Source organism: Tursiops truncatus, chromosome 4 (assembly GCF_011762595.2).
Source record: "Tursiops truncatus isolate mTurTru1 chromosome 4, mTurTru1.mat.Y, whole genome shotgun sequence".
In the NCBI taxonomy this organism is placed as follows: Eukaryota; Metazoa; Chordata; class Mammalia; order Artiodactyla; family Delphinidae; genus Tursiops; species Tursiops truncatus.
The window spans coordinates 63907747-63979835 of record NC_047037.1 but is presented as its reverse complement, the minus strand read 5'-3'; the positions used below and the strand labels follow the sequence as shown (position 1 = coordinate 63979835).

General features: G+C 41.3%; 1 long non-coding RNA gene across 2 annotated transcripts; it reads right to left on the bottom strand.

Moving 5' to 3' along the window:
• Nucleotides 1–34686: 34686 nt before the first annotated feature.
• On the bottom strand, nucleotides 34687–48274 carry LOC117312146 (uncharacterized). Of its 2 annotated transcripts, none has more exons than XR_004526348.2 (3): nucleotides 47957–48274; nucleotides 38032–38106; nucleotides 34687–37649 (listed from the first exon to the last, which is right to left on the bottom strand). It is a non-coding gene; the product is annotated as an uncharacterized lncRNA (long non-coding RNA). The 2 variants fall into 2 exon arrangements; XR_012331424.1 differs by having other exon boundaries at nucleotides 34687–37645.
• Nucleotides 48275–72089: the final 23815 nt, after the last annotated feature.

The window sequence follows — 72089 nt, the reverse complement described above, 5'->3', positions numbered from 1 at the left end:
GAGAAGCCACTGCAATGAGGAGCCTGTGCCCGCAACGAAGAGTAGCCCCTGCTCGCCGCAACTAGAGAAAGTCCGCGTGCAGCAATGAAGACCCAACGCAGCCAAAAATAAATTAATTAATTAAATTTTAAAAAAAGATGTATTGTCATATGTGTACCTGACAGTGCTAAAACTCAAATATGGTCCGGTCTACAGGTTTGCTAATTCTTAATCCTAAGGTATCTTTTTTCTTTTGCTATTTAACAAAGACAGTATCTCTAAATATTGTGTCCATGTGGCCTACATAAGCAATACAAGTTAAACAGATTGGCCATCAGCTCTATTTATTTCTCTATATTTATATAGTGATGTTTTTTCCTTTTATCAAGTTTATTTCCATGCATTATCTCATTTGAATTTTACAAACATCCTGTAGTCACGGTGGGTGCTATTATCCCTATATTTCAAGTAAATACACAGTTTCAAAGAGAATAACTTTCTCACGGGTAAACAGTGAGTTCAGAGTCCATCATGCAGGCTTCCTGACTCTGGTTCCAGGGCTCATTCCACATAGCCAACAGCACCTAAGTTTTCAAGCGTGTTTCAGGAGCAGCACTTTAAAAGTTAGGAGCAGCTCACTAATGAATGTGTTGTGTCTCCGTAATGACAGATCAGAAGGATGGAAAATCCCAGGGCATTTGAGCTGTTGACAAGGTGGAGCTTTGGTCTGCTGGCAAGCAGTGATAGGTTTCTCAGGGTTTTCAGCGGTGGTGAGATAGCATCCAAGGTGATGCTTCTACGTTTCTTTTATCTTGGCTGAGACCTTGGGAAGAAGTTAAAAAGCTGGAGGAAGATTTGTTGTTTGAAGAGGAGACTTTTCTCAAGAATCTGGCATCCAACTTTGTTTTGCTAAGCTTTCAGGAAATCAATAGTCAGGCTGTACCGCAGCCTTTGGAACTGGGCTGGTAGCCACTATTGGCTATTTAGTCTGTCGATTAAAAACACTACGGTTTGAAACCTTTTGCAAATTAAGACAAGCACCATGTTTGTTTCTGCTCTGCTGAAGGAAACACATTTGCCTTTTCAGCTAGAGCTAATTAACCACACCTGAGAATATTGCCATTCCTGATCATGATCTGCCTGCCTCTGTGAACGGCCTTCTAGAACTTTCTGTTCTTAGCTGTCTTTATACCTGGGAAAACTCAAAGAACTTTTACATTGCATGGAAGACCAAGATGTGAAAGAACAACTTTGCTTTTCATGTGTGGGTCGTAACTCATCCACTGGGTTGCTGTATTGTGTTCTACTGATGATCTATCCCAGAGCTTTTGTAAAATTGCTTCTCTAGGTGATGGGTTGGAACTTCACTGCACTGGACAGATATGGTGGGCAGAGCTGATCCTCTGAATCAAGGAGGTTTGTTTTGCTTCATTAAAACTATTCTAGAACTGAACCTTAAAATAAGAATTGACAGAGTTGGATAGTCCAAGGATGTCATAAAAATTTGAACCAGAAGAAAATTTGTATCCTAAAAATAAAGGCTGTTTTGGTTCACTGAGTGCTTCTTTTTTTTTTTTTTTTTTTTTGGTACGCGGGCCTCTCACTGCTGTGGCCTTTCCCGCTGCGGAGCATAGGCTCCAGACGCGCAGGCCCAGCGGCCATGGCTCACGGGCCCAGCCTGTCCGCGGCATGTGGGATCCTCCCGGACTGGGGCACGAACCCGCGTCCCCTGCATCGGCAGGCAGACTCCCAACCACTGTGCCACCAGGGAAGCCCCAACTGAGTGCTTCTTGAGTGCAGGATCTGGGTTCTATTTATCTCTGTATGCCCAGCCCTGTTCCTGGCACACAGTATACCTCAATATGTATTCCTTGTTGAACGTTTACTGACCTGGGAATGTGTTCATGGAAGCTGGTTTTGGATGACACAGTAGAGAGAGAGAACCCCTTGGCAAGACTAGGACCACTGTAATGTTCTTAGAAAAATGCATTGGAATTCCATTCACATTTTGACTGTTACTTTATAGAGTGAGTGGTTGACGTCCAGGGATCAGGCTTGATGGTAAGTGGAGAATCAGAATGAGAGAACACACAATGGAGCAGATGTTAGGCTCAGGATGGAAGCTAATATTGATGTTCCCCCCAACTTGCAATAATTTCTGAAAACTTTTGTTCAGACACTGGAGGTAAGGCAGTCTGTTTTAGCAGTGATAGCTATTCACATCCTTATGTGAAAACTTGGAGACCTTCTGCTTATTCACTCTTTTAGCTGGTTTGACCAGATAACTGTGTTAACAATGCAAGACTCACTGGATTGCACAGAAGGCTTTGCTCAGGGAAATACTTGATTTCCTGGCAAAGCTGCCTGGAGCCCTCTCCAGCAGCCCTGACAGTCTGTAACCTTGGGTCTCAAAGAGGTACTGCACAAGAATGCACGGAACATAAGGGAACCCATGACTACCTCTGAAAACAATGCACCTCTTCAGAGCCAAGGGCTTGAGCAGCCCTTAGGTGGCAGGTCCTGGGAGAGGGTAGGGATCAGAGAGATGGGCAAGGAGGTTATAGCCTAGTAGGGAGTACTGTATAAGACAGGGAGTATAATAAACATAAGACATGTAGAAAGCAATGAGTGCCTTGAGAAATATACAAGCAAAATTACTGTGAAATGGTAGCAGAGGGAGAGAGTACTTCTGAGGATTCTTAGGGAATGTCATATTTCAGAGAGGCTTTAAATGATGTGTAGAATTTGGACAAATAGCTTTGGGAGTAAGAAGCGAGGAGATTCCAGATGGAGGAAAGAGACTGAGTGAAATTATTGAAGTGAGAAAGCACTGACTGTGCTTGGGGATAAGTGAGTGGTTCCATTTGGCTGGCATATGTAGGATGAGAGAGGGTATTGAGAGATAAAATTAGAGGGCTTTAAACACCAGATGAAGGCAGCCAGGCATTATTTGGAGTCAAAATGAAAGGTATATATGGGAATAGTGGCAGGACAGCATTTTTATCCATAGATAGAGGATTATTGGAGCTTCTAAGGAGCTCACGGCACTTTACCAATCAGATTTTCACCAGCCTCCCTGATTCTTTGCAAAGAGCAGAGACTGTGATTAAACTTTTCTCATTTCAGATATAAAAGAAGTAAGGTAGTATTTGAGCATGAAACATTAGATCCCAGTTAAATTGTCAGAGCAGAGCTTAGCAGTCAAACTTCACAGCCCCCTTCCAAATTATATCCTATTCTTACGGGAAGTGTAGCCCTGATATCAGATATCCAGGCCACACAAACAACCACTTTGTTCCTAGAGTAACACTAGCACTGAAATTCAAATCTGATGTCTGACTATTTTTAGGGCAAGGTTTTGGGCAATGGAACTAAGGCAGCCTGTCCTAGGACTGTGGCAGTGAAATTGGAGAAGAGGAAGTAACTTCAAAAGAGAGTTTGAGGATAGACTCAATAAAACTTGGGGACTAAAGTGATGGGAAGAGAATGTCAGGGGTACATGTCAATTCAGGTTCTCCGGGAACCAAATGTCAAGACAGAGTTAGAAGTGCAAGAGATGTATTGAGAGGAATGCCTATAAAAATAAAGAGAGCAGAAGTGGGTAGGGAAAGCCTTTAGACCATAATGCATGTCTGATATCCATGAAAGAGAGAAGAAGGATGATTAGAAAGAAGAGCCTCATTTTGGTGAAGCTTTGTGAACATTTTGACCAACACTTTGGACACCTCTAATCCCCGGATTGCCTGGCGGGAATCCCTCATTGGACAGAAACAGTGAGGCTCATTCACTGACCAGGAGATGCAAGTGAATGGAGTTAGCTCAAATGATGTGATTGATCTAAAAACAGTGCAAGCAGAGGCTATCAGCTGACTCTAGGCCTTGCAGCATGCTGTCTCTTCTGGGGAGATCTGGAAGGGTCTCTTCCATGGCTGCCACAAGGAGTGAGGGGAGAGAGGAGTCAAAGATGAATCCAAGGCTCCTGGATGGTGGCTAGACATTTCCTGATATTATGAGCACAGTTTAGAGAAATGGACGGTGGAACAGCTATCTTCTCCAAATGTCTCTACATAAACTCTGCTTGGAGGCAGAGCATGTGACAAGGTGACACTTTTAAGCCTGTAATTTAATATTCTTTCTTCTAATACTCTGCTCAAGAATCATGTGTCATATTGCAGGCTACACTCTAAAACCACTGCTTTAAGCCTCTTTTCAGATTATCTCTTCCATAAAGCCGGTCTGAATCAACCTGGGCTTAAAATGTGGTTGATAGAATGCTGTCGATTCAGAGTCCATTTCCTAATATATTATTGCTTTTTCTTGCGTTTTCGTTCCACCAGTTCCTCAATGTCTTTTCCTCTTCTATGCTTTTCTCACTGAAGATTCTGTCAAGCTCCCTGTTATAAAATTTTGTCTTTCTTCCTTTCCTCTTTTCTTTAAAAAATTATTTGCAACTTTATTGTGGTACGGTAGATGTACAACAAACTGTAACCACACCATTTGTGTGGTTTTTTGTGTTGTTCAAGGCATTTGTCTATTTCAAATAACGTGTAGAATTTATTGGCATAAAGTTGTTTGTAATATTCACTTTATCTTTTTAATATCAGTGAAATCTATAATGATGCCTTTTTTTCATTCCCAATATTGGTAATTTCTGTCTTCTTTCTTTTTTGTTTCCTGATCAGTATGGCTACAGGTTTACCAATTTTAGTAATCTCCTCAAATCGTTGATTTTCTCTATTATTATTCTGTTTTCTATTTCAAATATTGCTATTTTGATCTTTATTATTTTCTTTCTTTGGCTTATTTTTTTCTTAAGTTGTGTCAGATGGAAGGGCAACTAAGTCCCTATGACTCTGTCATGGCCCCAAACAAAAGATTTCGTGTTCAAATTTGCACTGAAATCATCCTCCTTTCTCCCACCTCTTTTGCAATTACTGAAGAGTTGATCAGTAATAACACTCTAATTTGAAAGTGTGAGATACGTTGGGTGTGGGCAGAGGCATTCTCTCCTCCGGAGGGTAGTGAGGGAGTTGAAAGCAGGTCCAAACAAAGAACCAGAGAGGTGATTGGAAATTTAGAGAAGATTCTCAGAATAAGGGTCATAAAAGCCAATCCTCCCTTATCTATAGAACTATTTTATAGAATACATGTTAAACTTCTTGGTGGTCTTGCAACATTATTGGATCAATGAGTATCAGCTATACTCTGTCAGTTTTATTCTGTCACAATCAGAGTATCCCCAACTGGTGTCATCTCTGTGGAGATGGATGTGAGGTCTTAGTCCTTGCAAGAACTGGACAGTACTACCATTTGAACATTTGTTGACCTTGTAATTTCCATCTTTGAAGTCAGACCGGGAGATGTTCAGATCCCACTGTCACCAGTGTCACAACTGCCACACCAATTGTGTGACTCTGAGCTAGTTACTTAACCTGAGTTCCAGCTTTCTCATATGCAAAGGGCAGTAACAAACATGCCTACTTTATAGGGCTGTAAAGATTGAATGAGATACCTTGTGGGGAAAAGGAAAAGTTTTGCATAGCATCTGGTATATAGTATGCACTCCATACATTTATTTGTTCATTTATTCTTTTATTTGATACTAGCATTTACTGAAATCATAGCTATATAGCTTTAGTACTAGGAGGAGTCTTCAGGTCATTCATTCTAAACCCATTATTTCACGGATGGGGGAGGTGAAGCAAGGAAAAGTGACTTGCCCAAATTTGCACAGAATGCAGTTTGATAAAATCTGAAGGTCAGGTATTCAGACTCTCTGAGCCACTGACCTTCCCCCTCTCCACGTCACCCAGGAGACAGGAAACTTAATTCTAGATTCTGGCTTTTCCATTGGTGTGCTGTGTGATTTGGGGGTCAGTGGTTATTCCTTTCCAGGTCTCAGTTTCCTTGTCCATAAAAATGGGAATGTGGCAATATTTCTAACTGGCCTTTCTAGGTTCAGTGTTTTATGTCTTAAACAGGTCATTTAAGCTAACGTGGAAGGAACTGGTGTGTTGGAATTGTTTTCCTCCACAGGCACTTCCATTGCTTTGCCCCGTAGTGATAACAACAATAAAAAAAGCTTTTGTTTTGTGTTCTATTTTAAAAGGAACTCAATCATTCATTTCTAATCTTGTTTGTTTGCAGCTGTGTTGAGTTAAATAGCACACCAGGCTTAAGGCAAGCAAGCAGGCTTCCCCAGAAAGCAGAGAGAGTTGCTACTTTGTTTTCTTTATCTCCCTTGCGGTGCTGATCACACAGCCTGCCACCTGCCCCGTCCCTGTCATGGGCTTAGGGATTTGCAGAGATCACACTGCTCCTCCCACTGCTGGGACCCTTCGCCACCAATTTAGGATAATTACTCATTCTGCCTATTCTCAAGTTGGTGGGGAGCGGGCTCCACTTGTCTGCTTCACGAATGCCGGCGTTCATCCACAAAAGAGAAGTAATATTCTGAAAAGATATGTCAGTTAACAAGCCTGCCTCCCAACTTCCTTTGACTACCGTGAAAGAGGAAAGTATTTCCTTTTCTCTTGTCATGCTCATTTTGCAAGGTTTTCTTTGTTGTCACTTTGAATGGATATGCAGCCTGGCAGAGACATGTGTCTTCCTTCCAGAATGTACTCACTGAGCACCCACTCTGCCCAGTGCTCTGCTGAGACCTGGTGCCTGCCCTCAAGGAATGCATAAACTACTAGGGGTGGTGGGAAAATGAGCGACTCCTGGGCTTAAGTCAGTATTTTAATTAATATAAATTCAGTGCTTGGAGAATACTATGTAAGGGAGATATGAACTCTGCCTGGGACTCAGGAAAGGCCCCCTGGAAGTGGTAGAATTTAGGACTGAAAGGTAGAATGTAGAAGAGCAGAAAGGACAGCTTGAGCAACTAATTTCTTTAACAAAGTTCAAAACCAGTATTAATTTAATGTCAACTCAGCGGCATGTCCTATGCTAATAAGATGTTGGAAGATTTACTTTCAAGAGAGAAAAGATGAATCTGGTGGTCAAAGACAGCATCTTTCTTGGATGGAAAGTGACTGCTTGTTTGACAGAGAAACTGAGGCCATCTAGGAAAACTGGCTTATGTAAGGTTTTCCAGTGGCCCAGAGGAAGAGCAAAGCAGGAGGAGTAACCTTCTTTTCCAAGTGCTACTAAAGGGTTTCGACTTCAGCACTCTTGACATCTTCGGCCAGATAATTCTTTGTTGTGGGAGATTGTCCTGCGTATTGTAGGATGTTTAACAGCATCCCTGGCTTGTACTTACTGCCAGTAGCAATCTCTCCACAGTTAAGACAACTAAAAATCTCTCCAGACATTGTCAAATGTCCCCTGGTAGGCAGAATCACCCTGGTTGACAACCACTTGGAGATGCTGGAAAGATCATAAAAGTGGGGATCGGGAGAACAGTACAGTCTCCTCTTCGTAATTTTGGACAAGCCACTTTCAGTTTGTGACTTCATTGTTTTCATTTTATAAAGAAAGAAGTTGTACTAGATTCCTTCATTCTTTCACTCCTTAAATCACTCAATAAATTTTTTGTAAGCTCCTGCTATGTGCCAGGCACTCTTGTAGGTATAGCTAGGGGTTAGCAGGGACCAAGAAAAGCAAGGTCCCTGCCCTCATGATGCTTGCATGCAAGTCATGAGAGGCAGGCAATAAACAAATAGACATTGAAAATGTTATAAAATCCCAAGAAATAATAATTTCTGTGAAGAAAATAAAGGAGAGCAGTCTTGTAGAAAGCATCTGAAGGTAGGAGGCTGCTCTCTGAAGAATTAATCTGAGATGACATTTGAGCTGAAAGCCATCTATGTGAAACTCGGAGGAAATAAGGTTCCAGGCAGAGAGGACAGGAAATACAAAGGCTCTGAGGTGGGAATGAGGTAGGCCTGTCTAGAAGGTGGTGAATAATGGGGGGAAAACCAAGAAATGAGGTCTGAGGGGTAGACAAGAGCCAGTTCCCATATGGCCATGTCGACTGTATAAAGGACTTTGAATTCTACTTGCTACAGGATGTCACTGGAGGGTTTGAAGCAGGAGAGTGGTGTGAAACAATCTGAATGACTTTCATAAAGGTCATTCTGACTACTTTGGGAATAATGAATTATAAGGGAGCAAGAATGGAAGCAGCAAACCAAAGGATGAAGTGGGTACAGTAGACCAGGAAAGAGATGGCAATGGCTTAGCCTAGAGATATGGCAATGGAGATAGAAAAGGATAGAGTTAGGATAGCTTTTGGAGGTAGAGCCACCTGGATTTGCTGATGGATTGGATATGAGAGCTAAGGGAGAGAGGGTGATCAAGGATGATGCCTAGGCTTTTGGCCAGAAGAATTGGGCAGATCATTTTACCATTTACTTATATGAGAAAAGTAGATTTGGGAGTGAAAGGCAATAGCTCAAGATGAGTCTAAAATAATTTCCAACCAGAAAATTCAGTTCTATAATAGAATTCAGTATTGCCCTTTTTGAAATTTTCTCCAGAGACCTCAGTCTCCCCTCTTCCACCTCCACAACACATGTACACAACAGATGCACACACAAAGCTGTAACAAAAACAAATGCATGAGATAACGGCACAGCAGGAAACCACTGTGGTTTCCAAACTACCTCATGCATGTGGAGATAGTGTTGTGCCTGACAAGCAACAAGACATTTGGAAAATCATGTTGGATGAGATCTTGTCATGGGAGGTTTTGCTATCAAGAAATCTAATGAGGCTTAAAGAAAACGGATAATTCATTAGCATTCTTGAACATGCCCCCACTTTGCTGCGTGATAATTATTGAGTAGCTACAGAGCGACTCAGAAATACAGTGACAAGACAGACTGCTCCATCCATCAAATCCCAACAGCTATAATCATCTAATGAATGCTACATGAATCAAACAGTGGAAAATAATAATAATATCTCTGCTTCCCCGAGTCCTTCAGCAAGGTTTCCAGAGCCTATGGCAAATAGATTTACTGAAAAGTGTAGCTCCCTCTACGGTGCAAGGCCACAGTTGTCTAACAGCTACAGGACAACGGTACTCCTTAGACACAAGGCAGAAAGCGGGAGAGATGATCCTTTAGCCTAGGAGAAAGTAATCCTTCCCCTTGGATCCTAGTAGGATAGTAAGAAACTGAGAGCAGGCCTGGCTCTTACATGAGTCTTGGGATTGTCAGGACTCTAAAACATGAAGGAACTTCTCTCTAGGGCTGGCATCAGGGAGATATCCCAGGAAGCCTGAGATCCAGCCCACCTAGCACTGAAATGGAGAACCCACATGCAATGGTAGCAGGTGAAAACTGCACAACTCTTGGCACAAACGACTTCATCTACTTCCCCCGCCCACCCACTACGAGACTTGAACAAACTCTAGCATGACTTCTATCAGCTCGAGGCTGTGTCCCTAGGATGACAACTCCAAGCCTCCTTGAAGAGCCTGCCTGAGAAAGCTTAATGCTACCAAAAGAAGGTAAAGTTTGTTCCAGCTAAAACCTGACTATAAGCCTCTGACTCCCCTTTTCTTAGAGCATATACTTCAGAAGAGTTACAATGGTAAATCCTTTCTCTGTCCTTTTCAAATGTATCTCCTACAACCCCGGCATTTCTTTTTCAAGGACTTGGGAGCCATCCCTTTGAAATGTAATCACCAAGAAAGAGTCAAGGTCTCCCAGTCTCTGAGGGAGAGTGGGAGCCTAACTTTGAAAAGCACCAATTAGCAAACACAGATGGCCTAATCACACTGACTGCCCACCCCTTAACAGCCCTCAGTACTTTTCCTTCAGCATCCTCCAGAATTTAAAAAGCCTCCTGCTTCTTGTTCAGTGGAGTTGAGCTCAGTTGATACACTGAAGTCTCTTCCCTACTGCAGTTATCTCAAATAAAATCAGTCTTGTCATTTTTAACAAGTGTCTGGAACAAAATTTTTCTTTCACACAAGCCCAGGGTCTGAGACTCAGAAGATATAGGAGCAAGTCTGGGCTCAAACTCTTCTACTGACAGCTGATAACTTGGGACAGATGACTCCATTGTCTGAAGTTAACTGTAACTGTCAAATGGGGATACTAAAATATACTCTGTATCTCCAAATTTGTGATCATAAAACTGCATAATGCTTCCAAAATATTCAAGTGCTAGAAAATTTGAGAAGTTTCCATAATGGTTACTTCTTAGATCAGGAAAATCTTTGAGAAGGATGTAAGGCTGACTCACAACTAGCCCACAACACAAAAATCCCCAAACCTATCCCCCAATTTATTTTCTTCCTTATAAGCCAAGCATCAGAGCCCAAAATTTATACCATCCTAGAAAATATACTGATGTTAGGTTTAGGAACTACATTTTTTTGACCTTGGATATGTCTTTATTAAGTACAAATATGTTACTTAGTGGGGGCAACACACTGACCTGATTGCAGCCATCTCACTCAAAAGAGGTGAGTTTCTTAGTACCTGACAGGTCCCCTAATTGAAGGTGATGGAAAGAGGCCCAGACATCAAGGCAGAAGAATGGTACCTGTGTTCTTTCTCTGCCAGAAATTAGCCACACGTCCCTCTATGATGCTATAGCTGCAGTGTAGATGAGCAGTGGCCTCCAAAGCATAAGTGCCAGTCCCTGACTTCCAGACTGTGTGTGGTTGGGCATCGAGGCCTCTACCTCTCTTCCCCAAGTCAAGCTTGGAGATGTGGAGTACACTGAGCACATCTACCAGGAGAGGCCTAGGGTGGTTTCTGCTTCTTGGGCTTGGAAGTCACTACGCCGAGGTGGGCTCTGGCCTGGCATGCTCCCTCATCCAAGCTACAGGCTTCATCTACTTCCTGCTATGCTTGGTCAGTCAATATGAATAGTCGTTTCTTCCCCATTTTCCTGCTGAGACTGTAGTGTTTATAAATACTAGCCATTTAACCAGGCCCAGGTGCTCTACCTGTGTGTGGCCATTCTCTTCTTGGGCACCGGATCCTATTTCTCCTTCCCAACTCCCAGTGAGTCCTGGGGTCCTGCTCAAAAAAGCAGTTCATCTGGACTATGCCACCGTGTTGTTGCACTTACCTGTGTCCACGTCACCTTTGCATGGGCACTCCTGCCTCACGTCCCACCTGTCAGACTGGATCTCCCTTCTGGCTCTACCAGCTCACATGAGCTGAGTTCCCACACTCCTGTGGATGATGCAGTTTGAATCGATGGCCACCACACTCAGAGTCAGCTTGTAAGTCAGAGACGTTCCCAGAGTCTTGGTCCTGACTCTGTCTCCTCCACCACTAGCTTCTCACAGGGACCTCTGTGTGGGATCTCAAAATATCTTACTCAAAATGTGGCTTTGGGAATCATTCTGACTCTTGGAAATTTTCTGAAACTCTACTCTGAGAATTGCCATGCAAAGAAATTATTCTGGTTGCTCTTCTATGATGGAGAAGAAGTGTCTTTGTTTTGTCAGCCCACATCTCCCTTTTGCACTTTTCTCATAAGCATGGGAGAACTTGAATTTGAAGGGCAATTCAATACATGATCAATTCTGAGACATTCTGTCATCATTGTTCAACAAGCTTGAATTGTATTTAAAATAGCTAACTAAATGCTAATTTGATCTTGGTCAATCCTTTTTTTGGATGGAACTGAACAACTTCAGTAAGTTTAACACTGTTAAATATATTCTTCAAAATACTGATAATAACAAAGTCATAAGCTGTGATTGCAAAGAACTATAATGTCATCTGCATTAATGCCTTGGAGATGAAGGGGTTTCCTGCAGAACATTCAGCTGGAAGATGTACCCAGTGGGTATAGAAGCAAAGACTGCTCAAGTCTTCACAGAGAGCCGGTGGTGTTGCAGTTCAGATTTCAGTTCTTCCTTCTTTTGTGTGGAATGCAGTAATTCAGGAAAACCCATCAACCATCAAGCTTTGTGACATTAAGTTTTCTTTATTATAACACAGGATGATAATAACCATATGGGGTATTTTCACCAAAAGTGTCTTTGTTGGGCATCTTTGCTGCAAGCATTCTTGCTGCAAACATTTTCATGGCATAACTGATTGGTCATAATGCAATTTTGCCATAAAAGATAAAATCATGAAAAATGAAAGAGGGACATTAAGAAGGACATAATAAAACATGAAAAATGAATAACAAAAAGACTTTATTACAAAATACAAAATATTTGAATACATTTAAATGTGTGTAGATTCATAGCAATCCTGTGCAGATAAATGATATTTTGTAGTTTGTACCTAAGTGTTTGTCTTCCAAGTCTTTTATTCATAGTGTTTATACTTTTTTTTTTTTTTTTTTGCTTGTTGCTTAGTCTCCTGGTTCGGCATTGCACTTTTTCTTTTTTGCTAAAATTTCTTCCTTCATTAAGAGGTATCAGCTTCCAAATACAGAACTAGGATGCATATTTGTAACCGAGCTTTGTATCACATTGTGAAAGCCTCTATACAGTTGTTTGTTCTTGGCATCTTGTCACATGTTCACTGATAGACATTCCAAAGTTCTATGGGAAATGTGGATTCAACTCTGCACCATCAGGGCCCTCAGACTCTTTCTTCTCCAATGTAGTGTGTTTCCAAATATACCAACTCTTGATGTAAGTCATTGTCCACTCCATAAAGCCATCAATAACATCTCTGACTGGAAGAACCACTAATGCATTTCAACCAGTTGAATCCAAACTGGCAAACCAAAAACTGTCAACCAGTTATTTTATCTTCCAAGACAGAATTGCCTTAAAGCCAGTTAGTTGTGTGGTCAAAATGTTTGCAGTAAAAATGCTTACAGCAAAGATATTTATAGCAAAGAAACTCTGTAAAAATACCTACAACAGCTCACGGTACTGTCCTGTGACTGAGTTACCATGCAACTGGACCCTCTCCCAGCCTGAGTTCACTCATATGCAAAATGAAGACATTGGGTAATATGATATCCCATGTCCTTCCCACTTTAAGATTTCTTCTTTTTTTTCAGGGGGTAGGGGAGGGGGCGTGGGGGTGAGGGGGATTCCATTGGCCTGATCACTGAACATCCTCAAAACTGGCTTAACTCCAAATCAGAGCTACTCTCTAAGTTAGATGAAGACATGCCTTCAGGTTTCTCTTGTCTACAAGTTTCCCAAACTCTAAACTTTCCATTTTTTCCTAAAAATTATTAGGCTCCTAATATATATGACACTAAATTTGCTGCAGTTGTAAGAGAGTTACTGTGGGACTGAATATAATTTGCTTCAAGCCTCCGAGATTGCGCCAGCCCCCTCCTTCATAGGACACCCCTCAGACTTGAACGCAGTGCCGCTGCCTCTCCAGAGAGAACCACAGAAAGCAGAAGGCAAGGGAGACAAGAGTCATATTAAACTCTGATCTGTCCCGCTGGATACACACTCTTCTCAAGCTGAAGCAGATTTTTGAAGTCCTGTGATCCATCTCACCCCCTTATTTTACAGTAAGGAAAACAAGACTCAGAAGGAAGAAGTGAAGAAGGAAAAATATTGGTTGTTAGAACTCAGCTTTAGGGGCAGACAGACCTGGGTTTGAGAACTGGTTCCTCCACTTGTTGTGTGAACATCAAATTATTTAATTTTTCATGCCTCAGTTTCCTCACTTGTAAAATAGTTGTAATTGCCAATTTCATAGAGCTTTCTAAGGATGGATAAGAAAATGAATATAAGCATGTAGTAGGAGCCTAGCATATCTTAAACTGTCAAAAAATGTCAAATATATTTATGACAGTGTTTTGGGACCAAACCCTTATCTTCTGCTCCCTTTGATTATACAGTCAGAGCATTTGTTTCACATATCTAGAAGAAAAAGCTAAGTGAAAAATGCCAGTGTCTTAAGTGTCAGGAATGGTTCATTTTCTTGAGACAAAACGTGAAAAAAAAAAAAAAAAGGTGAGAACATTGGCTAGACTTTGATATAAACAAACAGTCCGAGTGTGAAGATTGCTGACAAATTACTGGTAATTGCAGAGGTTGCTGGAGGAGACATCAGGATAATCTTTCAGAAACAGTTGCAGAGGACAGGAGAGGGCTGTGGTAAATGCAGCAGAGGATGTACAGGGTGTGGAGAGAGATGGTGGTCCTAGCATGTGATTAGGGAAGGGGAGTGGTAAGGGAGGTGTCTGGGAGAGGCAAGCAATTGCGGTGACATTGGTCAGCAGTCTCAGGACCTCGGATGTAGAAATGGAGAGAGGACTGGAGAGAGAAGGCAGAGCTTCAGTCCTAAAGGCATGCAAGACCTTAAGGGCTTGTTTAGAAGTTCCAGTGGGAAAACACCCACTGGCCATTGACTGAGAAGAGGCCCTCTCCCATAGAGGAGGTCATCTTCTATGTCCAAGCATTGGAGGGACATACTCGAAGTGGTGAGAGGGGAAGAGTACCTGGAAGAGTGCATTGAGCCTTGGTCTTGGATGGGAACTGAAATATTACAGCCAGATCCCTTTCTCATCCACCAGATACAGAGAGAAATTAGTGTACTTTCCAAAGAGCCCAAGCAGGGGCCAAGGCAGAAGTGGAATTTACTGGACCAGTGATAGGACATGGGGCTTGGTCAGAAGATTAAGGCAGAAGACACCCATTTAGAGAGCAGGGACCTAAGCAGGACCAGAAACCAGACTGTCTTCATGCCAGTGCCCTGCCCTCCTGGCATAGGAAGCTTGAAATCCCCCCCTCACAGTGATAGGGTTGGTCTCTGAGTCAGATATGGGACTAGGTCAGTAGGAAGCTAGTGAGAATAGGGTGCGAGGAGGTCAGGGTTACAGCTGGCAGGACAGGAGAAGTGCTGGGCAGTTCAGCTTGTTTAACTTTCCGTAGTACTTTGCATATGTCTCTATTACAACAGTCATGCTCTATCATGTCTATATGTTGGTCTGGCCCTCTGGATTACAGTTTATTTAGGGTAGAGATGTTGAAGGACAGTGGTTACAAACATTTACTCGGAAATTATGGAGCATGGATTCAAATTCCAGTTCTAACAGTCACTAGCTGTGTGACCTCAGGCAAGTTTCTTGACGTTTCTATGTCTCAATGTTCTTATCTGTGAAATGGAGATAATAATATCCTTCTTATTGTTGGAGTGAGGATTAAATTAGTAATAAAGCAATTAGACCAGTGCCTAGTATATAGTGAATGTTACATAAGTTAATATATAAATTAATTTATAATAAGTTAAATAAAATATAAAATAAGTTATAATAAATGAGAGTCTACTTCTGTTCCCAGCTCTTGGTATGGTGCTCATTTTCAGTGGACGATAAATGATTGTTAAAGATAAAAATTAAATGACAAGGCTGGGCATTCTTGCCAACTGGTGGTTAGAACCCTAAAGTCCTGACCCACAATCTGTGACCTCACCTTGCCCCAAGATACCAGCACCATAGGGTGCAGGATTGAGTGAGATGGCTCCAGCACCCAGGCATGAATGTGGCAGAGCTGTCACCATGATTTAAGAGGATACCTGCATGTTTTACCCACACCTTTCAGGCTGTGCATCCTGTGAATTATTCCACCCTATCAGGCTACCATGGGGGACAATGGCCACTGCTCTCTCAGCTCCCACGCCATCCGCCCTCTTTCCTGATCAGGCCCCAGAGTGTGGATGCAGATAGAATTACAAGGTCCCTGTGAGGAGACTATCTGCGTGCACAGCCTCTTGAGCACATAAAGGGTTCACAGTGAAGGAGTATAAATCTGGAAAGTGAGAGGGACGGATGTCAGTGAAGGCTGAAGCACAAAGCAAAAGAAAGCCTCATCTTGATCCCGGGGCCACTCAAAGCGAGCTTTCTCCTTGCTTCGAGGACTTTGCCCTCTGAGCCACTCTTCACCCCTTGGGTTTTTCTTCCACCCCACTCCCCACCCCTTATGTTTTTCCTTCCCACTTCCCTTCCAGCATGTACCACCCACCAGCACTAACAGCACGGCTTCTTGTCAAAAGATGGCTAATGTGACTTAGTCTCAAGAGACAGAGCCTCAGCTTCCCTGCTGTGTCAAATGCAGATCTGGTGAGGATCAAAAGAGACTGTATGGGAGAAAGCATTCTGAAGAGTGTTTAGTGTTGTACAAATGCAGCACAAACCATTTAAAATTGCACCCTGCCAGCGGTAAACTTTTTTTTGTAATGAACATCCACCCACACACACCATGAATTATATTTTGGTGGGTTTATATGAAAAGGTCAATTGCATTTTGAATCAGAGTATGTACATCTAGACGTTAAGTGAGTCAACATAAAGCACTTTTAATGGTTTCTTCTGCTGGTAAACACTATATAAGTGAGGGTTAATAGGTATGTGGAAATGACAGTGTAGGGGAAGTTCTGGACTCAAGGCTCCTAAACAGGACGCTAGATCTGAACCTATCTTTCTGTTTTCTCATTTTAAAAATGCTGCTATTTATACTTATTCTGCCTACTTCATACATGGGGTAGTGTTGGAGTCACAGTAGAGATGTTCATGGGTGAAAGCGCTTTATAAGTTATAGTATACTTTATACATTTGAGAGATTATTTATGTTGTGTGTGTCAGTGTTGATATGCCACTCTACCTGTTCGTGTCTTTTCAAATATTTCTATTCCCCATTCTCCTTTTTTTTTTTTTGCGGTACGCGGGCCTCTCACTGTTGTGGCCTCCCCTGTTGCGGAGCACAGGCTCCGGACGCGCAGGCTCAGCGGCCATGGCTTGCGGGCCCAGCCGCTCCGCGGCATGTGGGATCTTCCCGGACCGGGGCTGGAACCCGTGTCCCCTGCATCAGCAGGTGGACTCTCAACCACTGCGCCACGAGGGAAGCCCCCATTCTCCTTTTTTTGCAACTGGAACACAGAGTATCAATCAGGATTATTAACCAATTTCTAGACAACTTTTATAATATTTACTTTAAAACTTACCTTGTAATTACTAGGGCTTGGAAACAGTATACATGCACACTAACACACACATTTTGAAGCTCTAATACTTGCTGTCCAAAAGGAATAAAATATTTAGCCTGAGCAAGAGCAAAACAGTGACATATTTGACCTAGAGTGTTTATTCTGACTGGCAGTGTAATTGAACTTTAGCAGCTGAGTTGGGAATAGCAGTTAGCCCTTAATAGGATTAGAAAGATTATCTAAGACTCTTTGCTTAGTAACCTGAATGTTGAAATCTATATTGGATTTTCAGACACTGAACCTACCATGACTTTTTACTGCCCACCAGAATGGCTTCCTCAAGTTTATCTTTTCAGAGTAGAGTCAGATTATATTTAAAAACAGCAGTTCATACCTAACCTGGTTTCTTTTTCTAGGAGAAATGAATAAGATTCAAGGTTTAAGGATTCAGGGTTGAATGATAAAATATGACAGTGCTCACAGGGTGTTGGCATGAGTCAGTCCTTAATGCACAGCATGATATTGAACTGGGCAACAGAGTACACAGGTGTCATCCCAGTGACAGCATTATTTAGCTGTGTGAACTTGGATAATTCAGGTATACTCTCTGAGCCTCAGTTTCTTCATCTGTGAAATGGAAAAAATAGTATCAGCCCAACCGACTCCAGGTTTGCTGTGTGTTTTATGAGTAATCCTTTTCTTTGTTAACCAGACCCTGTAGGCAAATCCAAAGGTCTGTGAAAACACCCCGACTTTCTAATAAAGAAAGTGATGGCTTTGAAAAACTATCCTACTTGTGGAGGGAATATTCATAATGTGTAATTCAGGTTTCAGAGAAATTGAGGTCAGTTATTGATCAGCTTTGGTCTTGTTATCAGCTAGAATTATTGCCTGAAAAGAGAAGCATGCTTCCACTTTTCTTAAACTTTGCCTAAGGATCAAAAAAATAAAGGTTCTGTTTGAGATTTTCCATGCATTTCATAAATTGAAGGTAGCTACAGGTTAACAGATGTTTCTTGACACAATTATGAGCAACAAGGAAAGTTTCCTGAAGCTTGAAAGATACAGTAGTCATTGCCCCCAGACTTTGATGGAGTTGCTGAAGGTCCCACAGAGGTATTTTCTTGACTCTGCCTAGATTAGAAAAGGGAGGATGCTATGCAGATTTTATCCTGAGACGGATTCAGGTTGGCACAGCTACCAGGTAGACTGGGATTCTGGGTGGGTCCTTCCCTGTTTTCTGCCCTCTGTCTGAGTCAGATGTCCTGGCCATGCCCTATGGTAAACCCAAAGAGGAAACTGCTTTCCTGCAGGATCCACAAAGATTCCTTCCCTGGACTTCTGTCTGTATGGCACTGCCCTCAAGGCACCTCCTCTCTACACTGCGTTTGCTCCTCTGGGTCTGGATGCTTCACTGAGTGTACGTGCCCAGTGTGTATCCTCTCGGAGCTCACATCACATGAGGAGGAACTGGCCAGCAGCCAAGTGTGGCCTTCCAGCTACAGTGACAAATGTTTATATAGGCACAGTGGGGGTCACAGGAAGGGTTGACAGGCAGTGAGCATGATGAATAATAAACCACAGTCACTCTTCCTGTTCAACTTGTCTCAGAGTCCTTTCTTAATCATTCTCTCTGCTCCCCTGCTTTGGCCCCAAAACAACCCCCAAGAAGAGAAGCAGCATAATGGATGGTAACTCATTTTGGGAATCAAAAGAAGCGCATTTGAATCCTGGCTCTACACATTGCCAGCTCTGTAACCACAAACAATTCCCCCCAAGTCCTCTGTCTCAAATTCTTCAGCCACAAAATGTCAGGCATAAAGATTAAATATGAACACATAGGAAAACTCCTGGCTCATGGTAGGAACTCAGTAAAGCTTAAAACAACAATAATAAAGTGATCCTCCAGAATCCCATCATTAGAGTCTAACAACCCTTTCCACATGCAGAAATAATAGGAGCAGCTCACCCATCGTCTGTACAAGGTGGATTGATGCTTGCATCAGCCCTTTGCAAATAGACTGATCGATGGAGCCAGTGATCAGGAAAATTGAATTCCACTGAATACACATCGCTGTCTGCCTGGCATCATCATATTTCAATGAAGTGAAACTGTAAATAGTGGCTGGCATTTCTGATGAGCTATGTGTTTGGGAACGGGATTTTGAAATGTCATTTTGAGCTCGAATTAATCAAATTTTGAGTAACAGTGTTTGGAGAAAGAAGTTCAATAGTGTCTAAGTGGTGAATGAAAGTAAATTCAGTCTTAGCCACAAAATAGCCACAGACAGAAGACTGGTGCTTCCTTTGACCTTAGGATAAAGTCTATATTAATGCTGCCTATATTGTTCATTCTCCAAACACTTATTTAGAGCATCTCGTGTGCCAAGAATTGGGCTGGGCACTAGGAGAACTCGGATATAGTGGAGATAGGCCCTGCCGTTAGAAAACTCACAGTTCAGTGGGCATAGAGAATGTTCGAATGTAATCCAGATATCCTTTGAGACCTCTGTGTTCCTTGGATGTCTGGTTAAACCTAGCCTTAATCCACAACCCACATCCTGTGATATTCCAAATCTCTAAGATTTCTGTTAGAGCTCTCTGTTTACCGCTTGTCTCTAAGCCGTTGTCCATGTGACCTGTCTTTCCTTACAATACCCTGGACTCAGACCCTTTAGCAGTGCCCCGAGAAATCTACTTTTATCGAATATTTTGTAATGCATATAGAGCTTACTCAGGATTTTGAAGAAATCATGGTGTGCATCACGTCACAGAGTGGTTGTCCTCTTATATTCCTCCTGGAGTAATAAATAATCCTTCATGGATTTTGATCAAAGTAGTACTGATCTGTTTTACATCCCTCTTGGTATAAACTTCTACCCCAAGCACTCATAATTTTTCCAAACATGTACAGTTCCTTTCCCACAAGAAGTTCTGGTGGTTACCGTTGCCTCAGCACCTTCCCCTCTCAATATATAGATATAATTTCGTAACACATGATGTAGCTGCTTATTAGTGAAGTCAAGAATAGGGATTGTTCTACCTTGGCATGGGATAGGTAGAGGTGGCTTCACAGAGGAGGAGAACTTGGCATGAGTTCTCGCAGGACAAGTAGGCAAGAGTGGGGAAAACACTCTATTGTGAGGAAATGGCAAAAATGTTTGAAAGACGGTCGCATGTTTCCATCTGATCCCCACTCTGAAGATAGAGTTTTCCTAGAGCAACAGTGTTGTGTCTGGCGAGTGGGAACAGAGTGGTGAATAGGACATCAATGCCAAATGCAGCCAGGTTAAGAGGCATCAGTGGATCAGGAAAAACAACAATAAAATGAGGAAACTTGTTGAGTGAACATAGACAAAAGCTTTGAGAGGAAATACCCTAATATCAGGCATGCGGTGGAAACTAGGTGAGGGAGAAGATTTGAAGGGAAGATGGGAAAGTGGATCTACAGCAGTGATTCTCAACTTAGATATACATTGAAACCACCTGGCAAGCTTCCAAAACCTTTATGCCTAAGGCCACCCAGAGATCCTCATTAATTGGTCTGGGGTGTGGCCCGGGCATGGGGATGGTTGCAGACTCTCCAAGTGATTATTGTATGCTGCCATTGTTGAGTGCTGCTGCACTTGGAAATACCCAAAGGTGATGCTAATAACAGTAACAGCTTGTTTTAAACACCTTCTGCCTCCTTTGTGCTTGGGGTTGGAGGGGAGGGTAAGGAAGAAGAGTTGGAAATCTTAAGGATATAAGCCTAACCTGGACAGATTTGAGCCATGAACCCAGAGTAGTCATATTTTAAACTTAAAATATAACTCTATGGCAATATTTTTCAAAGGGTGATCAGAGGCACTTGGGGATGCATGTTTCAGAGCTCCATCTCAGAATCTCTCAGAGTGGGATGGGACTGAGAATCCACACTTTTAACAAACTCCATAGATGATTCTTAAGCACATTTGAGTTTAGGAATTACTGTTCTATAGCAGGTAATTGGTATATTTTATAGCAGGTAATTAGTATATTTTATAATATGTAGGATAACAAATGGCACCAGGAGTAATGGCACTTTTCACTGAGCACATACTATGTCCAAATGTTGTTTATTTTATCTTACCCTTAGATGAACACTTGGAGGTAGGTATTGTTTATCTCTGCTTTACAGATGAGGAAACTGAGGGTCAGAGAAGTGAGATAACTTGCCTAGAACCATGGAACTAGTAAGGGGCTAACCCAGCCTTCAAACCATCGTCTCACTTTGAAGCCACAGTGTTACATGCGTGGTCATATTCAAATCTCTGTCGATAAGACCCCGATAAAGACTCTAGATCCTGGGGATTAAGGTAAGCTTCCTGGTTGGTGAACACATTGATGTTTCAGGAAGGTGATTGTCCCGATTCCTTTTTTATGGGTACTTTGTCTGTAATAACCCCACATTCCCACCAGTATATGAGACACGTTTATGTCCACTCTCAAATGCAGTGTGGGCAAATCAGACACTTATGGAGTGCCTGCTGAAGGTGTAGGGATGTAGAAACTTCCATATCATTTGGATTTTCTGAAAGGGCCTATTTCTCCCTCCAGGTAAGGAGAGCTGGAGGTCTGTTTTCAATTCAGGGCAATATCTTTCATATAGCAACCCAGAGCACACCAGTAGATTCCCTGAAGCCTTGGTGGATTAGCTGGAGAAGGCAGCCCCAGGTGGGTTGGCTGCAAGAGCCCTCTGACATTGTCACACTGGCTCAGGGGCTGCTCCTGCATTGTCTGCAATCAAACCCCACCTTGGCCTCATCTCCTGACCTCTGTCTCTGGGCCTTCTAAGAAAATCAGCCTGGTCCCCTTCTCCTCTCTGCTTAGGTCTTTGCTGTGCTCTTTCCATTTTCCTCTGTCCTGCCCTCTCCTGAAAGACAGGGATTTCATCTTTTATGCTCCGCCTTTTCCCAGGTGCTCTGCCCACCTGCTATGACCCATCACACAGACAGGTGCCTATTACCCTGGCAGCCATGGTGAAATGTGAAGAACCCCAGACTTGGAGTCAGAAGCTCTATTTGGGCCTTAGATCTACAGTGTGGCATTGGGTGAGCCACTTCGCTCATTTGAGCACTTACTCAGAAATCAGAATATAATTCACCATATTCTCCAGATACAGTTCTTTGCCCACTTTCATGAACGTGCTCACATAACCTGAAGTGCGGTTGAGTGCACTCCTCCATCCTGAATTTGTCATTAGCAATGTCTTTTATCCAGGACCCTGTTAGAGGAGGGAGTGCTTTTGCTCTTCCAATAAACTCATTCAAGCTACATCAGGTCAGTACCTCCTCCTGAACTGATGGGGAGTGGGGGTAGTAGGGAGCATGCCCTCTCCAGCTACTCCCCCTTCAAAGGCAGAAGAATTTACTAATTGTCCAGAGCCAGGACATTCAGTAAGCCCCATTTACTTGTGGCCTGGCTTACTGTACCTTATACAAGCATACAAGCAGCATGTTGTGCTATGTTCTCTCTTGCTTTTTTGCCTGAAACCCAGGTAAAGCCTGGCCCCAGGCCAGATTGGTTATCCTTTTGGCCTTTGACTTCCATTCATGGCTGATTGAGTAAGCGCATTCAAGGTCCCTCTGGGGCCAATTCTCTTTCTTTCCCTTTGCACGGTTATGCCTGAATGTATGAATCCCAAGATAGAGATTTGGTGCTTAGAAAGGCAGTTAATAGGCTTAACTCATGTTTTCTAAACCAGCTTTTAACAGACAGCCCTTTATCAGGGATTATCAGGCCGGGCCTCAGTGCCAAGGTGGCAGTTTTCTCTGCTGCTGCAGTTTACTGTATATTCAGTAACACCCAAGAATTCTTTCCTAAGGCAAGAGTCAGGCATTCCCGGGTCTTGGGCCAAAATACCACTGTTATGCCTCCAAAGCTTCCTTCTTTACTTTTAACCATGCCGACATGCTCTTACCCACCAAGCACCCAAATCCCATTCTGACTACAGACACTAGAAATTGCTCTGTTTTTTCTCTCTTCCATCTCCACCTATCCAGCCAATGCTGGTACACAGCAGGTGTTCAATGCTACTTAATGAGTTAAATAATGCCCAAACCCACTAACAACTTTGGCAAATACCACACACACACACACACACACACACACACACACACTCACACACCATCAAAAGACAAAACAAAAGATTTGATGCTAAGGGAATTTGTTTTTCATGCTGTCATTTCCTAAATGGCTGATCTGGGATGATTAAAATCATGAGGAGTCCAAAAGTGGAAGAATTCGTCATGTTTGACGTTGGTACATTTTAACCAATTTAAAAAATTGCTTCCGCATCAGCAACATGGCCAATTTACATGTGCTTAGGTAATGAGGAAGAAAATATGCAGAAACTGAACGTGAGAAGGAGAATAACCATGAGGGAGGGGAGGGGAGGAGCCATCCCAAAAGGAGGAGGAGAAAGAAACGAGAAAAAGAGAAGGAAAATAATTTAAGACATGAAAACAAGAATGAGTAATGAAAGAGAAGACAACAGCATAGATAAACATCCTCCTCATTCAAATTTAGAATGTTCGAGTGGCCAGGGAATTTTAGAGTCCTGATGTGTGGGAGAAGAAACCAAAGCTGAAGGGGAAACAGATGACTGAAGGTCACTTCTCATGTCAGGGCTGGACCGAAGGTCTCCTGGTGAACAGTGTGCCGCTCCTTCCCAGAAACCAGGCTGATTGCATGGCTATGTCATAATTTTCTTTTCAGTGGAATCAATCCCCCATATATAATAGGCACATAATAATTGTTTGTGGAAGGTAGAATACAATGCAACATGCTGGCAGCCTGAAACCATTTGTACTGATGATGGGTTATTGGTTTTCATTTTTCACAGTGAAGAATTTTGAAGTGTGTGTGATTTAATGCCCCTCCATTGAGCCTCCCTACAGTTTGCCTTACCAGGCACCCTCACCCTGATCCATATCACAGCCTTCCTAGCTTCCCAAAGCCCTTATATCTTTCTTCTTTTATATCTTGTGGTGGTCACTTTTTACCCTGTAGTACTTTCTCCCCGTTTTTTGGTCTGTCTAGTCCTGTGAGCCATGGCCGCTGAGCCTGCGCACCTGGAGCCTGTGCTCCACAACGGGAGAGGCCACAACAGTGAGAGGCCCGCGTACTGCCAAAAAAACCCCCAAAACTACAAACAGATATCACCTCACACCAGTCAGAATGACCATCATCAAAAAATCTACAAACAATAAATGCTGTAGAGGGTGTGGAGAAAAGGAACCCTCTTGCACTGTTGCTGGGAATGTAAATTGATATAGCCACTATGGAGAACAGTATGGAGGTTCCTGAAAAAACTACAAATAGAACTACCATATGACCCAGGAATCCCACTACTGGGCATATACCCTGAGAAAACCATAATTCAAGAACAGTCATGTACCACAATGTTCACTGCAGCACTATTTACAATAGCCAGGACATGGAAGCAACCTAAGTGTCCATTGACAGATGAATGGATGAAGAAGGTGTGGCACATATATACAGTGGAAAATAACTCAGCCATAAAAAGAAACGAGTTCTTTGTAGTGAGGTGGATGGACCTAGAGTCTGTCATACAGAGTGAAGTAAGTCAGAAAGAGAAAAACAAATACCGTGCGCTAACACATATATATGGAATCTAAAAAAAAAGAAAAAAAATGGTCATGAAGAACTTAGGGGCAACATGGGAATAAAGACACAGACCTACTAGAGAATGGACTTGAGGACACGGGGAGGGGGAGGGGTAAGGTGGGACAAAGTGAGAGAGTGGCATGGACATATATACACTACCAAACGTAAAGTAGCTAGTGGGAAGCAGCCTCATAGCACAGGGAGATCAGCTTGGTGCTTTGTGACCACCTAGAGGGGTGGGATAGGGAGGGTGGGAGGGAGATGCAAGAGGGAGGAGAAATGGGGATATATGTATATGTATGGCTGATTCACTTTGTTATAAAGCAGAAAGTAACACACCATTGTAAAGCAATCATACTCCAATAAAGATGTTTAAAAAAAGTTATTATATAAAAAAATTTAATTTACCCAACATGCTTTTTCTGTCCATGTGGCAATTTATAAAACACAGAGAGTGCAAACCCACTTTCTGTCCCCACTACCCTTGACAACTATGATATATCCTCTAGAGTCATTGATTTGACTTGTAAAAAAGGCTCAGAATCATGGAATCATGTCTCTTTTTCCCTGTCTCAAGACTGATTTTCAATCACAGGAGTTGTGGAATCTTGTCATTTGACGTCTACCTAGCCTGACTTGGTGGAAGTGATAACATCCTAATTACCAGCCTTTATGGAAAGTCCAGTCAAGTTTTCCTGTAGGGACTTTTGAATTACTGCACTCTTAGCCAAAGAGGACTAGAAAAACTCTGCTTACCAGCTGTATTCGTTTCCTGTTACTCCTGTAAAAAATTACCACACTTAGTGGCTTGAAAATAGCACACATTAATCCTCTTACATTTCTGGAGGTCATTGTCTAAAATCAAGGTGTTGGCAGGACCATGTTTTCTCCAGAGACTCTAGAGAACAATTCATTTTCTTGCCTTTTCTTGCTTGTAGTTCTGCATATCTTGAATTCCTTGGTTCATGGCCCTTTCTTTTTTTTCAAAGAACATCAATCCAGTGTGTGCTTCCATTCTCACATTGACTTCTTTCCTCTGTAGTCAAATCTCCCTCTGTCTCCCTCTTATAAGGACACTTGTAATTACATTTAGGATCCAGTTGGATAATCCAGGATAACCTTCCAATCTCAAAATCCTTAACTTAAACCCATCTGCAAAGTCCTTCTTGCCATATAAATTAACATTCACAAGTTCCAGGGATTAGGACCTGAATATCTTTGGCAGTCATTATTCAGCCTACAACACCAACCCAGGGAGATTATAAAGAGGCTTGTCTCCGTTGAGATTCTGTGTTGAAAAAAGCCTCCATATGTACATACTATGCAGTGATTTAGAGTAAAAGTATTTCACCTATGTGTTGTAGGAATCCCTAAGCCTCAAGATTTACATTAAAATGTTTCTGAAAAGAAACTCAACATGAAAAGGTGTTCAGCATCATTATTCATTAGGGCATTGCAAATCAAAACCACAATGAGGTCATCTCACCCCTGTCAGAATGGCTATTATCAAACAGACAAGAAATAACAAGTGTTGGTGAGGATATGGAGAAAAGGGAACTCTTGTGCACTGTTGGCGGGAACATGAATTGGTGCAGCCACTATGGACAACAGTATGGAGCTTCCTCAAAAAAAAAAATAAAAATAGAACTACTGTATGATCGGGACTTCCCTGGTGGTGCAGTGGTTAAGAATCCACCTGCCAATGCATGGGACATGGGTTCAAGCCCTGGTCCGGGAAGATCCCACATGCCGTGGAGCAACTAAGACCATGTGCCACAACTACTGAGCCTGTGCTCTAGAGCCCACAAACCACAACTACTGAGCCTGAGCACCGTAACTACTGAAGCCCGTGTGCCTAGAGCCCGTGCTCCACAGCAAGAGAAGCCACCACAATGAGAAGCCCACACACCGCAACGAAGAGTAGCCCCCACTCACCACAACTAGGGAAAGCCTGCATGCAGCAATGAAGACGCAACACAGCCAAAAATAAAAGAAATTAAAAAAAAAGAAGCAAATGGTACTTCTAGAAATGGAAAAACCAAAATAATTTAAATTGAAGACTTGATGGACAGTTTAGACAGCAAATTAGACATATGCAGACAGAACTAGTGCCTGGAAGACAGATTTCAGGACATTAACTAGAACGCAGACAGCTCTCTTTTAATAGGAGTTCATAGGGAAAGAAGGAAGAATGGGAGAGTCAATATTCAATGAGATGACAGAATTTTCCACAGTTGAAGAAAGAAATGAACCTTTGGATTGGAGATTTATAATGCATCCAGAGCAGCAAAAAGAAAAATATGAATCCACACTTAACACATTTTGAAGTAAAAATGCAGAATACCAAAACAAGGAGAAGATCTTTAAAGTTACTAAAGAGAAGAGAGAAATTATCCTTAGGACTAAATCAGATTAAAACAACTTACTAGCAGCAAATCTAGAAACCTGAAGACAATGGAATATCATCTTCCACGTGTTCAAGTAGGGATATACAACGAACAATGATGAGAAAACATATGTAAGTAACGTGCCTAAATCTAAATAAGAACAAACTATCAAAAAAGTGACTGAAGATGTTTAAAGCAAGCAGAACAAAATTGTTGATAACCAGTTACATGGGATTTAGGGTAAGGATTATTTGTGGTTCTGCTTAGGAGGAGGGCAGAAATTCTGATCAGTGGAGATCATTTTGAATAACAAGTAGGCATATTAAAAATTTAAAGGTAATACCTAAAAGACAAGAGATAGAAGGTATGTTTCCAAACCAATAGAGGGGAAAAATAAAATTCAATAAATCAAATAGACAATGAGTACTTCATATGTAATAGAAGTATTAACAACATAGGAATAATACACACAAACCTCAGGATGGTAGTATGAGTATGGTCATTTGAGGATTTGGAATTGAGCTGGATTTTAACGTTATATTGATAGAAAGGAAAATAGAATAATATGGCCAAAGATTAACATTTATACTAATTAGGTGGAAGTTTTATGGGAGTCTGATAATTTGATATATTATGTACTCTATTTTAAAACTATGCTACAACTAAAGGAAAAGAAGCAAATGGGACCAGTTTAGGCATTACAAAGTCTGCATTCGGGTTCAGGCTCTGACTCTAACCTGCTATCTGACCTTGGACATCACTAACCTGCTTTGGGTCTCTTTGTCCTCTGTTGAAGAATTAATGTATCAGGGTAGATGATCTCTTAGTCACAACTTTACATTTCTATGACTCTCCAGTTATCTCTCCATTTTGATTTGATTTGCTCTCTGAGCCATAGAACTGAAAGGAAGTGGGGATCATCTCATCCAAACCCCTTATTTTAGCTGGGAAATTGAGGCCCAGAGAGGAGGCATGGCTTTCCCGGAGACATGGCAAAATAAGCCCCAATTCAGGCTGTTTTCATAAACTCTGAGGCTTTATCTGCCTCTCCACGGTGGTCTGAGGACAAAGGAGAGAATGTCCACAGTGGGGAAGTCACCAAAATAGATAAGAACAACCTATTAGCATTAAACATTGACTAAATGAGACCCAATATTTCTCTTTATTAAGTCGAGCCGGGAAGTTGGATGCAGGGGGCATTTTATATGTCAGCATCGTAGCAATTATGAATGACTGATTAATAAGTAAACAAATACTAGGAAATCGGGCCTGCTTCAATGTTTCAAATTCACAGTAACACCCTGTTAACACAAACTTCAAGTGTAAACACTAATAACCACACTAATCACAAAGATGAAAACTCTAATTCAGATGATGCTCACTGCGTCCTCACTGCCTGTTCCTTTCCTATCTGTTCAGATCTCCATGCAGTAATTAAATCCATTAAAATGTAAAACCAGCTTTTGTTCTCAAGGGGAAAAATGAAAAGGAAGCTGAATAACATCCTTGGTGATGAAACTTACTTCTCAGAACTTCCATTACATCCAAATTCTTGGCCCTTCTTTTCTGAAACAGCAGCTCTCCTGCACTGGGATCTAGCTGCCAGGCTGGGTCTACAGCATTTCTCGTGGAGAAAGAAGACATGACTTAAAGACGAGGATGAGCATAGGCCTTAGAGACGGGAGACTTATGCTGAGGTCACAGCTCTGCCTCCTATAGCTCGACGATCTTGGTTTTATAAAACATGTTTCTTCCTCTGGCCTTCATTTTGCTTATTTGCAAAAAGGGAATGATATCTGCTCTCACAGGCTGATTGTTGGAATCAAATGAGATGAAAATGAAAGCAACATTAAAGAACTTTACAAAATGAGCTGTTATTCTCCATGATGTTCAGAAGCTCACAGGAGCTTCAATTTATTCTTTGAGGGAGGTGTGGGAACATAGTGTAGTGTGGGACAATAGGGTCTGAATATTGTTTACACTAAGACCTATTAAAGGATACATTTTAAAAGAGGATATAATCATGATTCTCATACACATATAAAACGAATATATGCCAAAGATTTTTTTAACTCATTAATTAATGAGGCAACCAGATGTTAGAGTGAATTCAAGAGCAAACTCACAGTGTCACATATTTTTAGTCAAATATGGAATGCTGAAATGAATTTTGCACCCTTAGAAAAGGGTCCAAAAGTGGTCACTATCTAAAGGGTAATAATCAGTTGCATTCCATTAGACACAATTTGCATTTCTCTGGACAGGAATTATTTGCATTACTATCAATTTTCTACAACTTAATTTCTATCTGTACTGAGTTGTAAAATAGCGCAAAGACAAGGAGAGGCAGAGATAACCCAGGTGGAGGAGCTAATCAGGACAACCACTAAAATATCAAGGTCTTTCACAGTTTTTCCCTTACCAGACCCTGGATACAGAGTGAAGTAAGTCAGAAAGAGAAAAACAAATGCTGTATGCTAACACACATATATATATATGGAATCTAAAAAAAAATTGGTTCTGAATAACCTAGGGGCAGGACAGGAATAAAGACGCAGATGTAGAGAATGGACTTGAGGACACGGCGAGGGGGAAGGGTAAGCTGGGATGAAGTGAGAGAGTGGCATTGACATATATGCACTACCAAATGTAAAATAGATAGCTAGTGGGAAGCAGCCACGTAGCACAGGGAGATCAGCTTGGTGCTTTGTGACCACCTAGAGGGGTGGGATAGTGAGGGTGGGAGGGAGACGCAATTGGGAGGGGATATGGGGTTAGATGTATACGTATAGCTGATTCACTTTGTTATACAGCAGAAACTAACACAACATTGTAAAGCAATTATACTCCAATAAAGATGTAAAAAAAAAAAAGAATCCCAAACCTACTCAAGGAAGCTGCTTGAATTTTAGTTTCATTACTTGCCAGTTAATACAAACGTTAAGTAAGAAGTGGGGAAACCTTGGGCTGGGCTCTGGGCTCAGCTGTCCTAGTTTCCCAACAACTTTATCATGTGGGATTACCTTGGCCAAGCGTCTTCTCCCATCCAGGTCTTAGTTTCCTTATCTGAAAAATGAGTGCTTTGGACTAGCTGACTTGTCCTCTGTGAGAAACCGGTGAGAGTATGGACTGAAAAATGCTCTATACAGTTGAGACTATTTTACACCACTCCCCCCAGAGGGTATATTACTATTATTCAACCACTCTGGAAAGAGAAACATCATGTGGCTCTCCAACTGCTTTACCTCCTAAAATACACTAGTTTAGAATGTCAGACAAAATTGGAATTGTCAGAGAAAGATAATACAGTATTTATACATGCTGTCTGTGGTGGTTAATTTTATGTCAATTTGGAAGGGTTTTTTTGATGGGATTAACATTTAATCAGCGAACTTTGAATAAGCAGATTACCCTCCATAACGTGGGTGGGTCTCACCCAATCAGCTGAAAGGCCTGAATAGAACCAAAAAGCTAGTCTCCTGGAGCAAGAGGGAATTCTCTAGCAGACTGCCTTCAGACTTCATCTGCACCGTCAGCCTGTCTGGGTCTCCAGGCTGCCAGCCTTTGGACTGGAATTGCACTATCAGGTCTCCTAGGTCTTAAACCTGTTAGTCCACACTATTTTTCAGACTCACCAGCCTTCATGATTGTGTGAGCCAATTCCTTATAATAAATCTGTTTTTCTGTGTATACATATCCTGTTAGTTCTGTTTCTCTGGAGCACTCTAATATACTACGTATTACCCAAATGGGAGTCTCCAGAGAAGTAGTAGTAGGTGGTTTCAGCTCCATTCGCGGGCACTCCATGCAGCCTTAGGAAGGTACTTTCTAGTGAGAACCCGGGAACCCTGGTTTGTGGCCCCATGGAGGGACCATGGAGGGCACCTGGCATTACCCTTGAGGGGCCTCAGCTCTGGTCCAGAACCAGCACCCCCTCTCCAGGGCAGAAGTCATATCAACAGACATTCCTGGCTTTCGTGACAAGTGAGCTATGAGGAAATGTCAGGGAACTTGGGAACTGGAGGGCAAGGATAGAGGGAAGGTTTTGCCCAAGTTATAAATCTCCTGGGAGAAGAAATAGACTCCTGGGATGAGGTTTAGTACCTACCTTTATTGAGACTCAAAACAAAGACACAGTAGTACCACTGTACTATCACTTATTGAGTCCAGCTGATATGCCAGGCACTCTGCTAAGTGCACCTTGCATAAATTATCACGTGTGATCATATCAACTATGCTGGAAGTAGAGGTATCATCCCAATTCAGTATATGAGGACACTGAGCTCAGTGAGGGTAAGTAACTCACCCTAAGTCACTGGAAAAGATGAGATGGATCCCTAGGGAAAGATTGTGTCTAAAACCAAGGGCCAATGAGGGAGAAACTAAGAACAGCCAGTGAGCACCCACCACAGGAGCTCGGGAGAAGGGGGAAGACAGCAGATTAGGAAAGGGGGTGGGGCAGGCCCTGAGAATGGCTTGGATGGGGGCCAGAATCTCCATCTGTGCTTCCCAAAGACTAGCTGCTGCTCATATGTACATTTTGCTGGTAATCAGTGGTCACCAGCAACACATGACCTCTCCCTAATTAAACCATATCAGAGTCAGCCAAGGAAGGAGTTATGGCTGGCAGGATGCAGCCCTTGTGGACTCAGTTAGCTCCAGCACCACCCAAGAGCAGAGGCCATTTACCAGTTATTGATAACTTTCATTTGCTAACAATTACACCCCATTTCAGAGAGACTGGGGAGCCACTGATACAAGGTCACAGTTCCTCATGCCCAGATTTCTGGAGGGAGCTCCTTGGAGACACTAAGTGAGGCATGTGGTAGAGAATGGATAATAAGGCAAAAGAGTTTCCTCCATGTTGGCTGGCTTAAAGAGTGATGCAGGTTTATGTGTGGTCAGGAGAGTGGGCTGGAGACTACCCGCTCTGCCATCTTAAAGCTGTGATGTCTTGGACAAGTGGCTTCACTTCTCTGAGCTCCTGATAATGGAGATGTTACAATAGGCCTATAACAAGAACCAAATGAATGTGCAAATGTGAAGGGGGTTTTATACTTTAAAGCAAGGGTCAGTAAACTCTCTGTGAAGGGCCAGAGAGTAAATAATTCAAACTTTATGGATCTTACAGTGTCTGTTGCAGCTGATCAATTCTGCCCTTGTAGTGTGCAGGCAGTTGTAAACAATGCATAACAATGGGTGTGGTTGTGTCCTGATAAAACTTTATTTATGGATGCTGAAGTTGCAACCTCATATAATTTTCATATGTCATGAAATATTATTTGTCTTTTGGTTTCTTTCAACCATTTAAAATACAAAATCCATTCTTATCTCTAGGCCAGACAAAATGAGAAAGCAAACCAGATTTGGCCACTGGGCCACTTATTGTCAATCTTTGCCCTAAAGAGCTGTATAAATGTAGAAAAGAGTAGGGGAAAAGATTTTGCAAAAAGGTAGAGATTGTATTTTTTCTATATTAAAGTGAGGCTTTTAAAAAGCAATTATGGGACTTCCCTGGTGGCGCAGTGATTGAGAGTCCGCCTGCCGATGCTGGGGACGCGGGTTCGTGCCCCGGTCCGGGAAGATCCCACATGCCGCAGAGCGGCTGGGCCCATGAGCCATGGCCCCTGAGCCTGCGTGTCCGGAGCCTGTGCTCCGCAACGGGAGAGGCCACAACAGTGAGAGGCCCGCGTACTGCAAAAAAAAAAAAACAATAAAAAGCAATTAGTTACTAAGCTTTGTGGTGCTAAGACAAAGGGACGAGAAGTCTGGGCAAAGAGGCCAGTGTAGACTGGTACAACCAGAGGAGGAATTCTGGAAGGTGGGGCATTTGGTTTGAGCTGGAAGAAGGGGTGGGATTTTAGTAGGTGAGGCCAAGGAGGTGGGTGTTTTTTTAAGGTATTTAAGGAGGGAAGGAAGAGTGAGGGCACAGAGGAGATAAAAGGACACCTAATGGTAGATAACCAGGGAGAGGGATGGGCAGGGCCAGGGCTCCAGCCTGAGGCTTCTGACTCCCACACAAGTGCTCGTGCCACATTCTAGCTGCCTGGTAAATTGTATGGAAAATAGGAAAATCTAGAAGTGCCCTGCTCGAGGAGAACTTATCAGATTGGGAGACATTCTGGAGAAAGTTATTTAAAAAGCTAACAGTTGATATGACAGAAACAATAATGAAATAATAGCAACCTTTAATTGAGCACCGACTCAATTGAGCATTACGTATTCTGCAGACATTATCTAATTGGGGACTCATAACAACCCTTTGAAGAAGCTCTGGTTATCCCCATTATCCCCACTTTACAGACACTGAGAAAAGGTGAGAGAATGTCCCACTGGGCTCAGTGACCACACTTAACAACAATAAACACTTGCATATTGTTTTCCAAAGACTCTCAGTGGAGATTGAGAGACACATGGTGAGCAATAACCCAAGGGCTGTGGTCACCTGGCCTTGAAGGTAGATAGACGGAAACGTGCATGGGGCAGCCAGAGTGTTTCAAGGGAGTAGCACAGAGGTGGTCCACGTACATGACTCAATACCAGCCTGACTGTTCGGAGTGGCTGCAGACTTCTTACATCTATTAGCAAGCCTGGAGCAGTTCATAAGTATGTTTACAGATGCCTTGCTGGGGATGGCATGCTCTAGAAGGAGTCATTGTAGCAGCATTGTGGGGGTTAGGAATAATTAAATAACATTTTCAGCTCCCCCAGGAGCCATTAGACTAAAACAGAGAAGCAGGTGAGAAGAGGAAGTTGAGAGTTATTTGCGCTTTGTTAATGGGCCTTTAATCAACAGACCTGCACTCCGCCACCAGCAGCAGCCGGTCCCTGCAATCTGGGGAGATTGTATACTCACAAAGCTCCCATTCAAGTGCCATGGAGGCTGGCACAATGCAGCAATCAGACGAGCCCGAGCTTCTCCAAGGCGCTACACCTGCACCTGTTATCACAACGGGAACTTCTTTATCAGCCCTTAGAAACTTATAAAATGGAGGAGGTTGCCTATAATAAGTTCACTTCCAGCCTTTGAGTATAGAGATATATAAGCCCACATCAAGGGCTAATTGGCCTCTTTCTCTGGAGAACCATGAACCCTGGTGGGTCGGGGCAGCCACAGGTCTACCATAGTAGTGTCAACATGACAGAGTCTGTTGGACTGTGAACCAACTCCAGCTGTGAGGATGGGAGTTGGGTGGGATTGATGGCTATAGCTGGAACCAGGGGGATGGGAGCTGCATTGGCTTCCATCCCACCACCGTTGGAGAGAATGCATGAGCTGGCTTGTCAGGTGCGGAAGGAGGCTGAATGCTTTTTTGATTGCTATAATTGCGGCAAATTGGATGCTTGAGAGCGCCTCTTTAATGAGAAGAATCTCATGGATGAGACTTAGGGAAGAGGCCCCTCTTCAGATCCCTCTCCTTTGTCCCATGTGTATGAGATAATTCCCCAGCCATTATGGATTGTGAATGGGCTGCTAATTTTAGTTGTGCAAGCCAAATAAAGACCGTGGTTGGTAGATCCGGAAGGTGATTCATCTGATATGAGGTTTGTATGGTGAAAGCTAAAGGTCTTGATAAGCACCCCTGATTATTTCAAACTTTTCAGCCAAAGAACTGGAGAATTTTTTAAGTGGTAGTCTCAGCACCGGAAACCAAACATGGCCTCCACTACCTTCTTTTCTGTTCAAGGTCCTTCTGTCTTGGCAGTCCTGGGTGCTTTGAGTATGGGTGTCCTCCTCTAGGTTTTCTTATTTGGGAAGAATCAGGAAGGCAACAGCAAAGCCAAAGTCAGTGAAAAAGCCAAAGTAAAATCCACAGAGACCTAACACCAAACCAAGTCCAATGGGCTTTAATACACTGGGGGAAAACAGACAAGAGTTAAAAAGATTTCAGAATCCAAGCGGGAATAGAAGTTCAGGAAGTTCTGAGGAAAGTTGAGGGTAGCTGGAAAGTCTTGATTCCTTTTACTGGCTTGCTAATTGCTTATGAGAGGTTCTTGGGCTTGTTGAGCTTAGAGTTACAGGGTCATAATAGCGAAGAGAAGATTGTACTATACTTGATTCCAAAGCTGGTTTTGCTACTTACTTGTTGTTTCCCTTGGGTAAGTCACTCTTTTGTTGGGCCTTAAGGTGACCAGCTTATCCCAGTTTGCTAGAGACTTTCTAGTTTTAGCACTGCATACTGGAAGCCCCTCAGTTCCAACAAACCATATGTCCTGCTTCACCAGGGCAGAGTATTGAGGGATAAGAGAGTGGAGAAGTAGGAGCTAGACTTTGAACTTTGGATATTAAGCAAAAATCTCTGATGTTATCTTGAGATCCCATTTTTCATCAAGCTCCATCCCAAAACACTACCATTGTTTCTCTCCTGAAGCATGTGTCTCTTCAGACTTCTGTTGTCTTTACTGATGCAGTTGTCTTCTCTGTGAGCAGTCTGAGGGTAAGGACTCCTCCCTACCTAGGGACAGAGTACCAGGCACCTAGCAGGCCCTCAGTAAACATATTATTGAATTGGATCCATTACCCCCGTGAGCCTTCTGTCTGAAGGTCCAAAGGACATGCAGATGGACACGCTCTTAAGATCTTTGCAGTAACCAGGAGGCCTGAAGGACAGAAGTAGAAAAGAATAGGCCCAGGCCCTTGTCAGTCTTCTCCTACAGATTTTCTGTGTGACCTTAAGTTACTTTCTTTCTCTGTCTTCCATTTTCTGATGAGTAGTAAGATAAATTGATAATGTGATTTGTGTTGTATCAGTTTCTCTAAGTTGAAACTACAAATCATAGAATTCTCATCTCTATATGGTTCCAAGTTAGGGTTAGAATTCTGAGTTACAGTTGGAATTCCCCTCTCTATATGATTCCAAGTTGGAGTTGACCACAAGTTAGTGTTTCAAGTTAGGGTCATGAGAGTTTTGGAAGGGGGACATAAAGGAGGGCTTTTTTAAATTTTTCCACTCTGAAGGTCAATAAGGCAGGCACTGTTGGAACTCATGCACATTGTCACTGGTCTGCCCGCTTACTTGATTGGTATGGGATACAGTCAGGCCTTCATCCGCTCCAGCTTCTGCCGGATCCCTGCCTTCAGCTTCCCTGAGTCCTGGGCCAAACACAGGTGTTACTCTGTGATGCCGGGTGCCAGCTCATCGTGTAGGTCAACAGCATCATAGGGATTGAAGGGGATGAGAGACAGATGATGTTCCAGCTAATTCTTAACAGGTTCTAGTCTGTTCTTGGTATCTCTACTTTATGTCTATCTTTCCTTCTACATTTCTAGCCCTGCTGACTTCAGACCCAGCACCAGATTCAGAAACTACAGCTTTAAATAGCCAACATAATCAGCTCCCACAATTGCGTGTGGCCTAATCTTCGTAATGTATTCCTCATTCTATACCGCTTGAAGTGGTTCTGTTTCTCTGAATTGTGAATGATGTAAATAATATCCTTTGAATGTTTACTATGTGCCAGGCACTTTCTCAATATTTTGCCTATATTAATTTTTTAATCCTCCAGAATCTCTTGTGAGGTATGTAATTATCCCCATTTTATATTATCTCCATTTTATAGATGAGAAAATTGAAGCTCAGAGAATTAAAGTAACTTGCTCCAAATCATAACTGCGTGTAAGAGGCCAAGCCAGGAATTTAACGTGGCAGTTTGGTAGAGTCTGTGCTTTTATCTGTGACATGATGCTGTCTCATTTGTAGAGCAAGAGGTTGTTCTAGCTATCCTTGAAGTCTCTTACAGTTTTAACACCCCCTGAAATAGTTTCTGTGTTCAGAATAGTGTATTTCAAAGTGTGGTCTAAGAACCATCTACATCAGAATCACCTGGGAAACTGGTTAAAATTCAGAACCCCTGATGTCCATAGGTTTGCAGGGTGCAATGGAGGTAGGGGCCCTGTTGTTTATAGTGTTTTCAGGTGATTTTGATGTACACTAAGCTTTGAGAACCAATCTCTACCCTAGAAGAGTAATAATAGTTGGAATAATGAATAAATACAAGTGGCATTTTGGTTTTTGGTTTTCTTTTGAGAAAGGAAAAGAGGAAATGAATGCATTCAGAGATGGCTTCTCCTCCGAGCCTACATTTAAGTGGAGGTTTGTAATGTAGCCTCAGGTCTACAGTTGAGAAAACACACGTGGTGGAGTTGGTATCAGAAAGCTCTGTAAGGATTTGCCTCTACTCCTCCTGCAAGCGCCCCTGGAGACAGCTTCCGCGAGGCCGCCCCGTGACGGGGCCAGGAAGTGGTGAGAACAGCAGCAGCCGCAAGGCCGCCCTGTCTGCATCCTGCTTTTCTGCTCAGCCCTGGGTCGTCCGCCCCAAGTTGTTAATGAGAAGTGTCTCTCCTCATTTGCGAAGGGATTATCGTCATTTATGTTCTCTGGGGCAGTCAGCCACGCTGGCTGGAGGTGGGCAGGGTTTCGCTGGGTGACTTTGGCTATTAAGGGCCTCTGGAGCCTGGGCTCCCCGAAGCAGAGCAGCGTAGGCTGCACAAATTGGAGTCAGAAGAAGGCCGTACACTGGAAATCCTCTTCGTGGCTGCTTGCGGTTCTCATTAGCAGGCATCCCGTCCGGATAACGAGGGCCTCCTCCACCCAGTGACGCTGGCCTTCGGGACACCGGCATTCCTGTACAAAGGCAGGCACCAGGCCCCTCAGGCCTAAGCTGGCTCTTCAGGTGTGCAGGGTACTTAATAGTTGACAAGGGGCTTTCTTCCTATGCGCCACCTCCTTTGAGCCACCTCCTTTGAGCTTCCCACCAATCCTGGGATGAGTCATTTCAGGAACTTCAAACCTGACTGAGGAAAACGTTAATAATTATTTCCTATGTTTTTTGCCAAACTTCTCTCACAAAATGTGAGGAGGAAAAAAAACCCAGACTTTTTAAAAAAGTATTTTACTTTTCCTAGACGTGATGGTATGAGGTAAGTATTAGGTTCCAGTCAGGTGCCAGGTACTATGTTTGGCAGATTGCTTGTGAGGTATCATTTCAGTCTTACAGTGCCCTTCAAAAATATCATAGTGTTAGAAATGGGGAAACTGAGGCTCAGAAAGTTTACATAGCAACATGTTAAATTATCTCACAAACAATATCACGAGATTTTGAGAAGGGACTGGTACAATTACATGATGAGGATGGAGGCGTAAACTGAAGAAATAAGCTGATTACTGCAAGTGTACCTTGTACTACCATCCTCCTGGTGGTGAACTTCTTAAGATCATTTCTTCTTGTCTGAGTCAGTTACATCACCACACCTAGCACAAAAAGATACCAGTCTCAACTCTGCTCAATATTATGTAACAACCTAAATGGGAAAAGAATTTGAAGAAGAATAGATACATGTATATGTATAACTGAATCACTTTGCTGTACACCTGAAACTAACACAACATTGCTAATCAACTGTACTCCAATATAAAATAAAAATTAAAAAAAAAGAAACCAGTCTCATGCTTGCTTGACTTTGCAATCAGGTTAAACCTAAAGGGTGACTTTTTGTTTGTTTGTTTGTTTTTTGGTGAAAGAGCTATCACGGTGCTTTGTATTCCTCAGTATTCCTGAGAGGACTTGGCCTATGGTTGCTCTATCCCACATTGTTTTTGCTCCAGAAGAAGGAAGAAAAATATCTCCCTACTTTCTTTTTTGATTCCTTTCAATACCAATCCCAGTAAAAAGTCTCAGGTTCAGATGCACATACCTATAAACATGAATTCTAGATTCTTATGTTTTAGTAGAAATTTGTCAAACTCCTACTAGGTGCAGAAATTGCCTCTAGGTTCAGGGAGATCACTATGTAGTCAAATATCTTCATCCTTTGCTGGATGTCTTGAATTCTGTAATATCCCATCACCCTAAAACACTGAAATACTGGATAACAACATTAGGATGATTAGTTTAGAAAAGACACTGTAAATTATTTGAGTACAGGAATTATGTCTCTTTTGTTCACCCCTGGTTTTCAGAGCTTTAACCCACTCACCGCCTAGTACATGGGTGGGTTTTCTCTACATATCTGTTGAGTGAATAAACAAGTAACTGAATGAGGAAAGGGATGAACGAATTTTTCAGATTTCCTGGACAACCTGCCCACCACTTGTGAGAACTAGTGAAATGTCTCCCACTCGGTCTCCCTTCCTCCTGGGTCTCTCTGAGCCATGCTGAGCCATGAGGCCAAGATTAACGTTCCCTCATACTGCTTATCTTCAAGTGACAATTCTGCTAAAAATATTCACTGGCTCCCTCATGTTGGACTTAGGATGAAGGAAAGATTAAGAATTAAATGTCTGGGCTACAGGATCCAGCATCTTTGAATTCTGTTGCTAAACATTTCTAGGGACTCCCAAGGAAAGTATATGCTAGGCACCATGTGGAGAACTGATGTTTTCCCAGTTCTAGTGGCAAGTAAGCAGGTCAAAGGAGCTAGTCTCTTTTTATATTCTCAATCCCATAAATCTCCAGTTTACCATTGCAGTGGTGAAGAAAGGCCAGGCCAGAACTTGTCTAACGTCAACAGGAAGAAAGAATTTTCCCTGAACAGGCTTATCTACATCTCTGGAAACATGGCCCGTCAGTGCTCTTGGCCTTGGCTAATCCATAGTAAAAAGCCTTCTTAATTTGTTATTCAAGGCTCTCCATGGTCCAGCTCCATCAAAAGCTATAGTCAAACTAACACGGAATTCCAAACCAACCTCCACACACACCCAAAATGAGTCCTCCCTCGTCTGGCCGGAGTGGTCCTCTCAGTACCTGCTGAGCACCCAGCACATTCCTCTCTCCTTATCTTGGTTCTTAAGTCCCTCCCTGTCAGTGTCCCTTCCTGTGCCTCCTTTGCCACTGTTTTTCCAGGACCAGCTCAGTGCTCCCCTCCTCCTTGAATTGAGCCCTGGCTTCTCCTCCTCACATGCAGAAGGTGAGAACAAAGGAGGAAGCTCATGTAATGTTTCTACCCCATATCCCCCAGTGCCCAGGACAGGCATGCACTGAGTCGAATGAGAAGAAGAACCTGGGCTCTGTCCTTCTTAATTGTAAGAATTTGGCACACTCAACCTCCCCAAATTCCAATTTCCTCATCTAGAAAATGGGGATAATTTTTACTTTGCAGAGTTATATCAATTAAGTGATCCCTTTACTTCACCCAACAGGCATTTACCAAGGGTTTTCTAGGTGTCAGATGTGCAGTGACTGATATATAGTAAGTGATTAATAAATATTACTAAATATTATTAAACACTTATTAAATGAATTTGTAGGACTTGTTTAGTGAAAAGAATTATTAGATTAAATATAGGATATTTTCTACAGTCTTCTTTCATTCCTGTCTTTTCTGAGTAGGTGCTAGACACAGAAGAAGAGAAATAGAAACAGAATTAGTGATTTAACACTTTATGTTCAGTATCTCATCCACTATCCATATCCTGTGTCTAACATTTTGGATTTCTGCTAAATGCATGACAAATATCTACAATAGAAACGAGTGTGAATTTTTCTCATAAATATATTTTCTTATATTTTTTGAATCAATAAAGTGGCATTTGTCAGATAACAATTTATTAAGCCAGCCTCAGTATTTAGCTAAGAGAATAGACTTGTGAAGGACATGGTAATTATCTTGAAATACATGAAAACCTCTCATAAAAATGAATTGTCTGAAACCACTTCTGCCCTCTGGGCCGCATGCCAGGTGTTTCTGTATCTAAGCTGAACCCGGTCACCTTTTTTGAGTAAAGAGCTCTGGGATGTGAAGAAAAGGAGACAACAGTCATACACACAGCCGTGTGGCTGACAGGGTCTTGGTGCTCCAGTCTGGTGTCAGGCCTGAGTTTCTGAGGTGGGAGAGCTGAGTTCAGGCCATTGGACCACCAGAGACCTCCCGGCCCCACGTAATATCAATCGGCTAGAGCTCTCCCAGAGATCTCCGTCTCAATGCTAAGACCCAGCTCCACCCAGTGGCCAGCAAGATCCAGTGCCGGACACCACATGTGAAATAACTAGTAAGACAGGAACACAACACCACCCATTAGCAGAGAAGCTGTCTAAAATCATTCTAAGTTCACAGACACCCCAAAACACACCACCGGACACAGCCCTGCCACCAGAAAGACAAGATCCAGCCCCACACACCAGAGCACAGGCACCAGTCCCCTCCACCAGGATACCTACACAACCCACTGAACCAACCTCACCCACTGGGGGCAGACACCAAAAACAGTGGGAACTAGGAACCCACAACCGGTGTAAAGGAGACCCCAAACACAGTAAATTAAACAAAATGAAAAGACAGAGAAATGTGCTGCAAATGAAGGAGTAAGGTAAAAACCTACCAGATCAAACAAATGAAAAGGAAATAGGCAGTCTACCTGAAAAAGAATTCAGAGTAATGATAGTAAACATGATCCAAAATCTTGGAAATAGAATGGAGAAAATACAAGAAATGTTTAACAGGATCTAGAAGAACTAAAGAGCAAAAAAAAAAAAAAAAAAAAGATAACACAATAAATGAAATTAAAAATTCACTAGAAGGAATCAATAGCAGAATAACTGAGGCAGAAGAACGGATAAGTGACCTGGAAGATGAAATAGTGGAAATAACTACCTCAGAGCAGAATAAAGAAAAAAGAATGGAAAGAACTGAGTACAGTCTCAGAGACCTAGGGGACAACATTAAATGCACCAACATTCGAATTATTGGGATTCCAGAAGAAGAAGAGAAAAAGAAAGGGACTGAGAAAATATTTGAAGAGATTATAGTTGAAAACTTCCCTAATATGGAAAAGGAAATAGTCAATCAAGTCCAGGAAGCGCAGAGAGTCCCATACAGGGTAAATCCAAGGAGAAACACATATTGATCAAACTATCAAAAAATAAATACAAAGAAAAAATAGTAAAAGTAGGAACGATAAAGCAACAAATAACATACAAGGGAATCCCCATAAGGTTAACAGCTGATCTTTCAACAGAAACTCTGCAAGCCAGAAGGGAGTGGCAGGATATATTTAAAGTGATGAAAGGCGAAAACCTACAACCAAGATTACTCTACCAAGCAAGGATCTCATTCAGATTCAATGGAGAAATTAAAACTTTACAGACAAGCAAGAGCTAAGAGAATTCAGCACCATCAAACCAGCTTTACAACACATGCTGCAGGAACTTGTCTAGGCAGGAAACACAAGAGAAGGAAAAGACCTAAAATAACAAACCCAAAACAATTAAGAAAATGGTAATAGGAACATACATATTGATAACTACCTTAAATGTAAATGGATTAAGTGCTCCAACCAAAAGACATAGACTGGCTGAATGGATACAAGAAGAAGACCCAAATATATGCTGTCTAAAAGAGACCAACTTCAAACCTAGGGATGCATACAGACTGAAAGTGAGGGGATGGAAAAATATATTCCATGCAAATGGAAATGAAAAGAAAGCTGGAGTAGCAATTCTTATATCAGACAAAATAGACTTTAAAATAAAGACTATTACAAGAGACAAAGAAGGACACTACCTAATGATCAAGGGATCAATCCAAGAAGAAGATACAACAATTGTAAATATTTATGCACCCAACATAGGAGCACCTCAATACATAAGGCAAATGTTAACAGCCATAAACGGGGAAATCGACAGTAACACAATCAAAGTAGGGGACTTTAACACCCCACTTTCACCGATGGACAGATCATCCAAAATGAAAATAAATAAGGAAACACAAGCTTTAAGTGACACATTAAACCAGATGGACTTAATTGATTTTTAAAGGACATTCCATCCAAACACAACAGAATAAACTTTCTTATCAAGTGCTCATGGAACATTCTCCAGGATAGATCATATCTTGGGTCACAAATCAAGCCTTGGTAAATTTAAGAAACTTTAAATTGTATCAAGTATCTTTTCTGACCATAACGCTATGAGACTAGATATCAATTACAGGAAAAATACTGTAAAAATACAAACACATGGAGGCTAAACAATACTAAGTAACCAAGAGATCACTGAAGAAATCAATGAGGAAATCAAAAAATACCTAGAAACAAATGACAATGAAAACCAGATGACCCAAAACCTATGGGATGCAGCAAAAGCAGTTCTAAGAGGGAAGTTTATAGCAATACAATCCTACCTCAAGAAACAAGAAACATCTCAAATAAACAACCTAACCTTACACCTAAAGCAATTAGAGAAAGAAGAAGAAAAACAACAACAAAAGAAAACCAAAGTTAGCAGAAGGAAAGAAATCATAAAGATCAGATCAGAAATAAAAGAAAAAAATGAAGGAAACAATAGCAAAGATTAATGAAACTAAAAGCTGATTCGTTGAGAAGATAAACAAAATTGATAAACCACTAGCCAGACTCATCAAGAAAAAAAGGGAGAAGAATCACATCAGTGGAATTAGAAATGAAGAAGGGAAAGTAACAACTGACACTGCAGAAATAGAAAGGATCATGAGAGATTACTACAAGCAACTATATGCCAATAAAATGGACAACCTGGAAGAAATGGACAAATTCTAAGAAATGCACAACCTTCCAAGACTGAACCAGGAAGAAATAGAAAATATAAGCAGACCAATCACAAGCACTGAAATTGAAACTGTGTTTAAAACTCCTCTGACAAACAAAAGTCCAGAACCAGATGGCTTCACATGTGAATTTTATCAAACATTTAGAGAAGAGTTAACACCTGTCCTTCTCAAACTCTTCCAAAATATAGCAGAGGGAGGAACACTCCCGCGCAGAAGACCTAAATAGACATTTCTCCAGAGAAGATATACAGATTGCCAACAAACAGATGAAAGGATGATCAGCATCACTAATCATTAGAAAAATGCAAATCAAAACTACAAACAGATATCACCTCACACCAGTCAGAATGGCCATCATCAAAAAATCTACAAGTGGGGCTTCCCTGGTGGCGCAGTGGTTGAGAGTCCGCCTGCCAATGCAGGGGACACGGGTTCGTGCCCTGGTCCGGGAAGATCCCACATGCCACGGAGCAGCTGGGCCTATGAGCCATGGCCGCTGAGCCTGCGCGTCCGGAGCCTGTGCTCCGCAATGGGAGAGGCCACAACAGTGAGAGGCCCGCGTAACGCAAAAAAAAAAAAAAAAAAAATCTAGAAGCAATAAATGCTGGAGAGGGTGTGGAGAAAAGGGAACCCTCTTACCCTGTTGGTGGGAATGTAAATTGATACAGCCACTGTGGAGAACAGTATGGACATTCCTTAAAAAACAAAAAATAGAACTACCATACGACCCAGCAATCCCACTACTGGGTATTTGCCCTGAGAAAACTATAACTTAAAAAAAGCATGTGTCACAATGTTCATTGCAATACTATTTACAATAGCCAGGACAAGGAAGCAACCTAAGTGTCCATTGACAGATGAATGGATAAAGAAGATGTGGCACATATATACAATGGAAGATTACGCAGCCATAAAAAAAACGAGTTATTTGTAGTGAGGTGGATGGACCTAGAGTCTGTCATACAGAGTGAAGTAAGTCAGAAAGAGAAAAACAAATACTGTATGCTAACACATATATATGGAATCTAAAAAAAATTAAAAGGTTCTGATGAACCTAGGGGCAGGACAGGAATAAAGATGCAGACGTAGAGAATGGACTTGAGGACGTGGGGAGGAGGAAGGGTAATCTGTGACGAAGTGAGAGAGTAAAATTGACATAGATACACTACCAAATGTAAAACAGATAGCTAGTGGGAAGCAGCCGCATAGCACAGGGAGATCAGGTCGGTGCTTTATGACCACCTAGAGGGATGGGATAGGGAGGGAGGGAGGGAGACGCAATTGGGAGGGGATATGGGGTTAGATGTATACGTATAGCTGATTCACTTTGTTATACAGCAGAAACTAACACAACATTGTAAAGCAATTATACTCCAATAAAGGTGTTAAAAAAATAATGAATTGTCTGTGTGTCCTCAGGAGAAAAGGAGGTGGATTTCTTCCAATATATAGTAAGAGGGGTCACACATCCCTTCAGAGGTGTGTTTGTGTGCATGTGTGGCTGGGGGTAGGGACGAGTGAATTAAGAGTCTGGGGCACAGCTATTATGATTCTGGCAGGGACCAAGACTGAGCAGGAGAGAAACCAAATACTTCTCATTTAGTAATGGAGGTTCCACTGATTCCATTTTTTTGTCGTAATTTTGGTTTGGTTTTTGTTGTTGTTGTTGTTGGTTTACCAGTGGTAGATTATTTTTTCATTATACTTAATGGTGTTTTTTTTTAAATTGAAGTGTAGTTGATTTATAGTGTTTTGCTAGTTTCTGGTGTACAGCAAAGTGGTTCAGTTTTATATACATATATAACTGAATATATATGTATATATATTCTTTTTCAGATTCTTTTACATTATGGTTTATTACAGAATATTGAATTAGTTTCCTGTGTTATAGAGAACTCCATTTTTAATTGAGAAAAGACCACTCTACTCAAACCATCCTCAGTCTACACACACACACACACACACACACACACACACACACGCACACACACCCCCGATGTTTGTTCTTGGGATCTGATCTTATTTCAGTAGACCCCTGTCAACAGGAACTGCCGGCCTCAGCCTTCACACGGGGATATAAAAAAGGAAACTCCAAAAGGCTACTCCACACTCAACTTCCCCAGGGAACCAGCATCCATCTTGTGACTGCCTGTCTATGAAATTTGGCTGATGGCCAACTGTAGTGAGGGTTTGGGGTGCTAAGACCATAGGATTAAAACTTAAGTCATTTTATATGAGGAAAGGGCAAAGAATCTAGGGGGGAAAATCTCTTCCTTCAAAAAGAAGTAAGGTTTCCTAAAAGGAAGTGGAGTGAAGGTGGAAATTTTTGGATATCGACCTTGGAACCATGAGACACTTGATATGAGGGAAGAGGAAACTCTTGAACCTGAAATAAAGGATCCAGAATGAAAGTCTGAAAAGTGACCACAGAAGAGCTCTTCACAAGTCTTTAAGATCCTTCATTTTTGAGATTTAAGGCAATATTCAAATTCGCTGCAATTATACTTTGTTCCTTCCTCTATACTAATTATCTTCCCAAATCATTGAAACCCTTTATAAAATAAATTTTTGTGTAACCATAAACCCGGAGATACTGGTCTTGAGAAAATGGAGGAACAGTGTCAAGAGAGAAAGGGAAAGCCCTCGTGCTCCATCTCTCCTTTCTACCTTCTGTACACGTACCTTCTGTGTGTTCCAGCGGAAAGAGGGCTGGTAGACTGAAGAACGTGCCACAGCCTATCAAGAGGCGGAGCCTGTTTGCCCATCCTGCATCTGGGCTGCCTTTGTGATTTGCTCTGACCAATAGAAATATGGCAGAAATAATGTGCTATTTTCAAGATTAGGCCTTTCACCCCCAGAAGACTGTCTGAGACCACCACTTAAGAAACCCAGTTTATCCTAGTGAAGAAAGAGTGGCCATATGGAGAACTGAGGAGTCCCAGGCCATTGACAGCACCAACGGTCAGACACAAGAGTAATGCCAATTTGCCCCTTCCAGCCCAGCCATGGGAGCCCAGGAGGTGCCAGCAGAGCAACTCCCCAGCCAACACTCAGAATCATTACAAATAATGATTCTATCTTGTTTTAAGCCATTAAGCTTTGGGGAGACGTATTAAGCGTCAGCCTGTTTACTGGAGCATGAACTCCAGATGACACCAGGGGAACTGAAGGGCAACCATAGAGAAGCCAGAAGCAGTAAGAGAGCTCCCCAGTGCTAGGGAGCCCTGCAGAGAGGGCGGAGCCATGTGCAAAGAGAAGGAGAAACCTCTGCTTTCCTGTACAGAGAATGCTGCTCTCTGAAGGGAGAAAGAAAGTGACTAGCAGATGCCTAATTTGGGAGGAACTTTCTATCAGAACTCTCTAGACAGTAATGGACTGCTTTAAGAGGTGCTGAGTTCTCCAACATCAGGAGTATTCAAGAATGGGCAAGAGATTGAAGGGCAGAATTCGAACACTATGTAGTTTTCTCTCTGAGGTCACTTCCAACACCAGGCATCTTATTATGTTCTCTAAATCCTATTTGAGAAGACAGCAGTATATGCATAATTATGTCAATAAATCTCATTATCTTAAAAAGAGGCTCTGGTTTATCAAAAGCAGCAGTAAAGTGTATGTGAGCTACACAGTTCCTCTGTGTGCATAGTTTATCAACATGAATCTAGCCAGGCTGGTCAGAGCACGCAGACACATCCACAACAGGCACCAGAGGACTGTGAGAATGGAGTACTGGAAAAATATCTGGCTCAAAAATGAGGCTTCTGGGCAGAGATTACATCTTTTTAGAATCTCTTTTTGGGGCCAGACCCTGTTGTTACCATTAAGTGAATTTGCAACTTGATCATAATAATGACAACAGCAATACTAATAATAATAGTAAGCACCATTCCAACTCCCCATTGATCTCTTACTGCCTGCAGCAGATCTGTTGCTGAGATGAGCTGTCTCTCCCCTCCCTTCAGAAAGGATTCTTGAAATGCCAAGGGGTATGTTTGGCCACATAGCAAAGTGCTGCTTCCTTCCAGCAGCTGGTAGGCCCTCTTGAAATTTCCTTATAAGAAAGGCCACAGGCTTTATGTATGCTCATTACACTGACTTTCTCTGACATTCTAAGGGGAAATTAAACCTTGGGACATGCTTGTCAAAGGTTGTGCTGATTTTCTTTTTTAAAAAAATGCAGTGAAGCTCCCAAGACTGAGTTTACTCCTTCTAAATTTCCTATCACCACCCTTATTGGAGTGAAGAGGGCTCTGAAGTAGAAAACACTTGGAAAAGATCAATTAGAAATTGAATCAGCAAATTCTTTAGGGTTTAGCTGCATATGTGAGAACCACATTTCAAGCAAATATAAAGGAACACAGCAAATGTATTTCCAAGGGAGAACAACGGGTGGCTGGTGAGAAGCATGCAATGAGACCTCCTCAAAGGAATGAAACCTCAGGAGTACATAAATGTAGGGTCTTCTCTTGGGAAATAGAGCCTGTTCAACCAGAGGGCAGCTAATTCTCTCCTCTTTCAATCCGAACTTCATCTAAGAGAAAATCTCTCAACCAAAATCATTGCGTCCTCATCTTGGAACTTACCTGAGAAAGGAGAGACACTGTGGGAGCAATTGAAAGAGTCTTTGTCCTAGTCCTGCTGCCAGCTCACTGGGTGACCATCTACAAGCCACCTTCTCTCTCAGAATCTTGGATTATGTGTCTGTAAAGTGAAAAGTTTCCTTCCAGGTTTATGAATTGGTAAAATCTGTGCATCACACCCTCTCAGCTTCATTCTGTCCTGAAAAGCATTCTAGGGGACACATACTGAGTGAATCCAGTTTTGTGATTGGTGATGGGGCATTTAGAGGATGAGACTAGACAAAGGAAGATGCTCCTTTCCCACAGACAACATGTGAGGAGTTTAGCTATGATCTGCTGTTACTAACTTTACTGTCACTCTTATAGGAACTTTTCTATTTCATGCTGGAAGCTGGGACATGGTGGAGCCAATGAGAGGATGGCCAAGCTTTCGTGTGGGAGGACTATTGGGTTACAGTGGCCCAAGCTTGGTGTATGACATAGAATTTGGGGTATGTCAGAATCAGATGAACCACTCAAGGAGGCAGCTGACCTATGATTAAGAAACCATGGTTTCACATTTGTGTTTCTTGCCTGGGAAGGGCTAAAGGGATCATTCTGGCTCCTCAGAGTCCAGAGCTGTAACATAGAATTGGGAAGGCAGGAAACTAGGAGTTGGAATTTGGCAAGGAATGGGGATTATTGTTGTGTCATGGCTGTTTTAATTAGAAGGCAAACCCAGAAAGTCAGCCCACAGGGAGAGGCATATCAGAGATCAACCCAAGTGAGGTATACAGTCGGTGTGACGGCAATGATGATAACATGGGTACCTTGAAGACCAGGATTTAGTGCTAGCTCTGTTGGGCAAATTCACATCTCTGAGCCTACTTTCTACATCTGTAAAATGAGAAGAATAATCCTAATCCTGTTTGTCTCATGGGGTAATGTTGTAAAGCTTATATGAAAGCATGAGTGGGAAAGTACTTTGTCAACTAAAAAATGTTATGAAATAATAGTTATAAGACATGACTGTTATTCCAATTTTCTCTGGTTTGAATTATTTCTGATGAGACACAAGTGGTAATTCTTATAGTTGTTCCTTTGTCTGTTGGTAATATGTTCCCCATCTCAACTCCATCCAGCTGCTTTTAAGATGTTTTTCTTTATCATTTACTTAACACATAATCAGTTTATAATGATTTGATTACAGTACACTCTGACCGTGGTGTGGGGTGTGTGTGTGTTTATCTTGCTTGAAGTACACTGAGTTTCTTATATCTGTAGGCTTATATTTTTCATGTCACTTAAATTTACAGTAGATCCCTTGATATTGTATCACAGGACAGTTGTCCCTGAGACTTTTCTTTCCCCCAGCATTTTATCTCTATGTGCTTCCATGTACATAATCTTTGTTGTTCTGTCTTCAAGTTTATTAGAGTTGTTTGTTTGGTTTTTTTTGGCTGCGTTACATAGCTTGTGGGATCTTAGTTTCCTGACCAGATGCCAAACCCACACCCTTAGCAGTGAAAGCACAGAGTCCTAACCTCTGGACCACCAGGGTATTCCCTATTAACCTTTCTTATGCATTGCCTAATTGATGTTAATCTCATAATTTTTAAATTTCAAATCATGTAACTTTTAATTCTAGAACTTCCATTTTGTTCTAGAATTAAACTTGTCTTAACCTTCTCTTTCTGAAGATTTCCTATTCTTCACTCACTATGTTAATATTTCCTTTAAATTCTTGAATATAATTATAATAGCTGTTTTAAAGTTCTTGTTTGCAAATTTTAGCATCTTTCCCATTTCTTGGTTGTATTCTATTTTTCTGATTTTTATTTTGATTATACATCAGGTATTTATGCTCATTTATATACTTAGTAAATTGTATTGCATGGTTGACATTATGGGTACTATATTTTTGAAGGATTTTATCTTTATTCATAACAGAGTTTAGTGCTTTGTTGCAGCAGGCATTTAATTTGCTCATGGACCAACATAGTCCTTTCAAGTTTTCTTTAGAGTCTTTTAAATAGTTGGTCTAGAATGACTATTACCATAGGGTTAGGCTAGTTCTATTCCTAACATGTTGCCTTTATATGGGTTTTATTGAATTTCTGGGATTTTCAGCAAAGTCTCTACTGTGGCTAGTCAGAATGCAAACATCTTTCAGCCTTATGCAAAATCTGGTATTTGTTTAACTCGCAGTTCCAAGTAGTTGGTTTCCTCTGATAGATATTTTCACTCTAGCTTCATGCAGTTTTTCTCTGCACATACACAGGTTAGTATTCAGCCAAAGACTCAAGGGGATCCTTAAGCACATTTTTAGAGCTCCTTCTGTACATAGCTTCCTTCTCCCTCTTACCCTGTCCCAGAAATTCTAGATGCTTCAGTAACCCCAAATTCTAATCTCTATCATTTTAGCTCTGCTAAGCAACTGTGCTCTGTTTTGCCTCCCCTTCTCTGTACTATGGTCTGGAAAGTGCCTTAAAACAGAAAGCCATTACAATATTGGGGATTATCTTGTTTGTTTCCTACCTCTCAGAGATCACAGTCCTGCACTGCCTTTGGTTCAACATCAGAAAACAGTTATTTTATATAATTAGTCTAGCTTTATACTAATTTACCAAAAGAGGGCTAATGTAGTATCTGTTCCACCATCAGGGCAGGAAGTTGAAGTTCCAACATACAGAATATGTGACTACTTGGTACAAAGTGCTGTGTTAGTTTTTGAGACTTCACAGATAAACAGCACACCCTAGGCCTCATTACCTTCTGGAAAAGATAGACAAATAAGTTCAATGACATCAGGGGAGTTTTAGCAGAGAAAAGTACTGAGTGTCATAATAGTTCAGAGGAGGGGACAGGAAGTCAGGAAAGACTTCCTAGAGAAGATGGCATTTAAGCAGGAAATTTCTATTTTGCTGGTTGGAGAGTAGAAAGACACATTAAGCAAATGAACAAAGAAAAAAAGTGTGTGTATAGTTAGGAATACTAGATGACTGTTGTATAAGTTGTATGGGTGCGAAAGAAAACTGTTACCATGTGAAACTAGAAAAATAAGGTCCAGCTATGGAAAGTCCATGAATGTTACGTTAAATATCCTGTACAGGAACCCATAGCATCATAATGATGAAAAGTAAGATCTTTGTGAGAACTTGTCTGTAATTTACTAACTGAGATTTGGGGTAAGTTTAATGATAAACTTCAGGGTTTTTTTCTTTTAATTTAAAAAATAGGATAATGTCTGAACTGCCTTATTATATCAATGATGGTTAATTTAGTTAATGTCTGTAAAGCACTCAGCTCAGTGCCTGGCATTTAAGTGTTCAGAATTGTAGCTGCTTATGTTATTGTTGTTATTTCTGTAGGCAGATCGAACCAGAATTAGTTTGTGAATTGGGTTACTTTGTGAATAGGTATGTATTTTTATATTTTAAAAATGCTGTTGGCTGAATGAGGAATAAACTACACATAGGAGAATGATTAAATGAAGACCAGAATGAACAGAATATGGAGTGGGCTGGAAGGTATGCACAGTAGAGACCAAGGAGTTTCATCCTCCATGGATGGAAAAATAGCATAGTCAGGGTCTCAAGCTATGGCCAACTGCTTTGACCCCATTAGAGCGTGTTTTACATGTATCTGTTCTGGAGCAGAGGTGCCCAATTATAGTAAGAAATCCCCAGACCCTGAGGCATCATTGCCAGGGGTGATAGGCTCGTGTGTTCATTTTAAAGCATTACTGAAATTGAGAGCATTTTGCCCCTTGTGGAGGCTCATATTTTTCCAAATGGCTACAACAGTATCTCTGATCCGTACATTCTTCCTAGAATGCAGTGTTGACACCGTACCCATTAAATTTGGGTGGGCTTGTTACTGGAGCAGAAATGAACTATGTGACTTTTGAGCCAAGGTCCTAAAAGGCAATACAGATGACACCTAGTCCTCTTGGGACACTTTCTTTTGTAATTCAATCACCATGCCACGAGAAAGCAAAGAGACCACAGGTAGAGGCCACGTATAGGTTTTGTGGATGACGGCCCCAACTGAGGTCCTATAGTCACTATCGACCTCTGGTCGTGTGAGTTCCTGTGGCCTCCAGTGATTCTGACCCCCAGTCTATAAGCTGCCTCAGCTCCCCGTGCGGAGCAGAGGTGAGCTGTCCCTTCCAATCCCTGCCCAAATGCCAATTTATGAGCCAAACAAACCAATGTTATTTTAAGCCACTAGATTTGAGGTGGTTTGTTAAGTAGCAATAGATAACTGGAATACTGTTGTATATTTTCTCCCTTTAACAGTTACTAAAAGTACAACTTCCAGCTTTCAAGGTTCTCAATTTTAAAAAATGTATTAAACAGGGTCCTCATATTCACAAAAAAGGTGAAGACACACCGAACTAGAAACTTTAACTGATAAAGAGAAAGTAGAGCAGAAGCCATTGTACCAATGATGTTGGTTGGTTTGTTCTAATAAGACTATTCTCTGCCTGTAAGAAACTGAAAAATGTTTCCTGAAACCAGATTCTATCTCCCACAGCAATTATTTTGACAATATATTTTCCTTTTACCCATGATAACACATTTACTTTCCACTGAGGCATAATTTGTTTTTTTGAAAACTAGAAAATAACACCTCTCTTGATGTCGACAAAACCAGGTAAACTTAAGTAACTGGGAAAACAGGCATCTTTTAAAATAATTCCTGCCAATTTGTCTTCTCTCCGCCTCCCCATACTTCTCCACACAGCTCCTTGCACACACTCTCAAATGTGGTCACAACAGTTGTCAATAACAACCAAAGATTAAGCTCCACGAGGAGACATTCAGAAAATTGGGGCCGGAAACACTTCTAGTGGTTGGTTCCATTCTCCCTGCGGTTGACTCATCTCAGAGAGAGTGCACAACTCATGGTTTGAGATGACAGCACATCTCCCAACAGCCTGGATAACCTTTGCTAAGGCCTTACAAATGGGAAAGGACCGTGCTAGTTATTGAGGAATCACAGATAGATACGATAAGCACCTTTCCCAGGACACATTAATCCAATGAACGGTCTGATGGTGAGCAAAACATTTGAATCCAAGACCTGTGATCTGCCTGTTGCTCTGACAAAGGAGAGTGGAGGGGAAATATTCAACAATAGCCCAATCCGTTTAGGGACTATCCCACCCCATTCTAACATAGAGCATATATCCATCAAACTAGCCAGAATTAAAAAAAAAAAATTGTTTCTATTCAAATACAAATACAGTTCCCAGTGGAACCCAGGATTTTCTTAATCCATTGTTTTTTTTTGTTATATCAACTGAATTCTCATATTTGTATATCACTTACGCATTTTGAATTCATATCTCAGAAATTTTAATGAGATACCACTGCACAAAGACTTGAGGTGTTCCCCTAAAAGAGAGATAAGATGATGAATAGGTGTTTGTTGTTTGATCATTAAAACTAGGAAGTAATGATTTCCTTCTATGTTTTAAAACAACTGATAAGACCAGATGGCTTAAGACAACATGGCTTAAGGCTTAATCTTTTAGAGAGTCTAAAAATCCAATTAAATCTAAGAGATTCACCCCAGAAAAAGGCACAGGAGCACAGAGTGTACAATTTTTATTACAGTTTCAGAGAGTACATGAACTTCAGGTTAAGAATCACTGCCTACTGATGATGTATTCTATATGAGCATGAGCTAACTGCTTTGGATTTGAAATCAATCACCATTTTTTGTACACCTACTATGTGTCAGACACTTAGCCAGGCACTCCACGTCCACTTCAGCATCATCCTGGGAAGTAGATAGAGACTGCTGTGTATAACAGAGCAGGAATCTTCCTTCCTCTTTCACCTTTTCCCCATAACAATGATTAACGTTCCAAACATGGAATGTTCTTCCAATGAACACATTCTGGGAAATGTTAATGTAGTCAAAATCCTTTAAGTTAAAGGTAAGGAAACTGAAGCAGAGAGAGAGAGTTAAAATGCCTGAAGTAAGGTGAGTTGGTACAGGTTGGGCTTAGACCTAGGCCTGTCTCCTGGGTCTGTGCTCTTAGACTACATCCATCAACTACAAGAGGTCCCCAGTGCAATAGATAACAAGTTGTTTTGGTTTGGGTTTCCCAGAAGCTGACACTCAGACAAGAATATGATAGCAAAGTAGTTTGATGGGGAGGGAAAATAAACTCCAGGAGAGGAAGAAGAAAATACGCCATGAAAGGTAGTCAGTGTGGGGTGTGTTATCAAGTCAGTTACAACTGTGGGTGACTGGAGCTTTATCCTATGGGGGAAACTCTGGGGGATTAACATAGGACACACACCTTAGAGTTACTGCACAAAAGGGACTGGGTAGCTGGGTTATTTATACACCAACTGCAGCCAGTTACTGTTTGAGGGCTGTTTAGGGAATAGGGAGATGCATTCATTCTAGCCCTTCCAACCTCCTTCATTGGGCAAAACAGGCTTCAGTGGCCAAAGAAGCCTCTTAATCAAAGAAATGCAAGTGATGACAGTTGCAAGTCACTCAGCAGATACAGAAGATGAGGGAATATTTTCAGGCTACTGACAGTGTCTGCTGCATGTGTGTATTAATGTCCACGGTCAGATCTGTGAGCTAGTACATGGCTTATTTGTTTGGGGGTTGGGAGTCTTGGCTCCTCATTTCAATATACTTTAGCTTCTTTTGGCGATATAGAACTGAATACCATTTTGAGACTCAGAGAAGTGATTCTGGAGACAGCAACCAAGATAATGCAAGGTCTGTGAAGCAGGCCAAGTTGGATGATGGCTCTGGGTTTATTTAGTTTATTTACCCTGCAGAAGAGAAAGTTGAAACAGAGCTTAATTTTAAGCCACTGAATCAAATCATTTTCCAAAGTCTGTTAGTTCTATATCCATAGTGACTTTCTTTTTCCCACAGGGCTTTGCCTAAGCTCTCAATATTTATCATCTAAACCAGTCATTTTCAACACTGTTAGATCTAATCCTTTCTTTCCTAAAAAATAAATAAAAAATATTCATGATGACTGTTTAGTATATGGAAATTAAACTTATAGATAATATAATCTATCAAAATAGATCATTCCACAAACAACAAAATAATACCCTGACTTCAATACACAGAGAAATAAAGTAGTTTATAACAAAATAATAACATATTTCAGTAAACTAGTGTGTGTGATCAAGCAGTCAAATGCTTGTACCTCTTCATAATTTGAGCATCATAGTTATAAATGCAGACCAGTACAGGTGTGTCATATTAGGGCTCGAATATCATTAGTAGTGTGTATATTGGTAAAACAGTGTTAAATGCCAGGTCCAGACTATTATAGAAAGGAATATTCCATTTTTTATGTGGAATTCAGAACAATTTTTAGTTTTTGGCCTAAACTGCCTAGATGCCTATCATTCTTGGCTCCTGTTCACTAAACACTAGTAACAAATCGTAAGATCCCACAAAATTTCAAAACATGTCTCAGGAGCAGTATCACCCCTATTGAGAACCACTGACTCACTAAAGAAAAATCTCAATTGTTCCCCCAGCCTCTAATCTTTATTCTCTCTCATCTGCCCTCCACAGAGCCACAGAGCCAACTTCCGAGAATGTAGGGCAGACCTTCCTCCCAAACCTTCCATGGCCCTTCAGTCCAAATTTCTTTCTCCTAGTAGGAGACCTAGAGGGTAGCCTAGCTGGCAAAGGTTTCAGAGAGCTGGAGCCAGAGCTGTCACACATAGCCACATTCAATTCCAGGGGTATCTTCTCATACAGAGAACATGTGATGTTTAAAACAAAGAAGTGTGCACAGCCCAGAGTCTATATGTAAAACCTCTGTCTATAAAGCAGGGCCAATGTTCCATTAGCTGTTCTGAGAAGCCCTCGATAAGCTCTGAGTTGCACAGAAGTATGGGAAGGCTGTCAAGGCCTTATCCCATATCCATTCTCTCTTGGTGACCTAGGCACTGAGGCCAGTGCTGGCATCAGTAAGAACTTGGAAGTTCCTTGTCTACATGTTTGTGGACATCGTGACCCTCTCTGTGGTTCCCGGGTCTGAGTTGTAGGGTATGCAATGGACCATGGGCTGTTTGTAGGCCTCGTGTGGACAGAAGTGGTGGCAGATGGATAGGATAATGTGAAGGATGGTAAATGAAAGTGTCAAACCACGAAGTTGACAAATTCTGCTGGGAAGGGCCCTAAGCAACAGTCCTCCAGGTTCCTCAGGGATAGGTGGTGCCCAGAAGTCAACGAGATTCCAGCACTGGAAATCACCTCCTGATTCTTGGCACCTGTAGGCACATGCCTTCTCTCAGCCTATCAAACTTACTCATCCAAATGTCCCCATGGATGAGGAGAATGAATATAGACACCCCACACATGGGTGAGAATAAGTGTGGAGTCGAGTTGAAGGAGGCCTAGAAATGTAAAGTAACATGATGCAAACATAACATTTCTTTGAAATCTCATGCTTTATATTTAAAAAATTATTACTTTTATATTCTGTAGTACACCATAGTGTTTGTTTTTTACACATATTTAGGTGTCTATACATGTCTCTAGGTGTGTGTATGTATGTGTGTGTGGTATAAATTTAGGCCTAGGAATGTCAGCTTGGATGTCAAGACACCTCTGTCCCTGGTTAGAGTATTTAATATGGGTCATGGCAGTTGATCAGGGTGAGGACACACCAGAGTGACAGTCTGCAGCTATGGACTTCTTCAGCCAGTATATATTCCACTGAGCAGACTTCTTTACGAGCTACTCCCCACTCTGGCTTCTAGATGAAGGCATCTGCCTGTGGCCCATTCAACTTCCAAAACTCCACTGAAACTGCATTCTCAAAGGTTACCATAAGCTCCGTACCCCCAAATGTTAGTCTTCATTTTACTTAACTTAGCTGAATTTAACACTGCTAACCATTTCTCAGCTCCTTACCTTGGCTTGGATGGATGACAAAATACCATCCTGTTTTTCCTCCTGCCTCTCTGGTTCTTACTTTTCACTTTCTTCTACTTGCCCATTCTCTTCCAGTTGACTTTTAAAAATAACATACCTGAGGTAAAATTCTAGGCATCTCTTCTTTCCCCTCTATATTTTTTCCCTAATTGCATCCACATACCTGGATTTTATTAACATCTATTCACTGATGACTACACTTTTCCCCTATATTTCTAGAAAGAACCCCTCGATTGATACAGTTTCTTGCTTCACATATTTGTTTTGATGATTCATAGGCAGTGGCTTGCTGGAGCTGGCTCCTTCTGGGTCACGAAAGATAGTTAAATTTCCAAGATTTTTTAAGCTGGTTATTAAACAGTTGGTAGCTTGAAATCAGACGTGATGGAAGTATCTATACCATGAATATCAGAAAATGCTACAAGTCAGGGCTCCCCATCTTTTCCCTCTCCCCCTGAAAAATGGCTTATAGAACACCACTACCATAGGCACCTTTACCTCAACATTTCAGTACTGTTCTATTAACACTCCTTCCCTCAAACCTGGTTCTGTTCCAGCATTTCTTTCCACAATAGTGAGGAGAACCACCATCCATAAAGTTGCTCTGATTGAAACATGAGAGACAAGCTTGATAACGTTCTCCCTAATGTCTTCATCTCTACCTATTTCTCTGACTTATTTTTTTCAATTCAATTCTATTGAGATATAATTTTTGTGTGATAAAATGTAGCTATTTTAACCATATAGTTTGATGAGTTTTTGACAGTAGTATATACATTTGAAACTTTACCCCTATTAAGAAATAGACTCTTTCCACCACCAAATAAGTTCCTTCATCCACCTTCACAACTGGCCTCAGGTAACCATTGACGTGCTTTTTACAATTATTGATTAGTTTTACATATTCTAAATTTTTATAAAAATAGAATATACAAATATACTCTTTTGTGTCTGGCTCCTTTTACTCAGTATAATTTTTTTGGATTGATCCATATTATTGCATCTATCTGTAATTTATTCCTTTTTATTTCTGAGTAATATTCCACCATGTGTGTGTATCACAATTTGTTTATTCTCTTCTCTTGCTAATGTATATCTAGATTGTTACCAGTTTTTATTTGGTATAAATAAATATTCTTTAAAGATCTGTGTACATTTTTATGGCACATGTTTAAGCATTTTTATGGTTACATGTTTTTTATTGCTCTTGGAATTGAAGATACCATAAGGCTCTGTTAAGCAGGCAGGATGCGAACAATGCTGCTGGTGTTTTCTTTTAATGTGGAAGAACAATGTATTATTGCCTTCCCTATTTTCTGAAATATATTGTATAGAACTGTTCTTTTTTCTTCCTTAGATGTTTGAAAGAATTCACCAGAGAAGTCACCTGGGTTGAGATTCTTCTTTGTGGAATATCGTTTATAAGAAATCCAATGGTTTTTAATAGATATGGGACTATTTAGAATTTCTGTCTTCTCTTAAGTCATTTTTGGTCGTTTGTTGTTGTTGTTTTTTTCCAAAGGATTCTTCCATTTCATATCAGATGTTGAATTTATTGGCAGTAGGTTGTTCTTAATAGTCCTTATTATCCTTTTAGTGACTGTAGACTCTGTAATAATGTCCCTTGTTTCATTCTTGATGATAATTTGTGTCTTTTCCCTTATTTCTTTGATGAGTTTAGATAGAAGTTATTAGTTTTATTGAAATGTTTGTCACAACAAGCTGTTCAAGATGATAACACACCAAAGTGGCACCTCTGCAGTCAGTATATATTCCGTTGAGCAGACCTCCTTTATAAGCTGTTCCCACCTCTGGGCTTCTACCTGTAGCCCATGATGTGGCATTTAAAGACTCTTCTTTTGGTTTAATTTATTTTCTCCATTATTTGTACATTCTTTATTTGATTGATTTTTGCTGTTATTTCTATTTTTTCATTCTTTCACTTACTTTAGGTTTAATTGTCTCAACTTTTTATAGCTTTTTGGTATGCAAGTTTAAATTATTGATTTGATTTTTTTCTAATATAATCATTTGAAGTTATACATCTTCCCTTAGCATTGCTTCAACTGCATCTCACAAATTTTGATATGTTGTGTTTCTATTTTCATTCAGTTCATTAAATATTTTTAAATTTCCCTTGGGATTTCTTTTATTACCCAAGACTTACTTAAAACTAAGCTGTTTATTTTTCAGATCTCTTTCTATTTTTATTTCCAATTTAATTCTGTACAATTAGAGAACATACTCTTTCAATCTTTAAAAACTTACTGATTTTAACCAACTGAAGGACTCACCTTGTTTGTTTTCCTACTCCCAGTGATTATGATCTTGTGATGTCTGCTGTTCAATGTCTGAAAGTGGGTTTTTTTCACATATTTTTCTTAGTTTTCTACATGTTTACAGTGGTAGTGCAAGTCCAGCATCTGTTACTTTATCATGACCTAAAGCCTCCCTGATTCACTGAATCAGGCTCATAATGATTAACTTCCCTTAGTGTTTTCTATTGTACTTCAGGTTTCAACATTTCCTCCTAGAAGTCTCCCCTTTGCTCTCCTTCACTGAAAACTTGGTTAGCACATTCTTTTGTGTGTGTGTTTTTTTTTCCCAGAGTGCACAATACTTACTCCTTATATAGTACATATCCCACTCTACTGTATTTGACTGTTACTTTTTTACTTACTTCCCTTAAAGTACATATATTTTATATATTAGGTTGAACCATATGAAAGTTCTGCTATTTGACAATTTTTTGATCTACAAAACTAGCAGTTTCCCCTAGTTCAAAGTAATATGTATTTAAAATGTTATTTATACATCCATAGAGAGGTTGTGGGGATCCAAAATAGCTTTGGTCTCTTATGAAATGTCATTAATGCGAGAGTCCTCAGGTATAATAATCCTTTCCCAGAACTTTTGAAAGTGGCCCTACCACATTTTCTAAATTCTTGTTATAAGGCTGCTGTGAGGATCAAATGAGATAATGTACGTAAAATAATTAGAGAAGAGTCTGGTATGAGAGAAGTGCTCTGTGAAGTTTGGTTGCTGTTGTTGCTGTTTAGGTTGTCGTGTCAGTTCAGCTTTGTCTTTGCTAGACGCCAGGCAGTTCCCTCAGACCATTGCTCACTCTGTAATGTCCCTGCCTTACAGCAGCCCTTTAGGACTCCTTCCCAGCCTTTCCTCCAGCTCCTTGCTTTTAGTTAACCTCCAGGAAAGGCAGTCCCTCCCTTTGTGACAGTGATTATACACCCTGAGCTTCAGGTTGATTGGGAAAATCCTTACACTTGATCTCTTCCTCTCTCCCCAAAATCTCTCAGGTTCCTAGAACCAGCTTTTTGGCCTTGACCAGCTTCTCTCAGTCCTGAGGTGGAGAGAGGGGACTCATCTCAGGCACATTCAGTATCTCTTTTAGAGTTTTATCTTGTTTGTTTATTTATCTCTTCAGCAATGTTTGGCTTTCTTGGCCAGAGTTTCTTGACTGCACTCTGGACTAGGGTGTCCTAGTAATAAGATGTTACCAATGTCAGGACCCACTATCCCAGGGACCTGGTGTTTCTATAACTTCCCCTGTCAGAAGCTCCCAGGAGACTGAAGTTAGAAGTGACATCACTCCTCTCCTTCAACCCTAAGTTTAACCAAAGCGAAGAAGGTCCTTATCTAGAAGTCTTAAGATCTGGCTCTTGCCATCCATTTGCTGGGTGACTTGACCAAGTCCTTTTCCCTCTTTGGATCCCAATTCTCCCATCTGAACAAGGCCCTTTTAGTTCACAGGTTCTGTGACCTATTTGAGTTCTTTTGAAATGAATTTCAGGGATGCCTCTACAGAAGAAATTGGAGGAATCTTTTATTTCTGAACTACTTTTTTCTTGGACAGTACAAGTTGGTAGTTTATTAGCTGAAGTTTTTGCCATAAGTGACGGCTTAATGTATTCTCTAGAAAAGAGCCTTGTGCCCTTAGCATTAAGGAAGGAAATGGATCTCAGTACCAGAGGGACTCATCTTTGCGTCCTCCCTCAGACGTCCAAGTGAACGTGTCAACTCCCACCTTCAAGGTATCATTTCTCAAATACTAATGCGGGGGATAGTGATTCTTGGCCACCTACCCACATCAGAATGTTGTCACTACGCATTACTTTAAAAGGCACTCCAGCATAGCACTTCTCCTGAGATAACTAAAGTGGAAAATGGCAGTAATCACAGGTGCATGTACCTCTGTGGACTGCATTAGCCATGGTCCCTTGGAGGCAGTGGGGGCTGCTTAGCTGATAGAGAAATTGTAGGCGTGTGGGCTCAGGTTCTGTGAGGAGCAATTATAGCCCAGAATACAGAGCAATTGTGGGAGGAAGTTGACAGCTGTAATTGAAGAGCATTATATGATGTCAGTGGAGTGAAAAGGAGAGAAAAAAGTGAAATCCACAGCAGGATAGCAATGAAAGCCTTGTGTTTGATCATTTTGGTGTCCTGTATCTCCATCTAAAAAGAAGGACTCCATAGAAAACAGATTAGGATTGAATCCTGATCTTGGTACTAATGGTACCATTTGGGCAAATCGCCTACTCTTAGGCTTAGTTCCTTCCTCTGTGGAAACTAAGGTGGTAATGTTTTGCAAAATTGTCCCAAGGAGTAAATGAATTGCATAAGTAAAAGAAGGTGGAGATAACACTCCAAGACAGCAAAAGTATTTTCTGAGTTCTCATTGTGTAACAGGCACTGTACTAGCCATAGAGGAGATAGAAATGAGACAATTCCTGATCTTCAGGAGAATAGAGGCTATGGGATGACACAGACATATACACAACTACTCGAGGTCAGAAGGCAAACCATTGATTTACCCTAAGAAAATCCAACTCATTTCAAACTATTTCTTTCAGGCAGTTTAAAGATCTGTCTGATCCCCATTTATTATTGAAAAAGATCATTTCCATAATTAAGTAAAAGTGGATTTATGTGCATATTTCATTCTTATCAAAATTATCATAAGTGCATTGATTCTTTAATAACAACTGTCATAACCACAAACCACTGTATTTGCAATGCCTTCCCAAATTCTAAGGATCTGGAAAAATCCCTTTTTAAAATTCAGTAGTTAAACTGAATTGTCAAGTAAAGCCAGTATTCTAAATTGTATCATATATAAGCACTAGTCATCTAAAATGAAATTTGGCCCCAAGAAAATCTAAGACCTGATTTAAGCATCTAAGGAACATGTCATTGGGGCCCTACCTGGCTGAGCCTGGGCCATTTACAGAACTTGAGACTTAGGACACAAGGTAAGCTCTTCCAAATAAGTGTGGCCTTTGAATTCCCAGCCAGAGATAAATTCTTTCCAAGACCCTGGTGCAGCCCATGCTGGTGTCAGCTCACTTTTTGACCTCCTGGTTCTCCCAAGAATTGTCATGAAGATCAGCTTCTTCATGCCCTACTTTCCTCATCCTTACCTTTTCATTGTGCTATTCTCTTCTGCCTTAAGTTGCACCCATTGCCACAGCCATTCCAAGCCAAACCCTACTAGTTTAGTAGGCTCATGTCTTTGTGAAAGTAGTGGAGTATGAGGCTAAGATAGATATCAAAGATTGCCCCAGATGTAAAGAAAAAAGATACTAGCCATAGGGCCTCAGAAAAGGAGGCTGCTTGGAGGAGGTGGAATTTGAGCGGAGCTTTGAAGAAACATTTTGATTTCAGAAGATGTAAGTGGCAAGGACTGGACAAGGTTCTCAAGTAATTTCTCTGGACCCACCGCTATAGGTGCAGTGAGGCCCTCTTCCTTGGTCCTTTCCAAATGGGAGAAGTTCTACTCCTGTTTTACTCTCCAGGGAATTCTATGCTTTCCACCACCTAGGGAAAGGGCTTTGGCTCTTTCTTTGCTTTTAGAGGAAAGCAGAATGCAGAATAGGTATCCACCATTGGGATGAGGGGGACCAGTGTCTAACCTACTGCTTCAAAGCCCATATCTTTCCCTACTCACTCCAGATCGTTTCAGTGTCTAAAATCGTTTCAGTGTCTCTCTAGAAAGAGGTTTCTTTGCATTTAAAAGCCTTTCTGGGACTTCCCTGGTGGCGCAGTGGTTAAGAATCCACCTGCCAATGCAGGAGACACGGATTCGAGCCCTGCTCCGGGGAGATCCCACATGCTACGGGGCAACTAAGCCCTTGCACCACAACTACTGAGCATGCGCTCTAGACCCCGTGAGCCACAACTACTGAAGCCCACGGGCTTAGAGCCCGGGCTCCACAACAAGAGAAACCACCGCAATGAGAAGCCCACGCACCACAACGAACACCCAAAGCAGACAAAAAATTAAAAAAAAAAAAAAAAAAGAAAAAGCCTTTCTGTATTCTATAGAACACACTGATGTTCAAAAGTATTCAGGGAATAAATATTAATACATGGCTGAATACCTTATAGAAGAGTGTACCTTAAACCTTGACAGGTACTACTTCACTGATATTAATTTCACAAATAACTGAAAATAAGGTCATGTGGAAATTTTGAAAACTAAGGGTAATAAATTTTTCCCAGTAGCTTACAGTTTCAAAAAAACTTCCACATCCCTTATTTTATTTGATTGACATGACAACCCTGTATATATTAGCTTTTGCTACCTAAGAAACCACCCAGAATCTTAGTGGCTTAAAGACACAATCACTTATTTTCACAGACCAGGACTCAGTTGGGTGGCTCTGCTCATCTAAGCTGGGCTTGCACATTGGCCTAGGGGTTGACTGTGGGTCAGGGGATGTAGAATGACTCAGCTGGGAAAAGTAGGCTCTGCTCCACCTTGTGGAACCTGTGAGCTAGCTTGGGAATGATATGCTCATGGTGATGGTGGAAGCTCATGAAAGCAAGAAACACACAAGGCCTCTTGAGAGCTAAGCTCAGAACTGTCATACTGTCACTTTTCTTTTTCATTTTTTTGACCAAAGTAAGTTATATGGCTGAACTCAGTCATGGGATGGGGAAATATCCTCTTCCCCTTTTGAGAGAAAAACTACAAATCACATGGCAAAGGGCATAGATTTAGGAATGGATAAAAAATTAGGGACCCTAGTACAATCTTTTCCAAACCCTACAAAATAAAAGGGCAAGAATTACTATCTTTATGCTCATTCTGTGTGCAGAGAACATGTCTCAGAAGTGAAGTGATTTTTCCATGGGATAGAACTAGGTCTTTTGACACCAAATGCTTTTCACTTCTACTGTACTACAGAAGTGAAAGACTGAATATGCAAATGGTCATTGGGTTGACCACATATAAAAATAGAACTCTGACCCACAACCTTGTCAGCAACCAGCCTGGGAAGCCAGACCACACCCTCTGCAGCAATTGGATGCAAAGCCGTCAGGACCCAGTCAATAGCGGCCAGCTTCCCTAATTCCCCCCGTTGTCATTTTGGGTCCTGTGAGTCTTAAGCAATCAAACACTGACTAAATGCCACCATTAATGCAATCCAGAAGTGGAACCAGTCCATATGGATTGGCTCATCAACTGGTGGATATATTTAAAAAAATGTGATATATCATACAATGGCATACTCTGTGGCAATTGAAAGTAACAAACTACTGATGCATGCTAAGTAAAAGAAGCCAGACACAGCATGCCACATACCACATGCTTCCATTTATATGACATTGTTAGAAAAGGCAAACTTGTAGAGACAGAAGCAGATCAGTGGTTGCTGGGGGCTAGCTGTTGGAATGGGGACTGACCACAATCTGGCATGAGAGACCTTTTTAGGAAGTGTTCATTTGGAACATTTAGAACATTTGGAAATGTTCTAAAATGGGTTGTGGTGATGGTTGCACAACTGTGTAAATGTACTAGAAATCATTTAACTGTGCACTTATAATGGGTGAATTTTATGGTATGTGTTTTATACCTCAATAAAGCTGTTTAAAAAGAAAACATAATGCCTTGGAAGAGAATAAAAACATATCATGGATGAAAAAGAAATGCTGTCGGGCGACTTGCCAGGGAACAAATGTTTGGCACAGCATTAGTTGCTCTGCTTTGTGGAAGCTGGGTACTAAAAACTTCCCTCTTGAATATAACTCCACTAGGGCTGGGAGTATGACTTTCTCAGGAGCCTCCTGCTTGACCCCATCGTCTCTTAGCTTTGGCAGCTTTCCGCACACAGAATGTCAACGCTAGTAGGCATGTCAGGTACCTGGCCTTTGGAGTCCACTAGACTCAGGTTTGAACTCTGGCTCTGCCATTTATCAGACGTGTAACATGGGTATGTAATTTGGTTTCTTCAAACTTTGGTTCTCTACACATAGATTGGGACTAATAATTCTCATCTCACTGGGCAGTGATGAGGAGTATATGCAACTATTCCAATTATCTATTGCTACATAACAAACTACCCCAAATTGATGGATAAAAACAACCATTTTATTACATCTGATTCTGTGGCTCAGAAATTCTAGAAGGGCTTGATTGGGTGGTCTGTGTCTTAATCTGCATGGTATCAACAGAGCAACTGGGGCTGGAGGATCTACTGCCAAGATGGCTCTTTCACTCACATGTCTGGTACCTCCATGATCCTTGTTTTCTCTCTCCACATGGCATGTCATCTGTGAGGGCCTCTCTGTGAGATTTGAGCTTCTCACAACATAGTGGTCTCAGGTAGCTGCACTTCTTACATGGTGGCTGGCTTCCATAGGAAGCAGGAAGCAGAAGCTGCCAGGCAACTTGGGGCCCTACCTGCAATGGCACAGCATCAATTCCACTCTATATTATTGGTCAGAGCAGCTACTTGGCCCACCCACCCAGATACAAGTAGACCCCACCCCTTGGTGGAGGTGGGATAAGAAGATCACATTTTTTACCAGAGCATGTGGGTTGGGCAATACCCATATATTTGTGGGCATATTTGGAAAATACAGTGTACCACAGAGCCAATGACTACATAGTGCAGAAGTCGGCAAACTTTCACTCTAAGGGCCAGTTAGTAATTATTTTAGACTTTACAAGCCACGTGGTGTCTGTCGTGATTACTCAACCCTGCTGTGCAACCATGCTGCACAAAGGTAATCATAGCACCTAAATGAGTAGTTATAGCTGTTTTCCAATAAAACTTTATTTATAAACCAGAGGGCAGGCCAGAGTGGTCCATGGGCCATCATTTGTGACCTCTGATGTAATGCATGATATGCAGTAAGTGCTCAGTTATAGTAGAGCCTATTATTGTCATTTTTATTAAGAGGCTTTGGAAATCACCCAATTCGCTCCTCACCTCTCCTATTGATAAATATAACCTGACTTAGCCAACATTCTCAGTTTGGTGCCGCCGGCCACCTAGATGATCCCTCTTTTCAGTTTACTCCATAACTTGCACCTACACTTCAGTAAGTACCATCCTTCAGCCTCTCCCTGTCTCACTGCTAGAGGACCACAGGTTTGGTAGGGAGGGCCTGAAGCCCATAAAATATGGTCAGGCCCTCTTTAAGAAAAAGGATACAAAATTAGGAGCAAAAGTGAATATTTATTTGGATGAAAAAAAGAAATCACAACAAATAACAGATTGTAAAATGCTGACAGATACCACAAAAATCCAGAAAAATGACATAGCCTCATGTCTCTATAATACTTCTCCCTAAAACATTTTTTTGGCTGAGTGGGGTCTTTGTTACTATGTGTGGGCTTTCTCTAGTTGCTGCAAGTGGGGATACACTTTGTTGCGGTGGCAGGCTTCTCGTTGCGGTGGCGGTGGCTTCTCTTGTTGCGGAGCATGGTTTCTAGGTGCACGGGCTTCAGTAGTTGTGGCTCTTGGGCTCTAGAGCACAGGCTCAGTAGTTGTGGCACACGGGCTTAGTTGCCCTGCCGCATGTGGGATCTTCCCGGACTGGGGCTCGAAGCCATGTCCCCTGCATTGGCAGGTGGATTCTTAACCACTGTGCCACGAAAGAAGTCCCTCTCTTCTTCTTAATGAATTACTTCCTTTGGTAATCTTTGTTTTTGTTACAATTTTCCTTTCAATATGAGAAAATTTCTGGCGATTTCCTTGCTTGTCTTGATCACTGTTATTCTGTGTTCCCTTAATTTTTTAAAAGTCCTTGAATTTTTATTATGAAAACATTCAAACAATCAAAAATTAGAAAAGATGTTGCAATAAATATCTACCAATTTTTATCTGAATTTTCCTTCAATTCTTCAATAAATAATTTTCAAAGGAAAATAAAGTACCCTTCATGTATGTCCAAATCAGTAGTCAGTAAATTCTCACTTGATTTACTGAAATGTTCCAATATGTTTTTCAAATTGCAATTAATATGGTGTATTTAAATGTTACCAACTCTTCATAAAATTATGCATTTTATCCATGTTCAAGATGTGAAATACATCAGTGTGGTCCATTCAGTCCAGGCTAAATGTATCTCCAATTCAATTTCCTCATAGCTGGACTTCCAAAAAGCCTACAGCCTATCTGATGCCATCTGACACTAGTAAATTTGAGATGAACACAGATTTAGAGTGGAAAAAGATTGTGATCTTAACTCAATGTAATTAAATTACCTTAATTTGGAAAATTAACAAGAACAAATGAATACATTGCTAACTTCTATCCCCATGCCCTTTTTTTTTTTTTTTTTTTTCTTTTTTAAGAGAGAGCAGGAAAGACAAACAATGTAATACAGCAAAAATTGTGGCTGGGGATCAGCAGTCTCTTCTACTAACTGGACTATGAGACTCTGTACATCTCTTCTCCTCTCTGAGCCTGGCTCTGTCTCCAACTCAGTAAGAATTTACCTTAGCCCAGTTATGAGTGTAAAAATATAAGGACCGAAGAGGAATACAAATACCCAGGCCAAAATTATGAGAAATATTTGATTGAAGTGGTTCCCTTGGGTTTTCATTCTTTGGGATTGTTTTTCTCCAAACTTCATCTTTCTTCAAAGCAAAGGACCAGAAGATCTTTACAAAGTCTCCATTTTCTGGATCATAAATATACTCAAAACATACCCTTTAGCTAGAAATATACTATCTCAGAAGTTAAAAAAAAAAAAAAAAATTTACATAATTTCCTACACAATGTCTCCAGAGAATCTTTTGCAGAAAGACAATTGATTTCCACCAACACACTCATTAATTTTTATGACACCCTCCCTAAGTTTTGCAAACAAATGAAGTTATTAATATTTGAAGACAGTAGGCAGTATTTTCTGGGCTATTTCATTAAAAAGGCTCCACTATCAACCAAAGACAAGGAAGGGGGGTCTAGACCCAAAATCTAGCATTAGAGCTAGGCTGATAAAAAGCCAGGGCTCTGCCACTGTGAAGGGTAATTGAGGTTTGGAAACATTGGAGGCATCAAACTGGTTTTCAAAATTCATGTTTCTCAATCCCATGTGAACAGAAAGGAATACACACAGGAGTAGGCAAAGGAGATGGAATTCCAGGCCTGAATCTGAAGTATGACCTGGGTGGAGTGAGATTGGTTTCTACATTTCTAAAATAGAAACAACAATCTCTCCTTCCAGAAAACAATTGTAAGAAGGACCAAGCTATAAAAAAAATTTTTTTAAACTATAGAGCTGTATTGAAATATGAGTAAGTATAGCTTTTAAAATGGCCATTTCTTTAGACACCTTTTTAAGTTACTATCAAATTGCCCAGCTTTTTAGTGAAAAGGAAGCCTAAGTAATAAACAAGCAGTTGTCTTTAAGGAAATGATGGGCTGAGTTGCTCAGCTTTCCCCATACACTCAATGGTGATTGTTTAAAGATCACTTTAATAGTAGAACCTTAGGCGGGTTCCTTCTACCTTCTGCCTCAGTTTCCCCTGCTGAAAAAGGAAAATGTGCCTCTGTGAACTTTAAGCTTCATTTCAGCTCAGGTATTCCACAATTCCAAGTTAAACAAGGTCAAAGTGATTTCTTCACCTCTTTCACCATTTCTGGGAACTTCTCTGAGAGCTAGGGCTATGGTCTTTCTCAGTACAGCCTGAGAATGGAAGAGGGGGTCCCCCTCTGAACTCAGCTGTGGGGCAGCCCTGTATGACCAAGCACTCAGGGAGGGATAACACTCAGGAGCCATGCTGACAACGGGTTTCATTATGAACACTGAGATGCCCTCACTAATAAACTTCAGCACACTATTCTGCAAACACATTCACTTTCTTGTGATTTCTGGGAATAACTCTGGGCTCAGCTCTGTGGGAGAAGAAACAAAGAAACATACTAGTTCATTTGGCCTTAAGGGACAAGACTCTCACCCAGGATACTTAGAGGTTCTGCATGACAGACATTCTGTAGAGAAGAGAGATCCCAAGGAAGTCTCAGCTGGGGGCAGTAAACAAGGCCCAGTGCAAATGGAAAGACTCCCCATGGGAGGTAAGCTTTGAGCTAGGGCTTGAAGGGTGGGTGGTATTTAGACTTAGACAATAAAGAGAATTCCAGGAGTCACAATAAGGCAATAACCAGCAGATCAGTTGTGCAGCACACAACCCCAGAAACAATGCCCCAGATTCTCAGGAATCTCTTTAAGTTTTGCCCCAGACTCTTGATTCCCAGCATCCTCCTTTGTGCTGGTATCTTTGTTCCTCTCCCATTGCTTCATAGCGTATTCTGCTACCTTACCCAGCTCTTTCAGATAACGTTTCCATTGGATTGTCTGCCTAACTCATGATTCAGTCTTCATCCCTGGATTTTGTGTGGCTTAAACAAATGGGAAATTTATTGGCTCCTATAAGAAAGTCCAGCAGTAAGGCAAACCTTAGAGTGCATATAAGCCTGTGGCCCTGGCTCTCCCTTCCTCTGAGTTTTCATCCTCAACCTACTAGTGAGGCAGCTGTGGACATTCCAGACGTCAAACATGGGCATGGTTTGTCCAGAAAATATACGAGGGTCACTTTTTGGAAATTTTATTTAAAAAGTGAGGAAGGATTTCCCAGAAGCCCTCTGCAAACTTCTCCTTGCATCTTATTGACCAACTTTGTGTCGACGTTCTTTTATGAATCAATCACTGTCCAGGGTATGTGATTTCCCTTGGATAAATCAGGCCTTGGGGTTGGGGGTGAAGCAAGTGAGCTTTGCAAGAGAAAGGTAAATACCTGAAAAAAAGTGATGCTCTTTAAGATAGAAAGGAGCTCCGAAGACCTGTACAAAATCAAAGACTTTTAAAGACAGAAGGGAGCAGGACATGGAAGTTAAACTAGCAAAGAACGAATTGGCTGTGGCGAGGTCACCTTCCTTTAGGAGCCAGCAGGGGTCTATCAGGCAGATTTCTTCACTGGTACTGACCAGTGAAGGTGATTCCAGATTGACTAGTTTAAGATTCCATTCCTGGGGAAGGCTGAAACTGTAATTAAGTTAGGTATTAGGTCTTGGTTTATTGATCTGGGGCCTAGCACAAGTGACTCCATTCTGGGCTTGTGGTCCCTTTTTTTTTTTTTTTTTTAACACTAACCATAAGAAATTCATTCTTAAAATGTTTTTTTCTTTTTATCTAGAGGATAAAAAGAATACAAAAGCAAGCCTCAAAATCAGGGCCTGGGGGAAGATGATTCATCCCCCATCATGTTATCTTTTGAATGGTTAATAGCTACCCCTTATCTACCTGAATTCCATTTCAGACAAACAAAGTAATTTTGAAAAAGGCAATCTTAAAGAGACACTGGCAAGTCTGATGAACTCTGGTAATGAAATTATTCCAATCTCTGCCACCCACAAAGATCTGGAAGGAGCAAAAGGATGGATGTTTGTGTAGATGACTTGTCATTGTTGGTGAGCAGCTCAGTGTTACTTGTCTCAGGCTTCCAAATCTTTTGGCAAATAGTAACTCACTTATACTCAGAGCCCTCCCAAAAGGAAGGACATTAGCATTAACTCTAATGAAGAGCCAAGAAATTAGAGTTCCCTAAAGCCAAAAAATCAATGCCACCTTTGCAAATCCACCTGAGGCTTCCTAGGTTCTATATGCAAGTTCTCAGTCCTATCTTGGAAAAAAAACTATTACAGAATCCTTGAATTTAAGAAGTGGAAGAACTTTAATGGATACCTATGCCAAGTGAGTACATTCAGTCTTAAATCCCTTTAGGTAACATCTCCACCAAGATGTCACTGAGCCTCACTGGAACACATCTAATGAAGTTTCCAATAGAGAATATACAGAAAAGGATCCTAGAGACAGTCAAGTATAAGGACTGAGTGTGTGTGTGGGTGGGGGAGGGTGATTAAGGATTACTGTAAGACGCTGGAGGGAAAGAGAGTATTGAGATCATACCTTGTGTTTGGGAAATATGGGGACAAGGAACTAGTCTGGGCGTCCTCACAGGTCAGTGTTTCATACGCAACACCTTAAGTGAGTGGATGGGTGGGGCAGACCAGAGTAGGGAATATACTTCTTCCATTCACAATTTCGCTCTTGTACATCTGGGTCTTTCTGGATTGTGTGGCAAGGACAACAACACAGGGTTGAGTATAAAGAGACTTCAAATGTCATCCTACATCTGCTAGCAAACACCAGTGTTATTTTGCACAGGTTTTTAAAAATTACCTGAAACTTGGAAATAGGCAAAAGAAATCATTGAGTGTTCTTTCAATGCAGACTTTGAATTTATTGGATGACTTTACTTCACTATAAGGCAAAGGTTCTTTAGGAAAATTTTGTTCAGTGAAGATGCAAATAATTTCCTCCCAGTGGAACTAATAGCCTGAAAGTTTACAGTTTATGATCCGGTTAAACATAAGCCAGTTTTTGGATAGCTTGTAAGTCAGCAAGCCATTAAATTGCTTATACATACCTAGCTTCTCAAATGTTCTCTGTGCCGGTTTTAAATCTTACTGCTTTCCTCATTAATTAATGAGCTCAATAAAATCTTTGAAACCTGTTCATTTAACACCTATATGAGAGACATGATTTTACCTTTTCGAAAATTATACTCTAACAGGCAATCTTATGTCTCTAAAGACTTGGTTTTCTTCTCTGTTAAAAAATACATTAGGACTAGAGGGTTTCTAAGAGACCACTCTAAGGTATCTGAGCCACTAAGCCATCTGGAACCCTCTTTCCCAGCTTCCCAGGGTCTCTGGAGAAAGAACCACACTAACTCTCTAGAGCTGGAATCAGTGCCTGCCAGCACTGCTCCCAGACATCCAGCCCCCAGAGAGGTGGTCAGTTCACACCAGAATGCTGCTTGCTTGCAGCAATAATAAGATTATTTGGAAGTTTCCAGGAGCCAAACTGTGTTGTTTCACCCAGTTTACTCCGT